This window comes from Rutidosis leptorrhynchoides, chromosome 4 (genome assembly GCF_046630445.1).
Source record: "Rutidosis leptorrhynchoides isolate AG116_Rl617_1_P2 chromosome 4, CSIRO_AGI_Rlap_v1, whole genome shotgun sequence".
NCBI lineage: Eukaryota > Viridiplantae > Streptophyta > Magnoliopsida > Asterales > Asteraceae > Rutidosis > Rutidosis leptorrhynchoides.
Genome location: NC_092336.1, coordinates 70,998,909 through 71,070,997, shown reverse-complemented (window position 1 = coordinate 71,070,997; position 72,089 = coordinate 70,998,909). Strand labels below are relative to the sequence as shown.

The 72,089-nt window shown below is 34.0% G+C and overlaps 4 protein-coding genes and 1 non-coding gene across 5 annotated transcripts; 3 read left to right on the top strand and 2 right to left on the bottom strand.

Moving 5' to 3' along the window:
* The first annotated feature begins 16,998 nt into the window (after positions 1-16,998).
* On the top strand, positions 16,999-20,476 carry LOC139843809 (uncharacterized). The gene is made up of 3 exons (XM_071833965.1): positions 16,999-17,235; positions 17,390-17,495; positions 20,279-20,476. Exons 1-3 carry the CDS (start codon positions 17,044-17,046, stop codon positions 20,359-20,361), a joined length of 381 nt encoding a protein of 126 aa, XP_071690066.1. The 5' UTR covers positions 16,999-17,043; the 3' UTR covers positions 20,362-20,476.
* A 276-nt stretch (positions 20,477-20,752) lies between these two features.
* Positions 20,753-22,969, bottom strand: LOC139904446 (subtilisin-like protease). Its single transcript, XM_071886375.1, has one exon. It carries the CDS (start codon positions 22,967-22,969, stop codon positions 20,753-20,755), a length of 2,217 nt encoding a protein of 738 aa, XP_071742476.1.
* Positions 22,970-39,768: 16,799 nt separating this feature from the next.
* On the top strand, positions 39,769-39,840 carry TRNAP-AGG (transfer RNA proline (anticodon AGG)). Its single transcript has one exon. It is a non-coding gene; the product is annotated as a tRNA-Pro (tRNA).
* A 1,492-nt stretch (positions 39,841-41,332) lies between these two features.
* LOC139843480 (large ribosomal subunit protein eL43) lies at positions 41,333-44,804 on the top strand. Its single transcript, XM_071833564.1, has 5 exons — positions 41,333-41,435; positions 43,892-43,931; positions 44,088-44,176; positions 44,280-44,362; positions 44,518-44,804. The coding sequence occupies exons 1-5, from the start codon at positions 41,433-41,435 to the stop codon at positions 44,579-44,581; spliced, it is 279 nt and encodes a 92-aa protein (XP_071689665.1). The 5' UTR covers positions 41,333-41,432; the 3' UTR covers positions 44,582-44,804.
* Positions 44,805-47,278: 2,474 nt separating this feature from the next.
* LOC139840336 (uncharacterized) lies at positions 47,279-49,479 on the bottom strand. Its single transcript, XM_071830605.1, has 2 exons — positions 48,413-49,479; positions 47,279-47,991 (listed from the first exon to the last, which is right to left on the bottom strand). The coding sequence occupies exons 1-2, from the start codon at positions 49,327-49,329 to the stop codon at positions 47,550-47,552; spliced, it is 1,359 nt and encodes a 452-aa protein (XP_071686706.1). The 5' UTR covers positions 49,330-49,479; the 3' UTR covers positions 47,279-47,549.
* Between the last annotated feature and the right edge of the window lie 22,610 nt (positions 49,480-72,089).

Here is a 72,089-nt window from a genome sequence, read left to right as displayed (position 1 = left end):
TAAGCTCAACACACCATTCCTTATATACAGGCCTACGAATGGTGAATAAACGTTCCCAATCGGGAAAAAGAAGAGTTCCCATACCTTTGGATCAGATGCTGCCTAACTGAGTTAGCTAGTTGGACCCTTTCCAAAGGCTCCCAATCGATTACCCTCGGTACTTCTACATTTTTCGTTACCAGTTTAAATTTGTTACTTTGGTACGTCGGGTAATCTCTCCAACTTCGATCAAATCTCAAATTGGGATGCAACTGTTCTTCATGAATCGTTGGGTGTTCTATTATTGGATGAATCAGAAATTGTACGTAGGCATTAACATATTCTTGTTGCGGATCATAATACGGTATGTGTTGATCATTATGATATTGTTGTTCCTGTTGTTGCTCCTGTTCAGGTTCTGGTTCATATTGTGGCTCATATTCCATTTCTGGCTGTGGTTCCGGAGCAGGTTGCCTAGATGATGATGATGCACCATCAGTATCAGTATTTCTCTTCCTTGAAAAACTTCTGAAGAAAGACATGATTGTAGTTGATTTTAGGACGAAATTTGGTTGAATTTGATGAAAAATTGGTGAAATTTGATGTGTTTATGTGTATGTGTTCATGAATGTGTGTGTAGAAATGAGGAGCAGCAGCAACTCGACTGCCTTTTTGATCCTGTCCAGTATTTTGCCTCCATGCGATCGCATGGAGGTGTAGCCTAAATCCCATGCGATCGCATGGATCCCAGGTTTTTTTTTATATAAAAACCTTCACTTAATAAAACATAAATTAATAAATTTTAAAAATTTGTTTCTTTTAAGAATGAGGGCGTTTCGGATCGTTGTCCTAGTCCGTCTCTCGACAAAATTTTAAAATTTGTCACTTTTAAAGTGTTGTTTTAAAAGCAAAGTTTTTTTTTGGGTTTTTTAATGTTTTTGGCATACTTTAATTCAATAAGATTAAAAATAATGATAACAAAATTTCTCGTCCCTCCGTTGGGTAGAGCAATTTCGGTTCAACGACCTAGTCTTTAACTCACGATGAATTTTTAGAAATCACATTTTTAACTTAATGAAATAAAGTACATTTTTGTTTTTAAATTCACACCAAACTTAAATTTAAAATGCATAAAATTAAAAATTCATATAAATATCATTAATATTTTTATACATTAATTTTACAACCACCGTTCTTACGGTTGACACCCGATTTGGTTCAGGTGACCTAATGAATTCCAGGTGAATTCCTAGGATTTTACGTTCAATGGTAATGAACGCATTAAAAATGGGTTTTCAGAAAGCAAATCGGTTTGTAATTTTGATCAAAATATTTTCTCGTTCAAGCTCGAGTTTAGATATCATCGAATTCCATGAGTTTGTAATTCTCAATCTTTAAAGTCAATCTCAAGGATTGAGTAATATCAGTCTTAAAAGCTGATTTTTGATCTTTAAGGAGATTATCCTTTCTGGGGATCTGATTCATTAGTCTTATAAGCTAATTTGCACGGTGCCCCCCATTGTACGAGACAGATCCTCTCATGGTTATGATAAGTCTGACCAATTGGCGACCCTATTTGATGCTGAGGTCCGTGGATTTTCAGCTAATTTTCGAGAAAACTTTTCAAGGTTTTTCGTAGACTCTACAACTGGTCTGGACGACAACTTCCTGACCAAAATCAAGAAGCGCATGTATTTTTCTCTCGGAAGACTTTACTTCAATAAACTGGATAAAACTGATAAATATCGTCCAAAACAAAAGTATCTTCAATTATTTGTACAAAAATATGTGACATATGTTCTAAATAACTTGGTAAATTTTTCCCACACTTGGCTTTTATTTTTCTTTCTTTGCATTTTTATTTTCCTCTATTCCATTTTAAATGAATTCTAACATTTTAGGTTGTTTCTCAATTTATGTCCTTTCCGAGGTAACAATAATTTTGGTGTTAACACCTAGTTTTATTGTTCATAAATATGTATAAACATAATTTTGAGTTCATTTATTTGAAAATTTTGAAAAATTTTACTAGAATTAGTAGTCAGTATATAAGACTAGGGCTGTTCTTTATTATCAGAGAGCACTAGATTCTAATACAACTACTGCGTTACTAGTATTTTTAATGGTAACCAAGTGTTTAAATTTAAAATTTTAAAAATCCGAAAGAATTTAACCCCTTCCCACACTTAAGATCTTGCAATGCCCTCATTTGCAAGAAATCAGTACAATTTAAATTATTGAGGGTGACTAGCGTAGAAAAATGATTAAATTTTACCAAAGTTTCCAAACATATTGGCGTTTGTTTGTTGAATGATAAATGGTGCACATCATTTGTTCATTCCGTCTTGTTGTTACATCACATTTGTTTTTCGTTTTGTCGTCAAAATTAGTAGCTTTTGTTGAACTTAATGCCAGTCTTTGAATCATCAATTGTATTTGAAACATCATAACGATTACGAATTTCTCCAAGAACAATTACTTTGACTTTTTAATTTGAAAGTTTGACTTGAAAATTCAAAATGATAAAGAGGAATTGGAATACGAAATTTTGCAGAAAGATTCACAAGAGGATTCTTAGCATAACTGCAATTAAGGATTTTGAAATGGGATTCGTTTATGAAGTTTTTGAAAAATTGTACAAGAACAGAGGTTACGACACCCATTTTTTTTAACTTTCTGTTTTGATTTTCTTTGATTTGCAGTAATCTACAACCATTATATAAATGATAATGATGATGTTTTTCGACTGGTACTCCATAATACAGAGTTGAATTGATTTTTATAATGAAATTTGTGGGTGTCGACTATGAATCCCAACAGAAATATATAAAAGATATAAAGCAGATAATCACGAAGAATGAATAAAAAAATGACCTAATTTAGGTATGTGTCGTGTTTTCAATTATTTAATATTACTAAATAATAATAAAAATAATAATAATAATAATTATTATATTAATAATAATAATCCTAATAATAATAATAATAATTATATTAATAATAACAAGTAATAATATTATTAAAGATAATTATATAAATAATAATGATAATAATATTAATATGATAATATTAATGATAAAAATGATAATTTTAATTATAATTAATAATAATGATAATAATCATTATAAAATGCTATTAATAATAATGATATTTCATTATATTAATATAAATATTAAGTATTAATAATAATGATATTTATAATAATTTTAATAATTTTAGTAATAATGACAATACTAATAATATTAATAATGATATTAGTAAACAAACAATGATATTAATATTACTAACAATAATGATAATAATATTAATTTAATTCTCAATCATAATAATAATGATATTAATATTATTAATATTGATAGTAAATTTAATATATAAAATTAATATATTATTATTGAAAATAATAATATTTGTTAAGATTTATAATAATAATGAAGGTAATAATAATGTGAGTATAACAAACAATGATATTAATATTACTAACAATAATGATAATAATATTAATTTAATTCTCAATCATAATAATAATGATATTAACATTATTAATATTGATAGTAAATTTAATATATAAAATTAATATATCATTATTGAAAATAATAATATTTGTTAAGATTTATAATAATAATGAAGGTAATAATAATGTGAGTATAACAACTATTATTTAACTTGTAATTTGATATATTAATATTAAAAATTATTATTTATATAATAGGTATATATATATATATTACATATTTATTTATAACAATTGTTTGTTAATTGTCAGAATTGGTCAAAGATAATTGAAATAGCTCAAAAATTTGGAGATTAGTTTAATAAACGTGTTGTCACAGTACCTACCCGTTAAAAGAAATTTCGTCCCGAAATTTAGTTGTTGCCACAAGTCGGCGTTGTTTGTAAACAGGTGAGGATATTTTCGTTTTATTTGGTTTTCACGTTCCTAGGTATACTCGGGGCCTTGCATGAAATCCAACGGATAGAATATTGTTTTGTTTCGAGCGTTTAAATCTTACGATCCATAGATTTTACGAAGTGCATTTTATTATTAATGCGGAGGTTATTTAAAGGATTTAACAAGTGTGTCATTGATTAGGTTTCCTCATAAGGAGATGATGACGTCATACAAGTATTTCAATACACATGAAATGTGTTATGAATAATAGTGAGCTTATTTAAACCTTGAGTGTTTATACCACAATATTAGGGTAGACAAATAGAGAGGAGTTCATGAAAATCATAGTCATGAAATTTGATAGAGATCGTCATTCTTTACAACAAGAATGATGAATATGAGTTAAAAAATAGAGTTTTATCAACATTGGGTAATATGGATGAAATGATTTGATTACAGGAAGAGTATAAACGAAGCTATCGTAAAAGATTGAAATGAGGAAATTAAATGTTCGCCTTAACTTTTGATATGGTTAAAGTTGATTTTCGGAATTCAGGGGATTTAAAGAAATCTTCGAAATCTTTATAAGATTTGATTCTCCGGTAATTAAGGAATTTGAGATTTTCTTTGATTAAATGCGGTGAACTGCCTCGATTGATGTGTCTGGAATTTTGCTATAAATTAGCTTCTTCCGTTTCATTATCTTCACCACTTCTATACTTTCTTCCTCAATTCATACTTCCAAAAGATTTGTTAATATGCTCAATCTCGTATTGATACTTGTTATTATATTGACCATATATGCAGTCATTCTTCTTTTTCATTTACCACCAGAGGAATTTGTTTACTTCTACTATGCTCTTGGATTTATAGTGTTTTTAGTTCTCCCGTGTCTTTATATTGCTATACGTATAGATATACACGGTTTGTAATTTCGGTGTTGTTATCGGGCTTTATATTTTCCCTTATATGTCGAAGCTTCATGCTTTTGTAAAGCAAATAATGGTCCATAATTCGTAGATGTGAATTTCGGAATGGACCTACTGTTCTAAGCAGAAAGGAACGTAATATCATGATTTGATTTTTTTAAATTACCAGAATTACTGAGGATAGAACTATCAAGAATATATGTTCTTGATATGTTCAGAGATTAAGTAGAATGTAAGAGTCGTGTAACATGGCAAATGATGACGGTATTGTTTACGAATCATCATCTTCCATTAGAAATTTAGCATGACTTACTGTAATATAATCACGTTGGTCTGACGTCATTATATTATACTAACTCATGCTTCAATTCCCTAACACTTCTTCAAAACATTTATAATTTAAACTTGAATTTTACAGAATATAGAAACTAAAACAGTTTTCCTTTATGATGTAATAAAGATATCATAAAGAGATAATTTATTGCAGACAAGAATAGTTATGAAGATATCTTCAGAAATATCGAGGATATTTATAACGAAGAATACGAAAATATTTAAAATCGAAGGATAATGATGGAAATTCTTCTGTAAAGATATAGAATGCGTAAAAAGATCTTCTGTGATTTCCTTCAGAAATCAAATCATCTAGATTCTTTGGTTATAGGTTTAGTCCTTGGGATTTGTCCACAGCTTCCTTTATGTTTTGCTCAATCCGTTTCTCAATACCAGATTTTCTTTTGAGCTTTTCCAACACACAATTCTTTATTATCAAGCTTTTGGCCATTAAGACCCTCTACAGCTTTTGCTGCTTCGTCAGCATTCTCAAAGTTTAACGAATCTGAATCATTGGTTATAGTTCTGAGGTGTTTTCAAGAATTTGGAGTTGAAGTGTTTAAGCGTAGGATGTAACTAGAAATGTTGTAAATCTCAAAAGTAATGAATGATGGTTTCGGTGGTTTGATGTGATAAGAATGCGAATGGATATAATTTACGAATGTAGTGATCTTAGGAAGATAACACCTGCTAAAGCTTTAGATATCCAATTGAATTTGAATGAAAATGGTTGTTCTTCGGTGAGCAGATACATATATCTGTGGATGTAAGTAGAATAGTTAATAACTGTTGAATCAGAATTGAAGAATGTACAATGTAACATATTAATGTGAGATATAAATATTTCTCGGGTATTACCTACCCGTTAAAATATTTTCACAATTTACAGTTTGTACAAACGAGTTTTAATTACAATCTTTATGAAAATATACGTACATATATATTTTCCTTCAGATGTAATCATGGATTTAATGAGTTAATATAATATTAAACTCATTTGATTTATGATTGAAACGAGAATAAATAATCTCCAAAACTTTAGAGATTACATAATCATCGCGGAATATTTCTCTAATGAAGTTATGAATCAATACTTCATAGTTCATTGCTATTGATATACTTCGGTATCTATGGGGCGTATGATATTGATGCTTGAGGTACTGAGTGTGATATTGAGGCGTGGGATGCGGATGTTGTTGTTGGTACTGGTGCTGTTGGTAGTGATGCTGATGGTGCTTACAGTGCTTGTGGTGTTGGTGATGTTGGTGCTGGTTATGCTGCTGATGCTGCTGATGCTCTCAGATTTTGCACCATATTCTCCAGAGCCACTACTCGAGCGCGAAGCTCGTGGACTTCTTCTATTATTTCGGGATGATTGGCGGTTCGGACGAGTGGATGAATAAGATCTAGAATTCTAGATATTATATACTCGTGGCGGGATATCCTGGAAATGAGGGTGAAAATAGTGTTTCAGATTGGTTCGCCGGTAAGTGCTTCAGGTTCTTCACCAATAGGGCAATGAGGTGGGTGAAAAGGATCACCTTCTTCACTTCTCCATTGATTAAGTCGGCTACGAACCCATCCCCAATCCATCCAGAATTGATGATGACTGATTGATTTGTTTGTTCCGGTTACGCTGCCTGTGGTATCACACCCCCAATAAGGGCCTGGGTGAATGTGACATTAATATCAAACAAACCAACATATTATAATATACGAGAACAATACTAAATGATAAGAACAACCTTTGTTGAGTACGCAATGGAAAATGAATGTCGTTACAATAATGGAAATTAGAATAAAGTAATTGTTTTAAATGCAAGAATAATAAATGCAATATCTCTTGATCCTAAATCCAAGTAGCATCACATAAGCAGTAAGTAATTCAAGCTTGATCAATCTGCACCTGAGACAAACATGCTAAAGTGTCAACCAAAAAGGTTGAGTGAAGTTCATAGGTTTAAAAAAAATGTTTGACCGTTGTTTTAGACCACAAGATTTAGTTTATAAAGTTGATTTCGCAGATCAAAAAGTTATGCCAGTTCGTGATATTTAGACTAAACGTTCAAAGTTTTCCCCAATGACAAGTTGTGTCAGTCCTTATCGGTTTAATTTCATTATTAAGTAATACAATGACTTGGTCAAATGTATCGGGGACGTTACTCCCGATAGGCCGACCCCCAATAATTAAGCATGCATTCAACGAGCAATTAAAAATATCACTGTAGGGACTTAGTCGGACATAGCCGGGTATAGCATAGTTTAACAGTTGGTACTTGTGTCTAAATTGTAAATAGTAAAAGTAGCATGTGTCTCACCCCAAAAAGTTAAATAAGTTGTGCACAATATAAAGTGGGGCTATGAAATTCACCTTAGTAAGTAGAGAGAGATGGTTATTCCTCGGAATAGAAAGTTTGAATGAACGTGAGCAGAAAGTCAACCTATTGACATTTAAGAGTAGTTAAGTGTTTTGCCCAAATTTAAGTTTAAGTATACAAGTGTAATTCGTTTTACTAAGTTTCCATTCCTAGTAAGTTTCTATTTTTAGAAAGTTTCTATTTTTAGTAAGTTTCTCATTTTAGTAAGTTTATAATTAGAAAGTTTCTATTTAAAAGTGTTTCCATTTTAGGATATTTGCCATATTAGATATACTTCCAATCACACCTTTCCCTTCGAATGGCCATTTCAGGTCTAGGGGCTTGAGCTATAGGATCCTTTAAATCGGAAAATCTAAACCCTTCCTCCTAGAGTTTCGTAGAAACCATTCGTCAAGAAAGTTCGAAGATCTATATATTTCTAATATATATCCCAAAATGTTTTTATGTGTTATAATATAAGTAGTAGGTTATAAGTGTTAGTAATAGTAATAGTAATAGTGTATAAATGTTAAATAATAGTATAAGTAATATTAGGGTTTCATTAATTAATTAGGGTTAATTAATTAAAGTATTATTTTAATGATTAGGGTTTAGTAATAAATAACTAGGGTTTAATTAATGTCCTAGGGTTTAGGTTTAATTAATTAGGGTTTAATAATTAGGGTTAGGTTTAGGGTTTATGTATATATATGTATATCGTATATGTGTATATATATATATAGTCGTTATTTTTTTATATATATGTAAACCGTGTATATGCATATATATATATATATATATATATATATATATATATATATATATATATATATATATATATAAATATTTTTTTACATGTATATATATGTATCGATTTATGTATATGTATATATATTTATATTTTGTTTCCTTAATTAACACAAACAAATCTTTTATCTAATCACCTAGGTTTTAAAGATCAAACACTCATTTTCCTTTTTTTTTGGTCGACACACACACATACATATTAATATATTTTTTTTTCTTCATGTATATGTATATATCTATGCGTGTTCATGTATATGTATATGTATTTGTTTGAATTAACAAGATTATATCATGAACATGAATTTAAAACAAGATCAAAGATTATGTAAATAAGTTTTAGGGTTTATGTTATACCTTGAAGATTTGAAGATGATTAACAAAGAAAAGATGAAACACTTTGGAGATGAAGATCAAAACCTTGAAGATTTGAAGAACACCTTGAAGATTCTTGAAGAACTTTGAAGAACGAGAAGAACAACTTGAAGATTGCTTGAAAACCCTTGAAGATTTTCGATGGCGGTAGGGGATTTTCGGTTTTTGAGACGAAAATTAGAGAGATAGATTTGAGAGAGAGATTTGTAATTGTGATTTGGTGCATGTTTAGCTCTAGCATAGGTCTCTATTTATAGGAGAGTTAGGAGGATTCTAGAATTAGGGTTTAATTAGGAATTACTTTGGGAACAAGTTAGGTTAATGAGGAGGTGATTAGGGTTAGGTTTTACTTAGGGAACAAGTCAAACTTGATGAGGAAGTAATGGGAGTTCATGGGAGCCGATTTTAGGGAGGGTATTTTAGGCAATTCACTATTTTTTTTTCGGCTAGGGTCTAGAGGAGTTTTGGAATTTTTCACTTTAGTCCTTGTTCTTTAATTTAGCTTAAATGATCCCCAAAACTTATTTAAGACTAATTAAGTTATATACATTAAACTTTAATTTATTACCTTTTGTTCATGAAAGTTATTTAGCTTATCATTTCCGTATTTTATTAACTTGTTGTTTATTACACAAAGTTAACTATTACGTTTTAAAATTTTTTAATACTTAACAATTATTAATTAAAGTTAAGTCGTTAAGTTTTAATTATATTGTTTGGGCATTTAACAAGGAAAAATATAGAATGAAAAAATGAGGGTCGTTATAGTACCTCCCCGTTATTGAAAACTTCGTCCCGAAGTTTTAGGTAGATTCCTCGTTTGCATCAGCAGTTGAGAAGAGATGGGGATATTTCCGTATCATGTGGTCTTTGCGTTCCCAGGTATATTCGGGGCCTCTACGCGAATTCCAAAGGACTTTAACGATAGGTATATTGCTTTTACACGTTTGTTTGACCTCTCATTTCATGATTTCTATAGGTCCTTCAACGAAGTGCATTTGCTCATCAATGCGGATATCATCCAAAGGAATAACAAGCGTGTCATCAGCAAGACACCTTTTAAAATTCGAGACATGAAACACATCATGTACTTGGCTGAGTTCAGTTGGTAGTTCTAATCGGTACGCCACGGGACCGACTATTTGAGTGACTGTGAAAGGTCCAACATATCGTAGACTTAGTTTGCTTCGTTTACCGAAACGGACAACGCCTTTCCAAGGGGATACTTTCAACATGACTTTATCTCCAACTTGGAATTCTATATCCTTCCGTTTCTTATCGGCATAGCTCTTTTGTCGGCTACGGGCAGTTTCTAATCGTTGTTTAATCTGAACGATCTTTTCGGTAGTTTCATGAATAATTTCAGGACCAGTTAAATGTCTGTCCTCGAGTTCATCCCAACACAAAGGGGATCTACACTTCCGGCCATATAAAGCTTCAAAAGGCGCAGCTTTAATGCTAGAGTGATAACTATTATTGTAAGAAAATTCAACCAAAGGTAGATGTCTATCCCATCCTTTGCCGAAATCGATTACACAAGCACGTAGCATATCTTCCAAGGTTTGAATAGTTCATTCACTTTGACCATCAGTTTGTGGATGATAGGCTGTACTCATGTCGAGTTGAGTTCCAAGAGCAGATTGTAAAGTTTTCCAGAATCTAGAAACGAATCGACCGTCGCGATCAGAAATAATCGAGATAGGAACCCCATGATGCGAGACAATTTCTTTAATGTAAAGCTGTGATAATTTCTCCATCTTGTCGGTTTCCTTGATCGGTATGAAATGTGCAGATTTAGTAAGGCGATCAACTATGACCCAAATAGTATCGTTACCGTTCAAAGTCTTAGGTAACTTAGTAACGAAGTCCATAGTGATGCATTCCCACTTCCACTGCAGAATATCGGGTTGTGTCAACAGACCAGAAGGCTTTTGATGTTCAGCCTTGACTTTCAGGCAAGTAAGACACTTACTAACATAAGTAGTAATGTTGGCTTTCATGTTAGGCCACCAGTAGAATTCCTTCACATCGTGATATATCTTACTGGAACCGAGATGAATAGAATACCCAGTCTTATGTGCTTCATCCAAGACTAGTTCAAGGAGATTACCGAAGTGAGGGACCCAAATTCTGTTGCCAAAGTACCGTGTACCATTAGCTTTCACTTGGAGTTGGCCCTCGAAACCTATAGGTCCTTCATCTTCGATAAGTGTTGGTTTGATAGCTTCAAGTTGAGCTTCACAGATTCGTGATATAAGATTCGATTTGATTTTCAGATTCAAAGCACGAACAAGTTTAACATCGTCTTTTCGACTAAGAGTATCGGCAACTACGTTCGCCTTGCCAGGATGATATTCCATCTTACAATCATAATCGTTCAATAGCTCAAGCCATCGGCTTTGCCTCATATTCAGCTGTTTCTGATCAAAGATGTGTCAAAGACTTTTATGGTCAGTGTACACCGTAAACTTAGTACCATATAGATAATGTCTCCATATCTTTAATGCGAATACCACGGCACCTAACTCAAGGTCGTGTGTGGTATAGTTCTCCTCATGTTTCTTCAACTGTCTAGATGCATAGGCAATAACCTTTTCACGTTGCATTAAAACACAACCAAAGCCTTGCTTTGAGGCATCGTAGTAAACAACAAAGTCATCAGTACCTTCAGGTAAAGAGAGGATCGGAGCTGTGGTCAATTTATCCTTCAGAATCTTGAAAACAGATTCCTGTTCTTCGGACCACTCAAACTTCTTCCCTTTGTGAGTTAACTTCGTAAGGGGTTTAGCAAGAAGAGAAAAATCCTTTATGAACCTTCGATAATAACCGGCAAGTCCCAAAAATTAACGAATATGCTTCGCAGTCTTTGGTATCTCCCAGTTTTGGATAGCGGTAATCTTAGCTGGATCGACATGTATTCCGTTACTATCAACAACATGTCCAAGAAATTGTACGGTTTTGAGCCAAAACTCGCACTTTGAAAATTTAGCGTAGAGTTGTTCCTTCCGTAAGAGTTCAAAAATCATGCGCAAATGTTGCTCATGTTCTTTCTCACTCTTGGAGTAGATCAAGAAGTCGTCAATGAACACAATGACAAATTTGTCAAGATACAGCTTGCAAACACGATTCATAAGATCTATGAATACGGCAGGAGCGTTAGTTAAGCCAAAAGGCATAACACAAAATTCATAGTGCCCATAACGTGTGCGAAAAGTAGTCTTAGGAATATCGGATTCCTTGACTTTGAGTTGGTGATAACCGGACCTCAAATCAATCTTTGAATAAACACTTGACCCTTGAAGTTGGTCGAATAGATCATCAATACGTGGCAACGGATAGCGGTTCTTGATAGTAAGCTTGTTGAGTTCGCGGTAATCAATGCATATCCTCAACGTACCATCTTTCTTCTTAACGAATAGAATAAGAGCTCCCCATGGGGACGAGCTTGGACGAATTTTGGAGTTGGTTGGATAATTCCTTCATTTCGGAAGGTGCTAAACGGTATGGTGCTTTAGTAATAGGAGCAGCACCGAGAGCTAAATCAATTTGGAATTCAACTTGTCGAGGAGGTGGAAGACCAGGGAGATCTTCGGGAAACACATCGGGAAAGTCTTTAACCACTGGTACATCTTCAATACACTTCTCTTTCAATTCGATCATCTTTACGTGGGCTAGAATAGCTGGATAACCTTTCATAAGGTATTTACGAGTTTTAATACAAGAGATAATGTTGAGATTAGAACCACTCTTGTCACCTTGAATGACTAGAGTCTCTCCATTTCCCAACGAGATGTTAACGGTTTTATCAAAACACAAAATTGCAGCATGTAATGGACGTAACCAATCCATTCCAATTACGACATCAAAACTTTAGAGCTCGACCGGCAAAAGGTCTATCTTAAATTCTTTATTGGCTAGGATTAGGTTGCAGTTTTTATAGATTTTATCGACCTTCATGATCTTTCCATTGGCTACTTCTACTAATCGTTTAGTTTATAAAGGTTGAGGCTTTTCAGTAAATAGGGTACAAAATTCACTAGACACGTAACTTTTGTCGGCACCCGTATCGAATAAAATAGTTGCATAACAATTATTAACAAGATACGTACCCGTGATGACCTCATCTTCATCTCGGGCTTCAGCAGCAGTAAGAACAAACGCACGACCCTTTGCAGCAATGGTATTGGCTCCAGTAGCGAGATTATCTTTCTTCTTAGGATAATTTGGACTAATGTGTCCCTTTTCTCCACAAGTGTAACAAGTAGGAGGAGCTTTAGTAGGAATAATAGGTTTATCCTTTGGAGGAGTCTTACACATCTTAGCAACGTGTCCTACTTTCTTACACAACGTACAAGTAGCAGTACACCGCCCCGGGTGATGCCTTTCACAACGAATACAAAAAGGGTAAGTGCCTTTATAATTCATCCTTGTACTATCCGCCGGCTTCTTACTAACATTCTCAGTTGATCCTTGAGATGGCTCAAACTTCCTTTTCCCTTCGTTACCCTTAGTGTCAACCTGCTTATTAGCCGACGCTCTTCTTCTCTTAGCCAACATAAGATTTTGTGCCATGAGAATCACAGCATCAAGAGTAACCTTCTCGGCAGCAATAACATTCCCTTGAACATCCTCGGGGAGACCTTCAATATACCTTTCAATCCTTCTAGCTTCGGTAGGAAACATCTCGGGACACAAAGTAGAAAGCTCGAGAAAACGATTGGTGTAGCTTTCTATGTCGGTACCCTTCACCTTGAGTTCCCAGAACTCGACTTCAAGTTTTTGAATTTGACTTCTCGGACAGAATTTATTAACCATCATGCTTTTGAGTTCGTCCCATGGGATTGCATTAGCATTGTCAATTCCCACGGACTTAGCATAAGCAGTCCACCAAGTCAAAGCATTGCCAGGTAATGAGCTTGTGGCATATTTGACCCGATCGTCATCCCTGCAGTTGCAAATGCGGAAGATGGACTCTAACTTCTCAAACCATCGAACTAGTTCGACAGCCTCTTCATTTCCTTTAAAGGCGGGAGGATGGCAGTTTGTAAAGTCCTTGTAAGAACAAGGTTTCGGTTGAGGATTAACATTATTAGCTTGAGCGTTGCCTTGGGCGACAGCAAGCAACTTTTGAAATTGTTCAGTGGTCAATACGATGTTGTTAATAGTAGGTGCAGCTGGACGAACCATGATGTCACTACATAGAAGTGAACATAAGTTTGGTAAGGTGACAAGTTATAAGTTTGGGCAATTATAAGTATGAATAAAATAAAGCATTGATATCACATGATATTATAGAACACTTTATATTATTAGAACGAGGCATTAAATAAGCCTTTTTAATACACGATTCGGAAATAGAAATAGTTTAAGGCATAGCCTTTACATAGACAAGGAATTGGAAAATTAATATAGGAAATATTAAGATTGAAGTAATCTTCATATTTCTTCTTCTTATCCTCCACCTTCTTCATAAACTCATCAAATTTCTCGTTCCTCGCCTTTTACTTCTCATAGAGATACTCGAGGTTATCGTAGAGGTTAGTAACGCGGCTGTTGACTGCGTCGTTATCGTACCCCTTTAGAGCAAGCTGCTTGTTGACTCGATTTCTTTCCATATCCAACCAGAAATCAACATTCTCCTTGAGATGAGCAAGTGATTGCTTTCCCCAACGGGTGTTACGTTCTTCCTTATACTTCACCAACTTTATCTCTTTCTTTAACTCCACATTCTCCTCCAAAAGTTTCTTGATTACCAGGTCTTTTTCATCCATTCGAGCTTCGATCCTTGTAACATGGCGAAGCAAACCATCGAAGTTCTTCTCGGTAGTCGTTCGCAGATTCATAATTTCACACATGGCGTTATGGTTATCATAAGAAGGAGATCGAGCTCTTTTCTTAGATGGACCATCTTCATTAAAATCAGCAGGGCGTTTCCCCTTGTCTTCAATTCTTGGGGTTGGGTAGTAGTCGGGAGACTTAGGTAAAGTATCCGGACTATAGTTTGGTGAGGGAGGACCACCAAGACCATAAGGTAGGCTTTCGACTCGTCTCGAAGTTGAAGAGTGTCCAACACCTACTTCGGTGGTAGGTTTAAAGCGAGCCATTTCTTCAGAAGATTTGAAGAGAGTCAATTTATTTGGTTGATTAACGCTTGAGCTTGACATCCTAACATTAGGAAAGAGACTTTGATTAGCATCTTTGAGTCAAGTTTATTAAAGCATAAGTATTAAGATTATAAGGCAATCCTAAGTGCTTTAAATTCTAAGACAGGAAAGGTTATAGTTTCCTAGATTGCTAAGGCACCCTAGCTAGCAAATAAGGCACACATAAAGATGCAATCCTGGTTCTCTATAACAGCCTGGTTATGCTCTGATACCAATCTATCACACCCCCAATAAGGGCCTGGGTGAATGTGACATTAATATCAAATAAACCAACATATTATAATATACGTGAACAATACTAAATGATAAGAACAAACTTTGTTGAGTACGCAGCAGAAAATGAATGTCGTTACAATAATGGAAATTACAATAAAGTAATTGTTTTAAATGCAAGAATAATAAATGCAATATCTCTTGATCCTAAGTCCAAGTAGCATCACATAAGCAGTAAGTAATTCAAGCTTGATCAATCGGCACCTGAGACAAACATGCTAAAGTGTCAACCAAAAAGGTTGAGTGAAGTTCATAGGTTTAACAAAAATGTTTGGCCGTTGTTTTAGACCACAAGATTTAGTTTATAAAGTTGATCTCGCAGATCAAAAAGTTATGCCAGTTCGTGATACTTAGACTAAACGTTCAAAGTTTGCCCCAATGACAAGTTGTGTCTGTCCTTGTCGGTTTAATTTCATTATTAAGTAATACAATGACTTGGTTAAATGTATCGGGGACGTTACTCCCGATAGGCCTACCCCCAATAATTAAGCATGCATTCAACGAGCAATTAAAAATATCACTGTAGGAACTTAGTCGGACATAGCCGGGTATAACATAGTTTAACAGTTGGTACTTGTGTCTAAATTGTAAATAGTAAAAGTAGCATGTGTCTCACCCCAAAAAGTTAAATAAGTTGTGCACAATATAAAGTGGGGCTATGAAATTCACCTTAGTAAGTAGAGAGAGATGGTTATTCCTCGGAATAGAAAGTTTGAATGAACGTGAGCAGAAAGTCAACCTATTGACATCTAAGAGTAGTTAAGTGTTTTGCTCAAATTTAAGTTTAAGTATGCAAGTGTAATTCGTTTTACTAAGTTTCCATTCCTAGTAAGTTTCTATTTTTAGAAAGTTTTCATTTTTAGTAAGTTTCTCATTTTAGTAAGTTTATAATTAGAAAGTTTCTATTTAAAAGTGTTTCCATTTTAGGATATTTGCCATATTAGATATACTTCCAATCACACATTTCCCTTCGAATGGCCATTTCAAGTCTAGGGGCTTGAGCTATAGGATCCTTTAAATCAGAAAATCCAAACCCTTCCTCCTAAAGTTTCGTAGAAACCATTCGTCAAGAAAGTTCGAAGATCTATATATATCTAATATATATCCCAAAATGTTTTTATGTGTTATAATATAAGTAGTAGGTTATAAGTGTTAGTAATAGTAATAGTGTGTAAATGTTAAATAATAGTATAAGTAATATTAGGGTTTCATTAATTAATTAGGATTAATTAATTAAAGTAGTATTTTAATGATTAGGGTTTAGTAATAAATGACTAGTGTTTAATTATTGTCCTAGGGTTTAGGTTTAATTAATTAGGGTTAGGTTTAGGGTTTATGTATATCGTATATGTGTGTATATATAGTCTTTATTTATATATATATATATATATATATATATATATATATATATATATATATATATATATATATATATATATATATATATATATATATATATATATATATATGTATGTATCGATTTATGTATATGTATATATATTTATATTTTGTTTCCTTAATTAACACAAACAAATCTTTTATCTAATTACCTAGGTTTTAAAGATCAAACACTTCTTTTCCTTTTTTTTTTCGGTCGACACACACACATACATATTAATATATTTTTTTTTCTTCATGTATATGTATATATCTATGCGTGTTCATGTATATGTATATGTATTTGTTTGAATTAACAAGATTATATCATGAACATGAATTTAAAACAAGATCAAAAATTATGTAAATAAGTTTTAGGTTTTATGTTATACCTTGAAGATTCGGATACGATTAACAAAGAAAAAATGCAAAAAGTTAGGTTTAAGTTTGAGTAACTAGTAACTACGTAATTTTATTTTCCTAGTTTCCAATATTTCACTAAAGAAAAAGTTGGAAATACCTCCACACACTTTCACTATTCACTAATCTAACATTTTGCAAAAATGAGTGAAGAGGCGAAGAGATCTCCGGCGAGTGTTACATTTCCGGCTAAGCCGCCGTTTCTGGCAGACGATCGGAAAACCACCGCATCGCCGTTATCAACCTCAACTTCTAATAGCAGCAAAAAAGTAGTTATCAAAAGTGCCGATATGAAAGAAGAAATGCAAACTGAAGCCATTAATATCGCCATTTCCGTAATTTATCCGCCTTCTTTATTATTAGTCCCGTTCGTTACAAATCCGTGACGTCACGATCCGTTGCTATCTACTTTACAATTTATCAACTGTTATTATAATTATTATTCTTATTCTTATTGCTATTGCTATATAAAAATGTTTGTGTATGTAGGCGTTTGAGAATTGCAGTGTGGAGAAGGATGTTGCGGAACAGATAAAGAAGGAATTTGATAAGAATCACGGTCCTACGTGGCACTGTATCGTCGGCAAAAACTTCGGTAATTAATTACTTATGCTATTGCTGTAGATTTCGTGTAACATTATTATAGTTGTGCAGTAGCTTATATGAACTTTAGATTGGATTATATATTTGCTTATCGGATTCATTGCGTGAGTTATTCTGTTTTCGATCTCGAGATGTTAATTTAGAGGTGAATGCTGATTGTAGTAGTTAGCTTTGAAGATCTGTCGATTTAGGTTTAGTCGGTGCTGTAAGAGGATTAATTTCAGTGCACTGAGTTTTTACCTTTTTATATGAGGTGCAAGGTAAGTGTATGATGTGTGTGATATGTTTGTCACGTTTATCAACAATCGAACTAGGCAGCGGTTGATATGGATATTTGCATTTGTTGTACCTGCATTATATTTGATTCGTTGTGTTGAGTCTAGGGGTATAGACATTTGCATATTCATATATAGGTTATATCCCTTTCGAATAAGTTCTATCGGTATTATAGGCTATATGCTATACATATAATTTGGATTATATCTGTTCTAAGTTGAAGAATATGCTTTTTTATATCACATCTTACTCGTCTATTACTGAACCAATATACTTATAAATGGGTTAGTTTGCATGAACCTAGACATGTATATGCAAACATACAGCTGTTCCATGGCTGTTTGTTATATGCATAGAAATCCGCAGTCCTTACCACTCAGAGTTTGTATTGGAAACCTTGTAAAGAGTCATTGTAATGTCTATCTACTAAGTTGTGACCTAATACGGGCCTGTCTATAGTAGGGAACTTGATGTTATGATGCTATCTTTTGAAAGGAATGGTTAAAAGGTCTAAACAATAAACTAATAAAGAGAGCAAAATGACAACATTGTTCTGAAGTTAATGTTGATATGGATATGATGCAGGCGTATCAATCGATCAAATCTTTGTTAAATGCCTTGCTGTAAAACATCTTAACATGATAACTATTGTGTAGTCAGATACAGTTTTGCAGATGAATTTAGTCGATCGTCCACAAATGACTTGGCAATTCCTTATAAATCCGGCATAGTATTCTGTAACTTCTACTCATTTTGTGGTTGTATCTACTATCTAGTTCTGCAATAGCCAGCTGCTCGCATGATGTAGTGCTTAAATTCAAAACGTATCCACTGTAGTTTCTCCTTCCCTCATCCCTAAACATATTATAAGCTTAAGTTTACTTATTTTTTGGCTGTTTTATACTTGAACCAATCTTGAATAAGTAGTGGTAACTAGATATTAAAAAGTACAGTTTTAATTAGCACAAACTGTTAAGAGCACTCCCTTTCGAGGGTCTTTGAGCACCGTGAAATCAGTTTGGCGTGTGCCAAAGTTTCAAAGTGATAGGTACCACCAAGTTAAACTCCTCTGTGAAAGCAAACCGTGAGGTTACTCACGGAACATCTCTCATGTGCCAAAGAATTTGTGTTTGGTATTTTAATTTTGTGGGGTATATTTGTGGGTATCGTTTAGTGAAGATATGGAGGGTTTAGTGATAGGTTAGTGAAAGGGGTTTGGGTGATGTTTTTTTAATACACCAGTTACAAAAACCCTTATCCAGTGTCATACATTTATTAAAAGTAACGTGAGGGGAAGACCGAAAGGTGGTAACACGAAGCTATAGGGCTGACATGATGTTTAGGACATAACACTATAACAGGCTGTGATTTAGGGAAATAGACATATGCTTGGTATTAAAGATCACGAGGTTACAAGTATGGGCTTTATTATATACAATTATACATTTACTGTGATGCTTACAAGACAGAAAGGTGATGCCTGCATCAATCATTTTTACGTCTTCTTTTTATTGTATAATAATATGTCATTCTGGATCAGGATTATGATATTTAGAGGATAAGTCTCATGTTACTAATAGAGTAATAGTTGAAGACATTAGTGCACCAGCTCAAGCCTTAAGTCGAGGTGAAGCAATAATTTAGAGTTTTAGCCTGGCAATGCACATCCTCTATTTAGAGTTTTAGCCTGGCAATGCACATCCTCTATTTGTCAAATAGCTTTTATGATATCAAAAGTTTTAAATTTGTCAAATAGCTTTTATGATATCAAATGTTTTACAGTTGTTCTATATTAAAATTATGTTGCGAACCCGTTCAAGATCAAAGCTTAAGAATTATTCTTAATTCCTTATAAATCTATAGGAAATGGAGAACTACAGAAGTATTAGGAGTTATAGGCCCATTTAGTGTCGTCTAGAAACAAAATTTGAGTTAGTGAGGTGAGACTGTAAGAGATATCTTAAGAATATCTATTTAGGGTGAGGAGCATTTTACCCAAGTACCCTTTAGTTACGAATATGCCATGTAAGATTTGACCCCATCTACTTGTTGACAGTTAAGCCAGGAAGTTGGGTTATATCTAATGTTAACATGTGTGGATGAATTTCTACTCCATGCTTTGAAAGTGGTTTGCTTAATCATCCACTCAAAATTTGAGTCATGGTTAGCATTAAAATATTTGTTTGTAGGTACTTAGAAAAGTGATTACTCACTCATCACTTTTAGGCACTGCTTGATATGTAGTTTTTTCACACAATAGCTCCTTGAGTGTCATTGTTGTGTATTATTTAGGCTAACCTCATTGAAAAACTCAGACATATACATATACATATACATATACATATACATATACATATACATATACATATACATATACATATACATATACGTACATATTGGATTGGTGTACGTTTAAGAAAAATTCTTAACGGGTTGAAACGGTTAAATGGAGGCAGCACATGTAATTTAGTAACATCATGTTTGTGTTTCTTTTTGCAGGCTCTTACGTGACTCATGAGACAAACCACTTTGTGTATTTCTATTTGGAATCCAAGGCAGTGTTGCTGTTTAAATCTGGTTGAGTATGCGTTAATAATGCTGCTGGTTGAACATGTATGTATTCGGAACACCAATTGAAGCTAAATATGCTTGTGATATTGTATATTACTGTGGACTTATTATTGTGTTTGAATGTTTTTTTTTCAAGTGACGTGTATGTATTTGATTGTATTTGGTAATTTCGAAAGGGATGAATTTAAGTAAGGAAATAAGGTATCTATTTTGAGTTATAGTGATTTTGGGCAGAATTAATGGTTTAGAAGGTCACTAAGATTTAAGACTCCAATGAGTAACAGTTTTATTTCAATGATGAACAACCGTGTCGAGGAAGCAAAATAAGCAGATATGAAAAAAAAAAAACTGGCAGCAATTATGTGATGTTTGTAGGAACACTTTGGTAGATCTTCCTCTAGCTCAGACATACTTGACGGAGTATGGAGTTCGAACCGTGTATTTACCATTACCCCATGTAACAACTCCTTCTGCATATTGATTTGTCACCTTAGTCGTAGCATCTCGAGTTAGTACAACTTCGTATGACACCGTTTGACCCAATTTTGTGAACTCTAGCACCTGTGGACCAACTTGTATAATCACACCAGGTGGAGCAGACCAAGCTTTTATGGTGTAATTCGACATAGCTACTCCAACATTAGTCACTGTCCTCGGGTACGATTTTTGTTCACCAGCTTTTAAAGTAGCCACAATCGAAGGATAGTTCAATTGCGATTCCTCTATAGTTTCTAAGCACCGAACCTTTTTCTGAACAATGACTCCAACTTGTTTGCTTGTATATCCTAAACCGCACAAGTAAGGTATGTAGTCATCAGGTTTAATGTCAAAAATAAGTCCCGGGTCTGACGCTTTTAACGGGTTAACATGACCCGAACCCGTCGCATAAATATACGTCGGGACCTCTCGTTCGTCCTCGATGGGTTGACCACCCAAGTTGACCGTATCAGCAGTGGTCATAATTGCAGACTTAATGGCTGCTGGCGACCAATCAGGATGTTCGCTTTTCAATAACGCTGATATACCCGCAAGATGAGGACATGACATTGATGTTCCCGAAATCATGTTAAATGTCGCTTTCGTTGTTATGTTATCAACAGAAACCGGCCAAGCAGCAAGAATGTTAACCCCAGGCCCGATGATGTCAGGCTTAACAATTCCCGGGCTTGCCCTGCTCGGTCCTCGGGACGAGAAGTACGTCACCTCGGGCGCTGTTTTTACGCCAATGGTTGTTCCCCGAAATAAAATCGTAGCAACAGGTTTTGTGTTTGAACTGATGTATTTCTTAATTGAGACGCCGTCTTTATAACTAATGTGTGATGCAGGAAGAACATTCGCGTCTGCAAATGTACCATCCCCTTCGATTTCACTGTTTGTAATAATCATACCGGCCCCACCAGCATCTTTTACAGTTTGACCTTTACCGATTCTTGAAATCGCCCCGCCCATATCGCACAATACTATCTTTCCTTTAACGTCAAAATGGTCTAACGATCCTTTTGCACACCATGATGCTCGTTGATCGTTTGACCCCGGGTAAACAAGAGGCAAAAAGTCCTGAGTAAAATCTTTCGGTTGATACACCGATTCACCATCAATCAAGACCTTGTTTCCAAGATAAACAGTAGCTCTGATGTCTCGATCTACTGTACTAGCACCCACCGTAAGAATCCATGGAGCTTCGTTTGACAACGTTGAATTGTACGGTCCAGAATTACCCGCCGAACAACTAACAAAAATCCCTCTTTGAATAGCACTAAACGCACCAACCGCGATCCCATCTTCATAAAACGGTAACGAAGCTCCACCTAGCGATAGCGACAAAACGTCTACCCCATCTTCAATGGCTGCATCCATGGCAGCTAAAATCGCACTATCCGAACACCCAACGTCAGCACACACTTTATACATCGCCACATGTGCATGTGGGGCCATCCCAGCAGCAGTACCTTTCGCGTTACCAAATAAACTCGCGCCATGTACGAAATTCCCGCCAGCTGTACCAGCCGTGTGGGTCCCATGTCCACCTGAATCAAGCGGCGAGCGAGTACTACCACGAGTAAAATCTCTAGCACCAATCAGTTTATTATTACACCCTGCAACTTCACATTTCCCTTTCCATTTTTTCGGTGGGGTCGGGACACCTTCATCATCAAAAGACGGATGCCCGATCGTAATCCCGGTGTCTAACAGCCCGATTATGGTTCCAATTCCGTAATTTGATCCTTTCCATACTCCTAAATTTTGGTACAACCCCAGAAAATTGGGTGTATGCGTTGTGTGTAACTCGTACACTCTTTCGGGTCTTGCAGATACAAATCCTTCCATGTTTTCCATTGCTTTTACTTGTTCTGCTGATAAGTCGGCTGCAAACCCGGTAAACACATTATGGTATGCATGAAGTATGCTCGGTTTCACATTTGAGTCAGTGCTGGTTGCTGTTAAAAAGGACTCGTACCAACTTTGTCGGTCATCTGATGTAGCAAAGTTTATACCATCAGGAGAGTCTAAGGTGACAATGTAGGTTTCCAGTTTGGTTGCATTGCTAAATATGTTTATGAAAGAAAGAATCAACAATAAAGAAACTTGTAGTAAAAGATTTGATCTTTTTCCCTCCATTTTTTAATGAAGAGTTTGAGTACATATTTACTGAGATGTTTAAAGCTTCTATTTATAGTACATGGAGAGAGCATCATTATATCATTATAATTCATGATTTTGGATCCATGTTTTTGGATTTGAGGAAAGGGTTGAGCTGATTAAATGATTAATTATATAATGGTTGTTTGAAAGGAGCATTGTTTGAAATTCTTACAATGTTGCTATCGCCATGAGTTGTTTGAAATTCTATTTCTGTATTTGGTTTTCACAACTTTATACTTAAATTTGTCAATTGATTTATGAGTAGAATGTGCCACTACTTGGCACCTATTTCTGTACTTATGTCTAAGGTCAACTACCATTGTTAAAATACATAGCTTTCTTAAGTTTGTACTTGCAGATTGTTCTTTTAGAGAGAGTGTAATTAAACACTAGGATCAAGTTTTAGCATCTTTTTACATTTCATGGAAATGATTAATAAAGAAGGTATATGTTATAATTCAGTAGGCTTATAACTACCTTTAGTGGTTTGATTCTTGATGTTATAATTCAGTAGGCTTATAACTACCTTTAGTGGTTTGATTCTTGATGTTATAATTCAGTAGGCTTATAACTACCTTTAGTGGTTTGATTCTTGATGTTATAATTCAGTAGGCTTATAACTACCTTTAGTGATTTGATTCTTGATTTAGAATACTAATAATGAAGTGTAAGAACAAAGATGATAATGGAGAGAAAGAAAGAAACACTTTGTAAGTGTGAGAAATGGTGCAAGTTTAATGCTTGCATTCATGAGTATTTATAGCCTAAAATCTCAATATAAAAATACATACTTTGTGTACCAAAATTGACTATATGTATACACCAAAATTGACTATCCATATCTATATTATTATTATTATTATAACACTCCCCCTTGGATAGCAATTTTATTTTGTTGAAGATCAACTATAAATTACTGCCTCGTTAAAAACCTTGCTAAAGAAAACCCAGTGGGAAAAAACTTTAGCTAAGGGAAAAAGAGTGCAGCATGGAGTTGACTCCCCCTCAAGTAGACATCGCTTCAGCTGTTATGTCTCATGCCAATGTTATGAACGTGTGTTCTGAAAATAGTAGTTGGAAGTGCTTTCGTGAAAAGATCAGCAGAGTTTTTGCTAGATTGCACATATCTCATTTCAATCTGGTTGTCCTTAATGAGATTTTGAGTGTATGAGAAGAATCTAGGTGGTATGTGTTTTGTTCGGTCACTTTTGATATACCCTTCTTTCATCTGTGCTATGCAAGCTGCATTATCTTCATAGATAGTTGTTGGACTTTTATCGCGTTCTAGTCCACAAGAATCAGTAATGAGTTGTGTCATTGATCTCAACCAAAAACATTCTCGAGTAGCTTCATGTAATGCAATCACTTCGGCATGATTTGACGATGTAGCAACAAGTGTTTGTTTTTGAGAACGCCATGATATTGCAGTACCTCCATTTAGGAATACATATCCAGTTTGAGATTTAGCTTTATGTGGATCAGATAAATAACCTGCATCTGCATAACCAACCAAATCTTGTTTTGATTCGTTAGAATAAAATAATCCTAAATCAGTAGTTCCTCGAAGGTATCGAAATATGTGTTTGATCCCATTCCAGTGTCTTTTGGTAGGAGCAGAGCTGAACCTTGCCAACAAATTAACTGCAAAAGAAATGTCAGGTCTTGTACAATTTGTAAGATACATAAGAGCTCCAATTGCACTAAGATATGGTACTTCTGGTCCAAGAATGTCTTCTTGATCTTCACATGGACGAAATGGATCAGCTTCAACATTGAGTGATCTAACAACCATAGGAGTACTTAATGGTTTTGCCTTGTCCATATTAAAACGTTTCAAAATCTTTTCAGTATATGTTGTTTGATGTACAAGTAAACCATTAGGCATATGCTCAATTTGTAAACCAAGGCAATACTTGGTTTTTCCGAGATCTTTCATTTCAAATTCTTTCTTTAGAAGTTGAATGGCTTCATGGATCTCTTTATTTGTACCTATGATGTTAAGATCATCAACATAAACAGCTATGATCACATATCCGGATGTTGTTTTCTTAATGAAAACACAAGGGCAAGTAAGATTATTTGTATACCCTTTGCTTATCAAGTAATCACTTAATCGGTTATACCACATACGTCCCGATTGTTTTAACCCATATAAAGATCTTTGTAATTTAATCGAATACATTTCTTTGGGTTTTGCATTTGATGCTTCTGGTACCTTAAATCCTTCAGGTATCTTCATATATATATCACTATCAAGTGATCCATATAGGTAAGCAGTCACAACATCCATGAGATGCATTTCTAAATTTTTAGAAACTGCCAGACTGATTAAGTACCTAAAAGTAATTGCATCCATAACAGGAGAATAAGTTTCTTCATAATCAATTCCCGGTCTTTGAGAAAAACCTTGAGCTACAAGTCTAGCTTTATACCTTGTAACTTCATTTTTCTCATTTCTTTTTCGGACAAAAATCCATCTGTATCCTACAGGTTTCACATCTTTAGGAGTGAGAATGATGGATCCGAAAACTTTTCTTTTATTGAGTGATTCTAATTCAGCTCGTATTGCTTTTTTCCATTGAGCCCAATCATGTCTATTTTGACATTCAACCATAGATGTTGGTTCTGGATCATCATCATTATTCATGATGTCATATGCAACATTAAATGAAAATTTCTCATCAAGATTTTTCATTTCATTTCGGTTCCATAATATTTTTGAATATGCATAATTGATTGCAATTTCTGTATTGACATCATCAATCTCCTCTGCAGTAGGAGTACTGATTTGTGGTTCTTCTTGAACACTTTCTTTTACTTCATTATCAGCTGATTTTCTTTTTCGAGGATTTTTATCCTTTGAACCGATTGGTCTTCCACGTTTCTGACGTGGCAAAGATTCATGAGTGACGTTATTGCCAGCTTTTGGAATTTCAATTCGAGCTGGAGTATTTACTGCTGGTATATATGATTTTGTCACCGTTTTTGTATCTGTAAATGCATCAGGCAATTGATTTGCAAGTTCTTGTATATGCATTATCTTTTGAACTTCTGTCTCGCATTCTTTTGTGCGAGGATCAAGATACTTTAATTGAGGTTCACACCATGAAACATCATTTTCTTTATTTTTCATTTCTCCCCCTAATCTAGGGAACAATGTTTCATTAAAATGACAATCAGCAAAACGTGCTGTAAAAACGTCACCTGTCATAGGTTCAATATACCTTAATATTGAAGATGTTTCATATCCAACATATATTCCCAACCTCCTTTGAGGACCCATTTTTGTACGTTGTGGTGTCGCAATTGGAACATACACTGCACAACCAAATGTTCTAAGATGGGAAATATTTGGCTCTTGACCAAAAGCAAGTTGTAGGGGGGAATATTTATGACTTGCACTTGGTCTGATGCGAATCAATGCAGCAGCATGTAAAATTGCATGACCCCATATAGATACAGGGAGTTTTGTTCTCATTATCAATGGTCTAGCGATTAACTGTAAACGTTTAATCAATGACTCGGCTAAACCATTTTGTGTATGCACATGAGCAACAGAATGTTCAACAACAATTCCTATAGACATGCAATAGTCATTAAATGCTTGAGATGTAAATTCACCAGCATTATCAAGTCTCACCCTTTTAATGGTGTAATCAGGAAAATGAGCTCTCAATTTAATAATTTGGGCAAGAAATTTTGCAAATGCCACATTACGGCTTGATAACAGACAAACATGAGACCATCTGCTAGATGCGTCTATTAGAACCATGAAATATCTAAATGGTCCACATGGTGGATGAATTGGTCCACATATATCACCTTGAATTCTTTCAAGAAACATTGGTGATTCTTTCTCAACCTTAAGTGGTGAGGGTCTAGTTATCAATTTTCCAAGAGAGCAAGATGTACATGGAACCATTGTATCATGATGGATTTTTCTATCCTTTAGTGGATGTCCATGAGTACATTCAATAATCCTTTTCATCATTGTTGATCCTGGATGGCCTAATCTGTTATGCCATAAACTGAATACACCAGGATCAATATATTTTTCGTTAACTACCATATGTATTTCTGGTACATTTATATGTGTATAATGTAATCCAGAACTAAGTCTTGGCAGTTTTTCAACCACATGACTCTTGTCAGTGATACTTAAATATTTCTCATTTTCTGTTGTCACTGACTGATAATCATACCCGTTAAGGTATATGTCGGAGAAACTCAATAAATTTCTGCTTGACTTGGGAGAAAATAAGGCATCATTTATTAAAAATTTTGTACCATTTGGTAGTATGAAATTTGCCTTTCCTATCCCTTTTATCAAGTTAGCAGGTCCTGATATTGTATGTATAGTTCCTTCCGTTGGTTTTAGATCAATAAAATATTTCTCGGATTTAAGTATAGTGTGTGTAGTTCCACTGTCTGCTATACAGAGATCTCCACCACTTGATTGATGTTGTATTCCAGCAAAATTCATATTGAACTTCATATATAAGAAATAAATAGTGAGTACATTAATATTACACAATATTTTAAACGCAAATAGATAGTACTGAAACATTTAGCAAACATAATGACAAAGACAGACGATATTAAATCGTTTATTTTTCAAAAGACACACAACTTAAACATTCAAGAAATCTTCATATAAATCAGATGGTTTCTCAGTGACTGTTGGATCAATATTATCCACAAAATTTACTTCCTTTTCTTTACCTTTCAGCGAATCCTGATACATCTTAACAAGATGTTTAGATGTTCGGCAAGTATTAGCCCAGTGGCCCATTCTACCACATCTGTAGCAAGATTCTTCAGAATTTTTAGAAGAATTTTCTTCAACATCTTGTTTAATGGGCTTGTTTTGTGGTTGATATTTATATTTTCGTGGATTACTATTTCTTTGACCACCACGGCCACGACCACGACCACGTCCACGCCCATTACCATTACCATAAGGATGGTTTCTACCATAGTTATGGCTTTTGGCATGATGATGGTGATGGTTATTATAACCACGACCTTGCCCGCGTCCTTGTCCCTGTTTATAATTATTTGCAGTATTTGCTTCAGGGATTGCAAGTGTACCAGTAGGACGGGATTGCTGATTTTTCATTAATAGCTCATCATTTTGCTCTGCAACTAAGAGATATGAATTAAGTTCAGGATATGTTTTGAACTTTAGCATTCTCAAATTTCTTTGCACTGTGATGTTTGCAGCATTCATTGTGGAGAAAGTTTTCTCCATCATGTCTGCATCACTAATTTCATGTCCACAGAATTTAAGTTGTGAACATGTATTATACAGAGCTGAGCTGTATTCATTTACTTTCTTAAAGTCTTGGAACCTTAATGTTCTCCATTGTTCCATTGCAGCTGGAAGTAAAATTTCTCTTTGATTATTGAATCTGCTTTTGAGACCTTCCCATAAAACATGGGGATCTTCTACAGTCACATAATTATTTTGTAAGCATTCATCAATATGTTGATGAATAAAGCAACATGCCGTAGCTTGTTCTTTTTCAGAACAAGTGTTGTTTTCATTTATGGTTTCAAGAATGCCCATTGATTTAAGATGCATTTTTACTTTTATAACCCATGGCATGTAGTTGTTTCCAGTTGATTCTAAAGGAGTAAATTTAAGCTTTTCCAGATTCGACATTTTCTATTATCAAAAATTAAAACAAACATCATGATAAATTAGAGTCAATTTATATTCATAAGTATATAAACATTAAACATAAATTTAATATAACATAAATGATAAGTAGGTGACAGTGTCGACCATGTGTAAGCAATCATAAATAAATGTTATATAACAAAAATATAAATATTAGTAAACATAAATGAAAATTTGGCGACAGTGTCGACCATATATTTTTTCAGGTGGTATAACCGACCTATATCATTCTGGTGGTATAACCGACCATATATCATTTTGGTGGTATAACCGACCATATATCATTTTGGTGGTATAACCGACCATATATCATTTTGGTGGCAGAGCCAACCATATTTAGTATTAAGATTATCGTGCTGATAACGTGTTATAATTCAGTAGGCTTATAACTACCTTTAGTGGTTTGATTCTTGATGTTATAATTCAGTAGGCTTATAACTACCTTTAGTGGTTTGATTCTTGATGTTATAATTCAGTAGGCTTATAACTACCTTTAGTGGTTTGATTCTTGATGTTATAATTCAGTAGGCTTATAACTACCTTTAGTGATTTGATTCTTGATTTAGAATACTAATAATGAAGTGTAAGAACAAAGATGATAATGGAGAGAAAGAAAGAAACACTTTGTAAGTGTGAGAAATGGTGCAAGTTTAATGCTTGCATTCATGAGTATTTATAGCCTAAAATCTCAATATAAAAATACATACTTTGTGTACCAAAATTGACTATATGTATACACCAAAATTGACTATCCATATCTATATTATTATTATTATTATAACAGTATAGACTTAAATGAGTTTGGGTCAAAAAAAAAATTTTTTTTTTTTTTTTGGCAAAAATTGATTAATATTAAAAAAAATTCACAAAAAGTGAAAATTAGAGTTACATCCAATGGGTTTGGGTCAATGTGCATGTATTCGGGATAGGTGTTAAGTGTGTGAGTTAAACAGAGTAATTGATAGGCTAAAAATATAACCCAAATAATTAGAACTCTTTCTTTTGGGAGCCCAAAACTTACACTAAGCATCTAAATGCAGACCAAAACCTCTTTTCTCATGAAATGGTAATAATTTACAATTTGCAGATTATCATCTCATGATGGAATATTGTTAACATTGAGATTGATTCAATATGGGCATATAAATTTCCGTAACATTGTTCTGATTGTAAACCGTATATGGCTTAAGTACAGTAACTTATTCTAAAACGACGTTATTTCTCAATATACATGTATAATCGACACAATTATATACATTTGGTATCCACTAAGACTCGCAACATCTTGATTGATAGCTCTCGGTAAATTAAAAACCTTATCAGTTTATTACGCTAGCCATTGGCTTTCTCTGAACTCCGGAACATATGATCAACATGTGAAAGTTTCCAGCCTACAATCTAGAAGCTCACCTTCTAGATGTTCAAAGTAGCCTTCTTTGAACACCATGTAGAAGAAGCAAAGATGAACACGATGACGGCCGCCCACCATCTCCGTTCACACCATTCCACCGCCATAGAATTTTTACTATAAATAGAGGTGCAAACCTCAGTTGTAAATCATCCTAAATCACTCAGAGAAGTGTAATCACAACCTAGAGAATGTGTGTGAGTTTGAGAGTTTTTTTTTGTAAGAGTTTTGTAATACTCTGTAAATCTATTCTTGTGAGTAATAGAGTTGTTTTTCTCTCAAATTTATATCTACCAACGTCCAGGCGATCCCCTCTTCCTAACAAGTGGTATCAAGAGCTTGGTTAGAGACGTTGGTTGAGTTTTTGGGTCTTCTGAAGTTTTCTCAAAATTCAATTTTGAGTGTACCATTGGATTCGTCTCGTCGAACCGAGTCCAACGCAAAAAACGGCGACTTAAACGGAGTTATAACGAGCCCAGAAAACTCGGTCAAAGTTTGGTCAGCTCGCCGGAATCTCGCCGGAGAAGACGACCGGTGCCGGAATTTTCGCCAGAGAAGACGATCATTGTAGCAGCTGGCGGCACTGTAGCAAGTCACTGTAGTAGTACTGTAGCAATTCTGAAATTTTACAATTTGGTCCCTGAAATTTTCAGAATTTCATTTTTGGTCCCTGAAGTTTATAAAAATTATAATTTTGCCCCGTAAGTGGAATTTAAGCCGCGAAGTGTCGATTCCACCATTTTTAACCGTTCCGGACGTAACGGTGATCTCTGTTTTCTACAATTCAACTCCGTTTGTGTTGAAAAATTATTTGTAAGGTGATAATGTCCACAGAAGAGTCAACATCATCTTCCGGAGCTATGATTATGCTCACAGCCACAAACTACACGCTGTGGAAACCTCGAATGGAAGATCTCCTCAGCTGTAAGGATTTGTTCGATCCTATTGAATTGAAGGGTATAAACCCTGATTCTGCCAAAGAGAAAGAGTGGAAGTAATCAAACCGAAAAACTATTGGTCAGATCCGTCAATGGATTGATCATAGTGTCTTCCACCATGTTGCACAAGAGACAGACGCATATGTCCTCTGAAAAAAGTTGGAGGACATGTACCGGGCCAAGACTGCTCGAAATAAAGCCCTGCTGATGAGGCGTTTAGTCAGCATGAAGCTCAAAAATGGAACTTCGGTTGCCGAGCATACCAGTGAGTTCCAGAGCTTGGTCAACCAGTTATCGTCTGTAGAGATGCCGCTTGGCGATGAAGTTCAGGCGCTACTGCTACTTAGTTCCCTTCCCGATAGTTGGGAAACGCTGGTAGTAACACTCAGCAACTCAGCCCCGAATGGCAAACTTACCATGTCAATGGTCAAGGATGCCCTATTCAGTGAAGAGGCAAGGAGAAAAGACATGGGCACAGATCAGACCCATGCCTTTGTCACAGAGAATCGGGGGAGACAGCGAATGAGTAGCAAAAATAAATGGAGAGGCAGAAGCAAGAGCAGGGGCAGGTCAGCTGATGGCAGAAAACCAACATATAAATGCCATCATTGTGGATTAGAGGGACATATGAAGAAGAACTGCTATAGATTGAAAGAGGAACAAGGTCAAAGCAGTTCACATCCGAAGAATAAGGGTGGAGAAACATTAGTGACTATCTCTGGTGATGTAGCTTATTGTTCAACCCATGATGAGACATGCCTTCACGTCTCACGAGAAGAAACGGAATGGGTGGTAGATACTGCAGCTTCCTACCATGTGACTCCATACAAAGAATACTTCACAACATATAAAGCAGGTGACTTTGGAGCTGTGAAGATGGGAAATTTCAGTTCTGCTGAGATTGTCGGAATTGGTGATGTCAAGATAAAGACAAGTTCCGGGAGCACAATCACTTTGAAGGATGTCCGCCATGTGCCAGATCTTCGGCTGAATCTACTTTCTGGGGTAGCTCTCGACAAACAGGGCTATGATAGTCATTTCAGTAAAGGCACATGGAAATTGTCAAGAGGCGCTATGATAGTTGCTCGAGGACACATTTGTGGCGCACTGTACAAGACTCATGTGAAAATCTGCACAGACAGTATTAATGTTGCAGAAAAGGAGGCTTCACAAAATTTATGGCACCAGAGACTCGGTCACATAAGTGAGAAAGGGTTGTCTACCCTAATAAAGAAGGAGCTTATCAATGTAGACAAGGATGTTGCACTAGATCCTTGCAATCATTGTCTGTTTGGTAAGCAGCATAGAGTCTCGTTTAATTCCTCTTCAACGAGAAAATCAGAGTTACTCAGTCTGGTACACTCTGATGTTTGCGGTCCCTTGGAGGTTGAATCAATTGGCGGCAATCGATACTTTCTGACGTTTATCGATGATACTTCTCGAAAGGTGTGGGTATATTTCTTACGGACGAAGGACCAGGTGTTCGATTACTTCAAACAGTTCCATGTCATGGTAGAACGTGAGACAGGAAAGAAGTTAAAGTGTCTGCGATCCGACAACGGCGGTGAATACTCTTCCAGGCAGTTCGATGCCTATTGCAGATCATATGGCATCCGACATGAGAAGACGGTCCCACGTACCCCTCAACATAATGGTATAGCAGAAAGAATGAACCGAACAATCATGGAACGTGTTCGGAGCATGCTCAGTATGGCTAAGCTGCCAAAGCCATTCTGGGGAGAAGTAGTCAGAGCCGCTTGTTATTTGATCAACCGATCTCCATCAGTACCACTGAATTTTGAAGTTCCGGAGAAACTTTGGTCTGGAAAGGATCCATCATACTCTCACTTAAGAGTATTTGGATGTTTGGCGTACGCACATGTATCCAAGGAGCTCAGGAAGAAGCTGGATGCAAGGACCACTCCAAGCATATTCATAGGCTATGGAGATGAAGAATTTGGATACAGATTATGGGATCCAAAGGAGAAAAAGGTGATCAGAAGTAGGGACGTGGTGTTCCATGAAAGCCAGACAATAGAAGATATTGAAAAGCCCACAATATCTCAGAAGTCAAATGTTGCTGCTCAGGTGCCAGAGGCAACAACGGAATCATTCATGAGAAATGAATTTTCAGTGCAAGAAGAAATGCCAGAAGTAGAAGATAATGAGAAAAATGACGGTGCTGAGCAGGGGGAGCCACAACCCCATCTGCCAGACGTTCCAGCACCATCACAAGGTCAAGATGATGGTGGATCTCCTCAGAATGTTCCAGAAGTTCGTAGATCTGAACGAGGTCGGATTCCATCGAGTAGATATCCAGAATCCGAGTACCTTCTACTTACTGAAGATGGAGAACCGGAGAGTTTTCATGAAGCAGTAACTCATAAGGATAAAGAAAAATGGTTGCTCGCAATGCAGGATGAGATGGATTCTCTGCAGAAAAATCAAACTTATGAGATTGTAGAACTTCCACGCGGGAAGAAGGCACTGAAAAATAAATGGGTGTTCAAGCTGAAAAAGGATGGTAGTGGAAAAGTGGTGAAATACAAAGCACGACTTGTAGTCAAAGGATTCCAACAGAAGAAAGGGATTGATTTTGACGAGATATTTTCACCAGTAGTCAAGATGACTTCAATTAGAGTCATACTTGGATTGGTCGCAAGTATGAACTTGGAGCTTGAACAGATGGATATAAAGACAGCTTTTCTTCATGGAGATTTACATGAAGAAGTTTACATGGAGCAGCCAGAAGGTTTTGAGGTTTCAGGAGATAACCTCGTATGCAAGCTGAAGAAAAGTTTGTACAGTTTAAAGCAGGCACCTAGGCAGTGGTACAAGAAGTTTGACTCGTGCATGGTGAGTCACGGGTACAAGAAAACTGCAGCAGATGATTGTGTCTACATTCAGAAGTTTTCTGAAGGAAATTTCGTTGCTCTTCTACTATATGTAGACGATATTTTGATCGTAGGGAAAGACGCAACGAAGATCAACCAGCTGAAGAAGGAACTCTCTAAGTCTTTTGACATGAAAGACTTAGGACAGGCTCAACAGATTTTGGGAATGCAGATAACCCGAGACAGGAAGAATAAAAGGTTATGGCTATCTCAGGAGAAGTATATTGAACGAGTGCTTTCACGTTTCAATATGAACAATGCCAAACCTGTTAGCATTCCATTAGCAAACCATTTCAAGTTAAGCAAGAGTTCTTGTCCCTCATCCAAGGAAGAGATCGGGGAGATGTCGTCAGTACCATATTCTTCAGCAGTTGGAAGTTTGATGTATGCGATGGTGTGTACAAGGCCCGATATTGCTCATGCAGTGGGAACGGTGAGTCGTTTTCTCTCGAACCCCGGGAAAGAGCATTGGAGGCGGTAAAATGGATTCTCAGATATCTTAAGGTTACAAAGAATCTATGTCTTTGTTACGGGGGAGCTGATCCAATCTTGGAAGGCTATACAGATGCGGATATGGCCGGAGATCTTGATAGTAGGAAATCTACTTCAGGATTCATTTACACTTTTGCAGGGGGAGTTGTTTCATGGTAGTCATGTGACGATTGCTCTAAATCCATATGGACAATACGTCATTCATTGATTTCATTGCGAGGTATTTGACCTCTATATGATACGTTTTGTAAACATTGCATTCTTTTGAAAAGGCACACCATAAATGAATATTTAAATCAAAGGTTTTCGACATCTGATAATTTCTACATATAGACAATCACTGTAAATAATAGTTTACAATAGTACTTCCATTGACAATGCAGTCAAAATAAGATACATGGTGATGATTTGGTGAATGCAACGTTTCCTTGAAAAATATGCCATGTATGACTCCATGCACATAGCTAGTCTAACATATAAGCAAACAGCGGAAGACTTCTAGGGAACCTGAGAATAAACATGCTAACAAGTGTCAACACAAAGGTTGGTGAGTTCATAGTTTTAGTGTTTCGCATAATCTGTATATAAAAGTGGATCACAAGATTTCAGTTGTTTCATCCAGAAACGTTTATCAATAGATTATATAAAAGTGGATCACAAGATTTCAGTTGTTTCATCCAGAAACGTTTATCAAAATATTCTATGAAATTGAGCACCCTGGTAACTAAACTTTAACGTATATATAATTTGTACCCTTTGTATAATCATCTTAATAATACACGCAAACCAACATGTACGCTTCTCAAATAGCATACGTCCGTTAAAAGGCTAGCGCTCTAGCTCGGACGGGGATGTCAAGCCCTATGGATCCATATACTACTAGTCGCGCCCACCAGTTCTTATAACTGGCAGTTACTAGTTACCAAAGCTAAGGGATTTTCGGTTCAAACTCAGTGTAGAATTTAGTATGTAGTATGTACTTGTATCCATTGTGTTTAAAATAAAGTGCATGTATTCTCAGCCCAAAAATATATATTGCAAAAGCAATTAAAAAGGGAGCAAATGAAACTCACACATATAAATATTGTATATCGGTTAATAAAGCATTTGCATGTATTCTCAGCCCAAAAATGTAGAGAGTAAAAGGGATCTTATGAAACTCACCTTAGCAGCACATAAAGTTGTTCATCGTAATGTGACCGAAACTCGGAATATCAAATAATCGTAGATCTCAACGTATCAATATTGAGATTCAATATTGTAGGAAAGTACGTAGACGTAACGGAGATGATAAACACTAGGTTTGACTCGCGAATATACCCCCGAACATTTCCCATAACCGCCTTGGCAATAACCCATAATTTCCTTAACTCTATCCCGCTTGAAAACCATTTTAAAAGTGACACGCTCATGACTTCGTCGTAGTATTTTATGTATAATACTAATAATAATAAGATTAATAATAATAATAAGATTAATAATAATAATAATCTTAATAATAATAATAATAATAATAATAATAAATATTTACGGAGTAAAATGAATATATAAGTGTATAAAACTGAGCTGAAATCGATCGAATTTATAGAGAGTGCCTGACCCAGACTGCCATGCGATCGCATGGCCTTCATGACCATTTCCCATGCGATCGCATGGGAAGATTCTCCAGCTCACAACTTGTTTGTAATCTAGTTCGTCGACATAATAAAATATAAATATAATATATATAATTTAAATAATTAATTATATAATATATTATATTTACGTGTATAATTAACTTGTAATTTTGGTACCGATGATTCGTACGTTGTCACTGGACTTATGTCCCGGTTCCAGTTTTTCGAATGTCCCTTCGTACGCTGAGAAAACTTGTAATTTACATTTTGGGACACGTACCTTTGTCAAAATATAATCTTAAATTATCCCTAAATTATATCACTCAAAGTGTATCTTAAACTTTCGAGTGTTTTGGTCATTTACTTCTATAAATTATTGTCTCGTAGTATATACATATACATATATACATTTTCATTTTTAAAATAGTGTTTACTATAGCAAAGTTACTGTAGCAAAGCCAATTTTACTGTAGCAATTCACTGTAGCAAAGTAAATTTTACTGTAGCAAATAGTGATTTTTGAAAACACTGTAGCTTTTCGGTACTGTAGCAATTCGAAAATACTGTAGCATATTAGTGTTTTACTGGTTCATCTTAAACGTTTTAGTTAACTTATCTAAATATTAATCAGATAATCAAACCAATAAGGTTAATGCACAGTATCATTTTCATAACACTTTGTTACGTTTTCAAGTTATAGTATATGTATCTATTTACATATAATTGTTCGCGAATCGTTGAGAACAATCGAAGGGTAATTGAATAGTTCAAAATTTTGAGATTCAACTTCATGGACTTTGCTTATCGTGTCGGAAACATTAAAGATTAAGTTTAAATTTGGTCAGAAATTCCAGGGTCATCACAAGTCAAGACTACAGAAGTGTGTTGCATTATCCACAACTGAAGCAGAGTATATTGCTGCCGCAGAAGCTGGAAAAGAAATGTTGTGGTTAAAGCGTTATCTCCAAGAATTTGGAATCAAGCAAAAGGAGTACAAGGTACATTGTGACAGTCAGAGTGCTCTAGATTTGAGCAAGAACTCCATGTACCATTCCCGTACAAAACATATTGATATTCGCTATAATTGGATACGCGAGGTAATTGATCGACAACTGTTGAGACTAGTGAAGATCCATACAAAGGAGAATCCTGCGGATATGTTAACAAAGGTGGTGACTCGAGAGAAGTTGGAGTTATGCAGAGACATAACTGGAATGTTCGTGGATTTGGCTGGAGGGGGAGAATTGAAAGTTTCCAGCCTACAATCTAGAAGCTCACCTTCTAGATGTTCAAAGTAGCCTTCTTTGAACACCATGTAGAAGAAGCAAAGATGAACACGATGACGGCCGCCCACCATCTCCGTTCACACCATTCCACCGCCATAGAATTTTTACTATAAATAGAGGTGCAAACCTCAGTTGTAAATCATCCTAAATCACTCAGAGAAGTGTAATCACAACCTAGAGAGTGTGTGTGAGTTTGAGAGTTTTTTTTGTAAGAGTTTTGTAATACTCTGTAAATCTATTCTTGTGAGTAATAGAGTTGTTTTTCTCTCAAATTTATATCTCCCAACGTCCAGGCGATCCCCTCTTCCTAACAACATGTCATGTAGGTCTTTTGCAAGAAGAAAGTAATCAGATGTTCATTTTAGTACATTGTTTCCACCGGAGAAGTTAACAGATGTGGGTTTCAGCACTTGACAAATCTCAATCAGAATATATTTGGTACTTTCGAGTGATAAGATCACAAAAGAGAGGTTAAAACAAGCATTATTAAGGGACAACAATGTTTGTTTCCTTGTATTTTCATGTTTTTTTTTAACGGCCAAAACTGAATATTATTAAACGCTCCCTAGCAAGATGTTAAGAGAGAAAATTACAATGACTTTTGAAGCCACAAGTTCCAATTTGAAACTATATGACCTCTATTTTTAAGCCAACGAAAAGAAAATAATCTAATTACATCAAACAGACTATTTTTAGTATATAAAGATTCGTTGAAGACAACACCGTTTCGAAATCGCCATAACACCCATAGAAGAGTAGCTACTACGGAGATTACCCGATTCTTATGCGTTACTGGAGATTGAAAGCCATCGATCCAACTCTTTAAGTCATCACACCTCCTACGGTGGTTGACAAAGCTCCGAGTGAACCCGAAATAGGCCATGGACTTGGATCTACCAAATGATAAGAGTGCCTCTGAGATTCAATCATAAACAACTTTGCCTCGGTAGAACGAATATGTGGAATCCCGGAATCAAGCGACACCCGTGTTTTATGCCAAACTGATGAAGCCATCGCACAATCAAAAAATAAGTGTTGTTGGTCTTCCACACCATTATGACATATCGGACAAACAATACTATTAAGCTCAAGACCTTGTATTTTCATGTTATTCTCGGTTTTTGTTTGATGGCTATGTTTTGTAGTTTTTTCGTGATGTTAGGGGATCGGTTATAGATAGTTACTTTCTATGTGCCAGTTTCCCCGTTTCCTCATGTCCTTTTGTATTCCCTGTTTGGAGCGTTTTTCTTTGAAAAACGACCTCGTTTCTATATGAGTATTCATTATTTTCACCAAAATAAAAAAAACAAACGTAATTCGTATATAAAGGGCCAATAACATACCATACATATAAACATACATATAAACTCATAAGTCCCTTAGTACTCTAAAATTAATTGGTGAAAGATGAGGTTATCATAAGCTTATAAATATACATTTGTTTATTTCAATATCCGACGTGGAACTATGGTTTGCATCTATTAACCGACTATCTCCAACACATGACACCTAAAATGGCACTCTCCGAACAACCAAAATGATCACATACTTTAGACATAGCCAAATGGGCAAGTGGTGCCATTCGCCACAGTATCTTGGCCCTTGGGCGTTCCTAAATACATTGGCACCCATAGGCGGATTCAATGTATTAGAGAGAGAGGGGGGGCCCCGCCCCCAGCGGATTTCGGAATTTTAGTGCAAATTTTTTCGGTATTTCGATTTTGCCTCCGGTGGAATTTTTTTTGACCCAAGACCTCCATATTTTCCCCCAAAACCTTCGTATTTTGCTCAAAAACCTCTAAATTTTGCTCAAAAAGCTTTATATTTTGCCCCAAAAACTCTATATTTTGTCAAAAAAAAAAAAAAAATCCTTACGTTTTAAAAAAAAATTCGCCTCCGGTGAATTTTTTTTCTAGATCTACCACTGTTGGCACCGTCGACAAAACTCCAACCAGCCGTACTACCTGTAAAATCTCTAAATGTGGTGAAAACAAGAATCAACATAAAAGAAACTTGTGGTAAAAGGTCCGAATTCTTTTTCTTCATGGTTATGGAAGAGATTGATCATATTTTTCCGAGATGTTTAAAGGTTCGATATATAGTGCATGGAGAGAGCATCATTTCATGAATTCTTGTTGTTTTGAAATTTTTTTAGAATTTAGGGAACGGTTAAGAGTGTTAAGTTGTTTATATTTTCAAACCGCTAAGGAACGTTATTTGAATATCTTACATTTCTTATCACCAAGAGTAAAATCATTGTTTGATTAAAAGAAAGAGGATTTTTATTTTATCGCGAACCAAGAAAACTTTTGACACTAAATTTGTTAGCTCTGTATTAGTTTCTAAATAACTACCAAAGGTAGAAAATATTTGCTTGGCATCAACTGAAAGGAATTTTTGGTTTATTTTTTCACAAACTTTGTGGTATTATTTTGTTTTGCTAAAAACTAACATCATCGGGCATTTGGTCTAGTGGTATGATTCTCGCTTAGGGTGCGAGAGGTTCCGAGTTCAATTCTCGGAATGCCCCTATATTTAGTTTTTCAGTAAGGAGTTTATCAACTACTGTAATAACTAGATGATTTATAAATCTGAGTTTTTAACTAGAAATGTTTACACGTCTTTTTTTTTTTTTTTTTAAACGCAACAAGTATATGGTTATATATACACACGAAATTGAGAGTACAAGACATCTTACATGCTGCTCAAACTGTGCATCTAAAACCAAGCAGCAGCAACACAAATGTTACATGTCACAGTGGAGGCCTAGAAAACTAGATTTACATGAAGAGTATGCAAGATTAGCAGCCAGAACAGAATGAGTTGCAGAGACAGCAACTCAGGACCTGCTATCAGTTGTGTGATATTATTTGTAGCAATGTGTAATTTATACATATCTTGCTTGTTAGTAGAGAACACTGAAAATAGGTATGCTGATCTTGAATGAGCGTAGTTACAAAAACAGATATGATGTTGTTTACAGCACATCTTAACTAATATACATATGATCCATAAATCTGGTTTTCAGTTTGTTGAGATCCGATTTTTCTATGTTTAAATTTGTGAAAAATAAAAAAAATGCACATATAAAGTCTTCAAAATCTTTACACAAAGCCATACAAGAAACGAGACAGAGAAGGAAAAAAAAAAGAAAGATCAAAAGAAAAATGGAAATAGTGAAGAAGCCCCGGCTAACTCCGTGCCAGCAGAAGGGTTGAGTGCCGGTGAAATGCTTTTTTATACATTTCTTCCAAATAAAGAGATGATATAGAGAATTGACTGTCGAAAAACAATAGCAAAGAGAAAACAAAATCATAAATAGGAAAACTACCACATACAAATCAATCATATATAAACGTAAACGGATAAGGTTTTGCCAGTCCACGCTACCCAGGGTTTATCAATGGATTTACTTTTTGCAAGACAATAAAATATACGGAGTAGAACACAAGTCAAATCAATTGAAGCAAAAATGTAGCAGGGTGTTTCATTAAGAATAATTCTAGCGAAACTAATCCACAAACATGTCTTTGACAATGTCGATGTGTCATTATGGGTCACTTTAAATTTGAACTTAGATGTAAACATAAAATAAACAATAGACACCAGTAGAGAAACTCAAGTATAAGCTTAACAGCCCTTGTACTTGAGATTCTCAATTGTTACCCTAATTAGGATTTGTGAAACTCAAGACCGGAAATCTTCTTTGAATGACTTGTTCAGTGACGGATTGTTGACGGAGCCAAAAAACTCTAACTGAAGATCATTAAAAGTTAAAAGATTAGCAAATCCGAACCACATAATTAGATCTAAGCAATTTTTATGTGGAGGGAAAATCCAGTCATTTATAACGTAGCAGGTCTTTTATAAATTAACAAATAAATATTACTCTATCATCGTTATTCATAGAAATGGTTACACAATGCGCTTATTGGGCTTACTTAGCCCAAACTTTATAAAATTATACTAGAACCCAACGAATTTGTAAGCCCAAACGTAATTCTATCCGCTATAAATTATGCAGACGAGGAAGTTACTAGGGTTTCAGCTCGTTATCGCCGTTAAAGTCGCAGTTCTTAAGTTCTCTGCACTCAGCGTAATCGTCTTTTCTGATCCGGCCAAATGGTATCCTTTTCTAATCATCAATTTGCTTAATCTGATGTTAGATATTACGAACGTTTACATTTTGTACCTGATGTTAATTTCTGAATTAATCACTTAAATCTCATTGATAATCATTCGTTTTTTTAGTTTATATGATATGATATGTTGGATTATATAGAATATGAATATTTTAACATTATGTATATATATTTAGTAACTACTCGATGATATTGATGCATTAATCTGGTTTAGATAAAGATTAAATCACTTCTAGAAATTGTTATATTACTTTTTTATCATATGTGGAATACCACTGTTGATTACAGAGGATATTGTTAGTTAAATTTGGCTACTGTAATTGACTAAGACTCTTTAAGTAATCATTTTTTTGTTTTGCAAGGGTTTAGTTGGTTGCATAAAGTTAGACTAAGTTTGAGTCAGAGTGACACAGTCTGTTTTTATCATCTATTTTAGAGTCATAGGTTTGTTATAAAAATCAATATACTACTATTTATGTAAATTCTTTGCGGTTCAAGGCGGTTTAGCGGCCTTTCAGTGTTTTGTTTGTGTTTTTTGTTTTGTTTTAATCTACTGATTTTTTTTCCTAACCTGTTCTTGCCCAATCTTCATCTTCCGTTTGTTTTTTCAAAAAAATAGTGTACCTTGTTTCTTTGAATTTGTCTCTGGCTAGTCTTTCCGGCAACTCGTTGCAGTGCTTTTGATTTCGGACACCGACGGTCCCTTTGTTTTGCTCTGTTTGCGTTGTTTGCTGGTCTCAGACATCGATTATGGCATTCCCCTGTTTTTCAGTGTCTGTTGCATATGTTAAACTCTTTCGGCACATTTAAAATGAAAATTGAGTATGCTCGTCAGCTAAAACTTGCTGGTCCTTTTCCCCATCTACCCATCTATCTTCAAGTTTTTTACTTGCATACGATTTAACTCAATCTGAATTATTAAAGATGCCCAAAGACATAGCCAGCCCCACCAAACGCTTTTCGCGATAAGCTGAACAATGGTTGCACAAGTTATTGGACCAACCATCAAGACAACTTAAATCTGTTGTCGTTCTTCTACTCTTTACCTTAGTAAATCAAAAACTCATAGTGTAGATACCGGAGTTAAAAGTTTTTGTTGAGAGTTATTTCCTGTTTGTAAAGAAGGTTGGAGGTTTAGTTAGGTCTCAGAATAGCATTGTAGATATTGATTTTGAATATGATGAATATAAAACGAGAATTGTTCGCATTCTCTTGAGTGTTTACATTATTGGTTTTCAAAACCGTCACGGATTATTATATTAAGTTACCAATGGTGTACACCAAATGCGCTATAGAATGGTAATGTTGTTACCAAAGATAAAATATAAAATGGTTTTTAACTATTTTGATTTTTGTGGGCGTGGTTGTTTAGAAAGGTGGATATCACACCATATTGATTTATTGTTACAAATCGAATATCAAATCATCTTGGTGACTCGGTCATCTACTTAATTAGAAAATTGGAAAAAGTGTACACATATGGGGCATATTATAGTACCTGTCAAAATTCATTTTCAAACCTCTCGAACAGCATGTGGAAAATGATAATTTTAAAAGAAAATGATGTGCTTGTGTTTAAGGTCCTCACCTATAAGTATCAAACCGCTGCTGTACGTGTTGCTCGTAAGTGTGATCTTTCCAGTTAGCAATAACAATTGCGGTTTAGACAACATCTTCGAAATGAGATGGCTGCAGCCTGAATCACTATTATCTTATGGCTAATTTAGAACATGACACTTAAGAGCAACGCATACAGCGGCCGTTCTATACTTGTTAGTCATGGCCTTGAACGCCCACACATCATGTTGTTTAATCTTTTTTCTTACGTGTTTACATCGGTTGGAATTTGATTTTGACAGGTATAGTAATGTCATTTTTGTTAGATCTTTCTAGCTTATTACTTGGTAGATGACCCGACCATCAACATGATTCGATGTTTCTTTTGCAAGTAATAAATCAATATGGTGTGATATCCACCTGAAACGTGCATAATGCTTATGAACTTGACTTTAGTGCACTCTTAAAACTATAAGAAAAGAATTACGTCGCTTAAAACTGTCGAATGGCTGACAGTATTTCGCAATAACCGAGAATTTGGTATCATTTGGCGTTCACCATTCACAGCGTTTATATAATAATTTATGACGCTTTGGAATACTATTAATATTACAATTGTCAGCGCATTATATGCTTATCAAGAGTTGTCCACAGGCAACTTAACATTATTAGTATTTCGAAGGAAGAAAATTTTGTAAAAGTTTGTTAATAGTTTATGCATTTTGCAAGTATTAACATACATAAATGCATCCTTAATCTGTCAGATATTCTTTTATGTTTGCAAATAAAGTGACTTATATCTTGATAATTGACTTTATATCATTGTATTTGGTGCTAGTTGTATGTAAATTCTTATGTCTAAAATTAAAACTTAATTTGCAGACAAAGAGGACCAAGAAGGCTGGCATTGTTGGGAAGTATGGTGAGTAATTCTTATTTTTTTTTTTACAAAACTATTCATAAAATGTCAGTTGATTATAATTATAACCAAAGCTGTAACATGTGGTGTATGTATCGATGAGTATCAATAAAAAAATAGAATTGGCACACTATTCTAATCTTATGCATTGTATCTCAGGTACCCGTTATGGTGCTAGTCTGCGAAAACAGATTAAAAAGATGGAGGTCAGTCAACACAGCAAGTATTTCTGTGAGTTCTGTGGAAAGGTAAACTGTATTAGCTGTTATCATCTAAAGTATAAAACTTGGTTAAAGGAACTTTTCTTGTTTATATTAATTATTATTATGTTTTGAATGAAATATTACACAGTATGCAGTGAAGAGAAAGGCTGTTGGCATTTGGGGTTGCAAGGATTGTGGCAAAGTCAAAGCAGGCGGTGCATACACATTGAAGTAATGATCTTTCTATTTCGTTTTTGCAGTTTGTTCTCCTAGTTACTCTGTTTTTAAACTAACGTGGTTTAAACTAAAGCAGTTTGTTCTTTTAGCTATATTGTTTATTGTTTATATAAATAAACTAATGTTACCTCTGACTTTGTGTGTAATAGTACTGCTAGTGCAGTCACAGTCAGGAGCACAATTCGAAGGTTGAGGGAGCAAACTGAGAGTTAGAAGCTGTTGGTTGGAGTAAGCAGAACGATAATCATATCTTAATGCTGAAGTTTTTACTCAAATTTTATGTATTAGGGATCTTGAGAATTTTGTTAAAGCAGTGGCAAATTATTCTGAAAACATTTTATTTGAAATCTTTTGATGTTGGTTTATGCAGACTTATTAAAGTGGTTTTCTCTACTCGCGTTTAGCTTTTGTTATAATGTTATTGTGCCCTGCATCTAATTTTTATATCTGTGAGTGACTAAGTTACTTCTCCTTTTGAACTTGTCCTAGACAGACTAGATATAAATGTTAAAAGTCTGGCCTAAAATACAATAAGTCCACTAAGAACCAATTTTCATAGGGTATATACTTTTGTAAATAAAATTTGTTGCATATATTACATTATTTTAGAACTTATTTACTCATTAAAATTTGCTTATCCAAAAGAAAACTGATTTCTACACAATTACATTTTATTCATACACAATAAAACATGCTCTAAATGCTTTAAAATGTTGTACAATACAATATTTTATAGCATGTTTAGTTATGTATGAATAAAAGTTAACTGGTAAAGTTTAAATATTGACTCCTTTGATCGGGGTAGGTATGATCAATGGAAGACCTCTTGACGATCCTTATACCTCTAATGGCTTGTATTTAAGGGTGTTGGCGGGTTGAGCGTTTAACAAACTATTTGAGTTCGAGCTCGTTTGTTTCGAATTCGAGAATTAGAATTTTTGAGCTCGAGTCGAACTCAAACAAAAATGTAACCCGATTAGTTTCACGAGTCGAACTCAAAAACATTAATGTTCGGCTCTACTCCGTTGAAACATCGTTCAAACTTCTCGAGTCGAACGAGCTAATCGAGTTATTCTAGTCGAACGAGCTAAACGAGCAAATCTATTATAACTTTTATTATACTCCGTAAAACTTAAGGGAAAATTCTATAGTTTAAAATTATAAGCTTTATACTTACAAACACAAAATAGTAATTATAAGATTATGCAATAGCCCCTATTTTATAATGCTCATATTCTTTTACTTTTGTTTCACACCTCCTAGGATAAATATCATTTACCTTTTGCATCTCACATTGAAAATGTGAAACAATTTATATCTAGGAACAAGTGGCTCAATACTTAATTATGGATATGTAGCTTGTAATACTAAATTTAAATTCAACATTTTGAGTTAACATATCGTAATTATCTTGATCTTAAAAGTCAGTTTCAAAACAAAATTTGTTAAGATCAAACGAGCATCGAACTCGAGCTCGAGAAGTAATTCTTTTCGAGCTCGAACTCGAGCACAATTTGATATATTACTTAAATATGAGTCGAGTTCGAGCCAAGTAAATTCTAAACAAGCCGAGCTTAAATATCTCGCATCCCGATTCTCGATTCAACTCGGTTTATTTATAGCCCTCTACGAGTTGCATCTCATTTTGACCCTTGTGAATTAGCTTAAAACCTTATATTTGGCCTTCTCAAATGCGTTATTTTACATTTCTTCCAAATTCCAATACCGCTCTATATGTATTGCGATTAAGAGTGTATTCTATTCATTTAATTATCTTAATTTTTTATACCTAGTTATCCCATTTTTTTTTTTTTTTGCATGCCGACTAATCTCAGGACGATTACTCGCTTTGCGAGCAGTCGAGAGTCATCGCAAGTGAACCTCCGTAGCCACGAGGGGATCAACTATTTTGAGTTGTGAATTCGAACCCATGACATTCACTTTAAAAATGTAGGCCCTAACGAACTACACCACCACCCCATGGTTTAGTGGTAGTGTTAATTGTTTGTGTTAGAATTCTAGGACCCAACAAGACAAGTGATTTAAACCAATCGCTAACTCACGAACGATAAATGAATGCATAGAACGACACAGGGATTTAACGTGGTTTTATCCCAACACTAAAACACATAAAAGGGTTACTCAACGGGTGCTAACCAGAGACTTTTTACTACAAATTTCGTGCACACAATTACATAAAACGACAACGAATTAGACAGAAACGAGAAGTCCTAAACTGAATCAACTCGCAGACCATTCTCGCGATCGCAATAAAGCTCCTCGCGATCGCGAGTTTCCTGTAACAAATCAGCTCAACTTTTGTTTTCACTTCTTGCAAGCGTATCTTCTATTTCGTGACCGCGAAATCTTCCTCCAGCGTTGTTTTAATTCGAATTCGCACTCAAACAAACTAAGCTATTTCAACTCGACTCATTAAAAACTAAACTTTAGCCGAGCATAAATGAACTTGAGCATGAGCACAAACATAGCTTTATGATCGTTTAATAAATGAACTCGGGGTTTTTATATTAAACTTAAACAAGCTCTTGAGCCTAAACATATTATTTTCATTTCAATAAATTCACATTTACATAATACTATATTTTGTATTGTACTTGAGTAAAATTACTTGTAAATATTCCTATATATATTTGGTTAAAAGTTGCACAAAGAAAGATTTACAAATTTCATTGTATCCATTTCACCAAAACTAACTACTGAAATCCTGTCCTTTCACATTTTAAGATTTATGAGCAAAAAGTTAACAAGTGGATTGGATCATGCATGTATCTCTGATCCATAGTGGGACCATGTGTGGTAGAATAATGTGACCCACCATCAATAACCACATCCAGATCAAATATTATATACTGATTGCACATGTAATTTAGATTATGTCTAGATTTAATTTACCAACACAAAAGTAGATCAGAAGCCAAAACCAAACATACAACTACTACCTTGGACTAAGATATATTTACAATTACAGTTTCAGTTACAGAACAAGGAAGAAAATAGGCAGCCTAAACCTTAAACCTAAACCTAATCCATCAAAGCACTTTAGTGCCTTCTCATTTTTAAACCTAATCCTTACACAGTTATCTCATGAACAAAAACAGTAACCAAACCCTATTTGCTCCTCAACTACTAAACCCAATACCCAAACGAATCGATAAACAAGTCAAACAATAACCAATGTCGGATAATCATCATCATGGTAGTGGTCTGCACGGGTCTGGACCGCCTTAATTGCCACCACTCTTGCTGCATTGGCCGCCCTGTTAGCTGCAGCCACCGCCCTATTTACCTTGTCATCCACATTAACTGCACCAAGTGCTTTTTCAGCTTTACGCCTTGCTTCTTGAACTGCTTCAAGAACTTTAGCATGAGAAACGGACATTGGAGATTGTGTAGAGATTGTATCGGGACCCGTTGAGATGCTTAGAACACCGTCTTCCCAGTGTCCAGATTGAGTGTCACCGTTTCTGAAAGTGTACATACCGAACCCTTGTCTTCTTCCTTCATGCCATGCACCTTCGTATCGATGTCCGTTTGCAAAATTGTAGACACCAAAACCGTGCATCTTGTCCGCAAAATACTCCCCTGCATACATGTCTCCGTTTCTGCATCGAAATGTAAATCACACATAAGATCATTATGTTCATTCATATCACAAAATAAATTCACATTACAGTACATCATAATAATATTACAATGGTTGAAAAGTATCAGTTTGGAAAGAATTTAATCTGACTGTATATCTCTTTTGAAACTATGTGTGACACTACAAAAATGATTAATCAAAATGCTAAACAAAATCACTACAGTTAAGTAAAATCAATAACTTTTTAACATTTACTACAGTAAAGTATGGGTATTGTATAGCTAAATCTGAAATTTTTAACAAGCTTCACAAATGTGGTCTAGACATATAAAATCAAACAAATAAGGCCCAAAATCAGTAAATCATAGCTTACATCATGTACATAATAACAATAAACAGTGTAAATAAATGAAATTTGCACACATGAGGTTAAAATTTACCTGAAATGATAATGACCAATTCCATGTTTAACACCAGCTTTGAACTCCCCAAAATACTTACTACCATCTTCACAAGTATGAACACCATAACCATGACACACACCCTTAATCCATTCACCTGAATACATATCCCCAACATAGAATCTATACACACCATACCCATGTCTCAATCCTTGTCTATATTGCCCTCTGTACCTACTCCCTTTAGCCCATGTTTCAACACCATATCCATCATACTTTTGATCAACCCAATCACCTTCATATCTACCATTCATGTTATAATAATACACCCCACTTCCTGAACACTTTCCTTTATAAAACTCACCCTCATATACATCCCCATTACTATACACCTTCACCAAAACACCTGATACAGTACTTTCCTCATGTCTATTCTTTGACCCAATTGACCAAACAACTGGTGGGCATGTTTTAGAATGGGTCAAAAAAGGCAACTTGTTTGCAACAAATAGCCTAATTGATGCAAGATTTAATACAGATAGTACAAATACAGTAAGGGATAGTAAAAACAGTATGTATAGGTACAGAGATTTATAATGGTTTGATGAAAAAAAGTAAATTGATGGTAAAAATAAAAGGAGTAAAACCCTAGAAGGAGCTTTGATCAAAAAAAGCTTTACATATGTGATATTTAACAGTTTTAGCAGAAGTGATTTTGTAGCTATTAGGGCTTCTGAAGATGAACAACAAATTAAAGATTTGTGATGAATTTTCCGGTGGTAATTCATGAGCCTGTGATTTGTAATTGATGCGCTATTCTTAAAATTAGGGTTTTTTTCCTGTTCATTAGAAACTGATAGGATTTCGATTTTGGAATTAGGGTTTTTAGAATTAGAATCAGAATAAGCTTGTTTTTCTTCTTCTCCGATCTGAATGCCTGATTTTTTATGCCGCATTAGTTGCGAACGCGAATTAATAGTAATATGATTTAGGTTTATTAGTTCGAAAATCGATGATGAAAACCCTAAAATTGATTTTGTGTGTATTTGAATTCGATTGATTTAGCTGTTGGTGTGTGAGAGAGGTTTCGATGGTGGTTTTTTGTAGTGAGATTGAAAGAGGGAAAAACAAAAGTAATGAAAAGGGGCGGTGTTTATATATAGGGAGAAAAATACGTAAAAATTATACGTAGTAATAATAATATTACATTTAATTTAATGAATTGAAATGTTGAATTTGATTAACAATATAAATATGGTGACAGTTAATAAACATCCAATCCAAAGTTTCCATATCAAAGTCGAAATTACCATATATAAGATGATTTTTGGAATTTTCTAATGAGAATCTTAAGGATTAAGGTTTTGTCATTAAAAAATAAAATTGTGCATTAGATAGAGATATATTTGAGTGCAGTTATGTTCAACTATTAAAATGTAAAAATTAAATTTGCATCTTTTAGTTCCTTACTGAGAACCATTATGATTGTTATTCGAAAATTTCAAAATTTTTATAGATACGGCCTAACATAAATAAATGAATCATATATAACAGATATTATTTACTTTTGATTAATGATTATTCTTAGATTCTTAGATATAAAATCTTATGCACTTTAATTAGTCATACTCTTCTTATTATCTCTTGTTTTAGTTATGTGTAACTAGGTCTATCTACTACTCACAAAAATTATTTATCATAACATCGTTAACCGTTAGAAGATGGCATTTATGACTTATGAGGGTTGTTCAATTGTCAAATGCAAAATACAAGTTTGAAATTTTCAAGTTTTTGATGTTTTTTGTGTCAAAGGTGGTTGGTTTTTTTCTTTCTTGGAGGCAAAGTCAAGGTAGCTGGTTATACTCGTAATTAATTAGTAATATTATAAATGATTCCGTCAAATCAATAAAATAAACATCTAATTTGAATTTCATAACTATTTATTATTAGTAGTATACAATTTCGTGCGTTGTACGATAATTTAAAAGAAATATTATATGTAACTTAATAAGATTAAAATTATCACTTCAATATAAACATGTACAAACTTAAAGAGTACTTTAGAATATGTATAAAAATACTCCTTATCATTGAGCCATAAATCAATTTGAACTCACATAGAAATGAATACAAAAAAAGATGTGAACTTTAAATGATAAACGAGATTACATTATAATGATTGTTAAATTTGAAGGTGATACTCTCTCTAAACTGAATTCTCTCTGCCTTCTCTCTAAAACAAACAGACCCTTCACTTTCCGGTGCCGTCCCGGCCTCCGGTATAACAATTCTCACATTTCCATACTTGAATTGACTAATTTGCCCTTAGGGTTGTTATCCATACTTAATATATGATTAAATTCGACGTTGATTAAATATTTATTTTTTTGTCGACACGTTTTGTTAACTAAAGTTTATACTAATTATATAAAATAAATTTAGTTAATATTAATATTAATGTGTATTATATATAAAACTATATGTAGCATAATTATTAATTAAATGATAAGTTATTTTAATCATTATTTATATTTTTAGCTTATAAAAAAAAAGAAATAAGATTTTTTTTAAATTAAATAATGAGCCCATGAATTTTGACTAAATATTTTCAAAGACAAAACATATTAAAAACATTTTTAACATGTTTTCTTTTTTTTTTTTTTTCAAAATTGACACCTTTATTTTATTTATATTTTTTCTTTTCGCCAACCATTTTTTTTCTATAAATACCCACTTCCATTTCATAAAAACTTGTATCAAATCTTTGGAAAAACTCTCTCACAAACTTGGGAAACTACTTGAGGTATTTTCTATATTTTTTTATCGAATTGCTTTTATTTTTTATATATTCTTTATAAATTCGAAATTAATATATATAAATTATGTATATATGTTATAATTAGTATTATAAGTATTATGATGTATAAAAATAATTTTGATAATTTATGGAATATTATGTATAATTAAATACAAATTATGTAGTATTTAAACGTAAAAACAATGTAAAATTCGTAATAAATATTTTTAACCAAAAAATAAAATATATATAATTTTTTATGAGTTTATAAAACTTATATAGATCTGAAAAAATTATAAAAATAATTACTTGGGTCGAATTGGTAATTATTATATAATTAAACTCTATTATTATGTAATTCGAAGGTAAATTAAGAATAAATATAAAATAATAAAATATTTTTTAAAATATTTTTTCTACAGGTTATTAGACTGATAGAAACTTATAAAAATTATAAAAATAATTGTTTGGGTTTATTTAGTAATTATGTAGAATTAAACTTTTTTTGTGAATAAATTAAGGGTAAAAACAAAAATAAATACAAAATATAATAAAAATATTTTCTTAAATTTTTTTACTAATTTATATGATTAACTAAGACTATAAAAATTATGTATATAATTTTTAGATATTTAATTAAGTATTTAGATATTTTTGGATAATGTTTGATTAATAAAACACTATTATCTTTGAAGTAATTTAGGTATTTATTTAAAGGTAATTATATTTAATATATAAGACATACCAAGGTATAACTAAATATTAAATAATACTTAGGTTATATTATCACATATATAATTATTAAGTACATTAATAATTCGTTGTGTGTATACACCTATAACGCGAAGGTTATAATTAAAGATAGCATACAAAGACTACAAACATCACCACTACTTGTGGCCTAGGGTGATCCTTGTTACCATTATGGGACGCTTGTGGATCTCAAATGCCAAGACTTAGATTCTGGTCAAGAGATCCTGGGCCGCTCGGTAACAATAGATCATTCGAGTGACTTGCATGTTAGCAATGAAGTTTGGGCGAGATTGTACAACGTCTTTGTTGTGGATTATAACCCGAACATTCTTAAACTAGAAGCTTACTATAAGTGGAAACTTTCCATAAATAGTAGGTTTCAAAAAATAGAAACTTTTGAGAAATAAGAACTTTTCTCGAAAACCGTCACTGTTAATATAGTTGCTATATTAATAAACAAACTTTATGTATGTTAGACATTAACTAATCAAAGATTATATCTCTAGGTTAAGATCTCCGATCACTTACTCCGTTCATTCTTCTTTGAGTGGAATAACTTACTTGCTACTAAGGTGAACTTCATAGCCCCACTTTTTACTATTTCATAACTATTTTTATAACTTTTGGGGTGAGACACATGCTTGCTTTTAAACTGTTTTACGCTTAGACACAAGTACTCACTGTTAACTATGCTGTCTTGCTTTGATTCATGCTAAATTCCTACCGTAATATCGTTAATTGCTACATATAAATGCAAACTTAATTATTGTGAGTAGGCCTATTGAGAGTAACGTCTCTAACCATTCGACCGTTGGTCTTTGGTTACATAATAATGATTCCACGACACTGACAGTACAAGGTGTCATAGGGTAAATTGTTTAGTAGCGATATTACAAACTGCAGCAACACTTTTAGATTAATATATCTATATTGATCAACTTTAAACTAAATCTTGTGGTCTAAAACTTTGGATATTATTTATAAACATTTGAATTTCACTCAACCTTTTTGGTTGACACTTTAAGCATGTTTTGTCTCAGGTGATGTTTGAGCTAGCTGTTTGCAACTTTGTGATGATAGATTTGATGCTTGCATGGAGTCCACATCGCATATTATATTTTAGTTCATAAACATTTATTTTACATTTTAATAATAATGTAAACATTTATTACTACTTCAGCTGTTTTATTAACAAAGGTTTTGTTTAAAAAGCTCATATAGAGTCGTTCTTGTTTATACAACTGTGTTATGATATGATTGGTCACAATTACCCCTGGTCCATTTTGGAGGTGTGACCGATTGGTATCAGAGCAGGTTTGTTGTAGAGAACCAGGATTGCATATTATATTATTATATGTGCCTTATACAATTAAGTACCATAGCAATGTAGGACTACAACTTTCCTTGACTATAGTGCCTTTAATTGTTAAATGCTACACTATACCTTAGGAACTTTACTTATTGAATTCTTTAATCTTTCTTAGAATGCTGAGCCAATCCAAGAACTCTGCTCACTCTCCTAAGTACTCTCCAATTACGCCACCGCATTTAAATGCGACACCATGAATTCTGAAATTCTTGACATTCCTATGCATCTATCATAGTTTTGTGTATTACGTATGTATTACATGAAATGCTATCCATGACTTTTGAAATTTCTATGCTTGTAATTACTTATACTCATACATGTATAACCTCCCTGTTATATTACGTGCCCTTAAGCCTTTGTGCATTAGTTTGCGAACCGAAAAATGTCATTATTGACTCATAAAGATTCTCGATAACTCAAAGATATTATAATGTCATCACTATTCATATTCATTACTTTTAAATTTTTGTTTTCTCGTTATTTTTGATCATTGAACTTTCTTGACGGATGGCGTCTATGAAACTCTAGAATGGAAGGGTTTGGATTACCGATTTAAAGGATCCTATAGCTCAAGCCCCTAGACCTGAATAGGCCATTACGAATTGAAAGTCTTTAATCATTATCTGATTACATACTTATCATTTTTAATCTAGACACGTCATACTGCAATTATTGCATAAATGGAGTATAGACAAATCATATTTTATCATATCTAACCCGATAAACTTTGTCTAACACTTTTCCTAAATTTCCTCTGTAAATTACGGAAATCTTTTTGCTACATATACGTATTCAAGGGGACGAATATATCATTCAGTATTCAACACCCACTCGTATCAAAAACCCTAATTCCAATCACATAAGATGGATTTCTCACTTGATTCCTCGAACTCCTAGAGCTCCAATGGCAGCGTAACCAGAACAAACGAACCAATTAGCCATCATCTATTTTGGATGAATTGGGGATGAGTTCGTAGTCTACTTAATCAATGGAGAAGTGAAGAAGGTGATCCTTTTCACCCACCACATTGCCCTATTTGTGAAGAACCTGAAGCACTTACCGGCGAACCAATCCGGAACACCATTTTCACCCTCATTTCCAAGATATCTCGTCACGAGTGTATAATATCTAAAATTCTAGATCTTATTCATCCCCTTGTTCGAACCGCCAATCATCCCGGAATAATTGAAGAAGTCAACGAGCTTCACGCTCGAGTAGTGGCTTTAGAAAATATGGTGCAAAACCTACGAGCACCAGCAGCAGCACCAGCAGCATAACCAGCACCACCAGTACCATCAACATCACCACCAACAGCATCAGCTTCACTAACAACAACATCAGCATCCCACGTCTCAACATCATAATCGGTACCTCAAACATCGACATCATACGCCCATAGATACCAAGGAATATTAGTAATAATGAGTTAAGATGTATTGACTCATTCTTCCTGAAGAATTATATATGTATACTTTATATATATATGGTTTGGAACAATAATAAATCTTTTCGTACTAAGCTATTACGTGTGAATCTTAACTAGTATGTACTACTTGGTTAATTCATATCACTAATATGCTATGATGTACATCCTTCGTTAATGACTTAACAATCGTTAATCACTGCTTCAGCACAATAAACTCCATTTTATAATAATTCAAGTGTATTATTCAAATACATGTTTGATTTTACACTTCCATGCTCGATATACTCGAAACTTTTTAGAAAACATTATTCGTGTCTTGTGAATTTCACAAGAATTCCACGAGCACCAACATCATATACCGAGGTATATCAATAACAATGAACGATGAAGTATTGATTTATAACTCCATTAAAGAAATATTCCTCGACGATTATGTAATCTCTCAAGTTTTGAAGATTATTTATTCTTGCTCCAATCGCAAATCAAATGAGTTTAATATTATATTAAGTCATTAAATCTATATTATATTTGAAGAATACATATATGAACGTATATATCCATAAAGATTGTAATTGAAGTTCTTTTGTACAAACTGTTAATTATGAAAATATTTTAACGGGTACGTAATACCCGAGAAATATTTATATCTCACATTAATATGTTGCATTGTACATTCTTCAATTATGATTCAAAAATCAGTAACTATACTACTTACGTTCACAAGATATATGTATCCGTTCACTAAAGAACAACCATTTTCATACAAATTCAATTACATATTCTGATTTTGACATATCATAATCCAAGTAAAGCTTTAGCAGGTGTTATCTTCCTAAAGATTACTAAATTCATATATATATATATATATATATATATATATATATATATATATATATATATATATATATATATATATATATATATATATATATATATATTCATTCGTATTCTGTGATGAATTATCACATCAAACCACCGAAATTAGAACCATTGATGGTTACATCCTACGCTTAAACACTTCAAATTCAAAATTCTTGAAAACACCTCGGATTGATAATCAATGATTCAGATTCGTTAACCTTGAGAATGCTGAAGAAGCAGCAAAAGCTATAGATGGTCTTAATGGCCAAAAGTTTGATGATAAAGAATGACGTATTGAAAAAGCTCAGATTTGGAACTGAAAAATGGATTGAGCTAACCATGAAGGAGACCAAGGACAAATACAAGGACCAAACCCTATATTCAAAGAATCCAGGTAATTCTAGATCCGATGAAATCTTTAGAGAATATCTTGCTCCGAAGTCATGTTAAAAGCTTGCGGAAAATTTTTCTTCATCAACTTTCGAACTTAGAAATTCCAAAATATCATCATAAATATCTTCGATACTTCTGAAGATATTTTCATAAATATTCTCGTCTGAAATTATATACCTCTTCGTGCTATCTGTATTACATTATATTGGAAAATTCTGTAAAACTTAAGTATAAATTATGAATGAATTCTGGAGAAGTGTTGGGAATTGAAGCATGAGTTAGTATAATATAATGACGTCGGGCCAACGTGATTATATTACAGTAAGTCATGCTGAGTTTCTAATGGGACGTGATAAAGGTTCACAGATCATACCCTCATCATGAACCATGTTACATAACTCTTTAATTCTATTTAACCTCTAAACATATCAAGAAAATATTTTTCTTGATGATTCGGTCTTTTTCGGATATTCTGGTAATTTGACAAATCAAATCGTGCTATTACCTTTCCTTTCCGCTTTGTATATTATGATCATTCGAAACTTCATACCTACGAATTCTGGACCATTATTCGCTTGACTTGAAGTCGGGAAGGAAAAACAAAAGCTCGGAGCTCCGAAATATAAGGGAAAATATAAAGCCCGATAACAACACGGAAATTACAAACCGTGTATATCAATACGTATTGCAACGTAAAGACACGGGAGAATTTAAAATATTATAACCCCAAGGGAATAGTAGAAGAAAACAAATTCCTCTGGTGGTAAATGAAAAAGAAGAATGACTGTATATATGGTCAATATAATAACAAGGATCAATACGGGATTGAGCATATTAACAAATCTTTTGAAAGTATGAATTGAGGAAGAAAGTATAAAAGTGGTGAAGATAATGAGACAGAAGAAGCTAATTTATAGCAAAAATCCAAACACAACAATCGAGGCAATTCACCGCATTTAATCAAAGAAATCTCAAAATTCCTTAATTACCGGAGAATCAAATCTTATAAAGATTATGAAGATTTCTTTAAGTCCCTTGAATTTCAAAAATCAACTTTAGCTATGTCAAAAGTTAAGACGGACATTTATTTTCCTCATTTCACTTTTTTACGATAGCTTCACTCATACTCTTCACGTAATCGAATTGTTTTATTACTCTATAGTGATAAAACTCTATTTTTCAACTCATATCCGTCATGAAAACATACTTGATGTTAAAGCTAAGGGGTATAAAATACTATTAAATTTTACAAGGAAATACTATTAAATACGATACAATTTTACACAAGATATTTATTTATTTATAGAATGGATATACTTAAACCTTGCTACAACACTTATAGGCAGTGTACCTAATCGTACAGTAGTGTAGTTTTTAGTAAGTCCGGTTCGTTCCACAGGGAAAATCTTTAAACAAAGCTTAACGCTATATTAGTTTACTTTTATAAAAATACAAATATATATATAAGTAATATTATTATTATAAAGGGGGGTTTTTACCGTTTAATGACCAGTTTGTCGATTTTAAAACTTTAGTCGCAGTTAAAACCAAATGTAAAATATTAAAAATAAATACAAGACTTAAATTAAAGCGTAAAGTAAATAACGATAATGAAATTTCGATAAATAAAAGTGCGATAAAATAAACTTGCGATAATTAAAAAGTACGAAAATTAAAGTGTAATTAAATACAATAACAATAAATAAAATGCGATAATTAGAAGTGCAATTAAATATAAAATAAAGGAAATAAAATATGAAATAAAATAATTATGCTTATTTAAACTTCCGTAATCATAATGTTTGACGTTTTGATTTTAGTTTTATGCCCATGGGTTAATTGTCCTTTGTCCTGGATTATTTAATATGTCTGTCTGGTTTTTGTCCATAACAGTCCATCAGTCATAAATATAAAGTGCGAGTGTCCTCGTCAAATTATTCTTATACCTGAAGTTAAATATTCCAACTAATTGGGGACTTAAACTGTAACAAGATTTTAATACTTTGTTTAATAATTACACCAGGATGTCGACTGAGTGTAACCCAAGGTTTTAATACTTTGTTAACAATTATGCCAAGTGTCCTTGTACATAATTTCACCCCTGTTTTAATAATTCTAGTGACTGTTAATCCATTCCCGTGTCCGGTTAAATGAACGATTATTCGTACATATAAATACCCCGCCCATCGTGTCCGATCGAGTGTATATGATAATTTATAGGGACGCCCAATTATAAATCTTTATATTAACATTAACAAACTATCATTTAGTTAAACAAATATAAAGCCCATTAATAGCTCATAGTCTAATTTCCACAAGTGTCGTTCTTTTGTCCAAATTTCAATTATGGTACAAAACCCAATTACCCAATTTTAATATTTTTAGCCCAACATCATGATTACTTCGGATTAAATAAGCATAATAATAACTTAGCTACGAGACATTAATGTAAAAAGGTTGAACATAACTTACAATGATTAAAAATAGCGTAGCGTTACACGGACAGAATTGGGACTTACACCCTTACAACATTCGCTAACATACCCTTATTATTAGAATTATAATTAAAATTAAAATTAAAATATAAATTATAAATATAAATATTACGTATGAATGGAGAAGAGAAAAGATATATATTTTTTGCGTTCACCAAACTGCGAATTTATAGGGGATGTGGCCTGACTTTTCATGCCATGCGATCGCATGGACTTTCTTCTTCCTGGCCATGCGATCGCATGGCCAGCTGGGAGAGCTCACATGTTGCTTGTTTCCTTGTGCCGACGTTTTATAAATATAATATAATATATATATTAATTTTAAGAATTAATTATATATTATATTATATTCATATGCATAGTTGACTTGTAATTTTTAGTCCGTTGCGTCGAGCGTTGAGAGTTGACTCTGGTCCCGGTTCCGGATTTTCGAACGTCCTTGCGTATAATTTAATATCTTGTACTTTGCGTTTTGAATCTTGTACTCTTGTGATTTCGAGACGTTTCTTATCAATAATTGGAACCTCTTTGATTGTATTTTGTACTTTTGAGCTTTTTGGACCTTTGCGTCTTCAATTCGTCGAATCTGTCTTTTGTCTTTACCTTTTATTATTTAAACGAATATCACTTGTAAATAGAACAATTGCAACTAAAAGCTTGTCTTTCTTGAGGAATAATGCTATGAAATATATGTTCGCTTTTAGCATTATCAAATATTCCCACACTTGAGCGTTGCTTGTCCTCAAGCAATATAGTCTTGAAATACTAGAATCACTTCTTTATTCTTCACACTTTGTACATCAGTGATTTCTATACGGCGGTATAAACAATGGTAGTAATGATGTGGTTTACAGTCCCATATGACTATATAAAAATTTAGATCCATTAAGGAAATTGGATCTTTATGAAAACATTTGATCTTTGAAAATTCAATCTAGCTTTTACCCTAGATAAGTTTTTCAGAATAACCCTTCACCGGTGTTTGCAAAATATTTTTGTGGGCTTGGTGGGTTTCAGATTTGAAAATTTTAGCTCAAAACTTATGGTTTTGTGTCACCCACTTGCTAACCTTGTATTTAGGAAAGCACACATCCAGTATACTTGCTCCGTATATTACCTTTTAGTAAACTACCGTCCGGTTGTAAAGGAAAGCTTTGAACAAGCAACTGTTAAGGCAATGTCCCCTGACATGCTTTTAATTATGGTCAAAAACGTGTCGGATCCAATTACTATCCTTGGTAGGAGCAATAGTAAAGCTCATCATATAATTTTTTCGGGCTGGCACAAGGTCCTGTCTTCGACCATGCTATGCAACCACCGTTCTTACGGTTGACACCCGATTTAGTTCAGGTGACCTAATGAATTCCAGGTGAATTCCTAGGATTTTACGTTCAATGGTAATGAACGCATTGAAAATGGGTTTTCAGAAAACAAATCGGTTTATAATTTGATCAAAATATTTTCTCGTTCAAGCTCGAGTTTAGATATCATTGAATTCCATGAGTTTGAATTCTCAATCTTTAAGGTCAATCTCTAGGATTGAGTAATATCAGGCTTAAAAGCTGATTTTTAATCTTTAAGGAGATTATCCTTTATGGGGATCTGATTCATTAGTCTTATCCAGCTAATTTGCACGGTACCCCCCCATTTTACGAGATAAATCCTTCTCATGGTTAGGATAAATCTGACTACTTGGCAACCCTGTTTAATGCTGAGGTCCGTGGATTTCCTACCAATTTTAGTGATGACTTTTCTAGGTTTTTCGTTAACCTACAGCTGGTCTGGACGACAACTTCATGACCTAAATCAAGAAGCGCGTGTCTTTTTCGGAAGACTTTACTTCCTTTTAGTGATGGAATTGATTCATCGTGTAGATCCATCTCTTCTTTTCTTTCATCGGGTAAAATAGTCTAGTTTAGTCCAAAGCAAAAGTATTTTCAGTTATTTGTTACAGAAATATGTGACATATGTTTAAGATAACTTGGTAATTTTTTCCACACTTGGCTTTTATTTTCCTTTTTATTGTCCTCTATTCCATTTTAAATGAATTTTAACATTTTGGTTTGTTTCTCAATTTATGTCCTTTCTGAGGTAACAATAATTTCGGTGTTAACACCTAGTTTTATCGTTCATAAATATGTATAAACATGATTTTGAGTTCATTTAATTGAAAATTTTGAAAAATTTTACTACAATTGGGTAGTCAGTATATAAGACTAGGGCTGTTCTTTATCATCAGAGAGCACTAGATTCTAATACAACTACTACGTTACTAGTATTTTTAATAGTAACCAAGTGTTTAAGATAAAAATTTTAAAAATCCGAAAGAATTTAACCCCTTCCCACACTTAAGATCTTGCAATGCCCTCATTTGCAAGAAATCAGTAACAATTTAAATTATTGAGGGTGATTAGCGTAAAAATGATTAAATTTTACCAAAGTTTCCAAACATATTGGCGCTTGGTTGCTGAATGATAAATGGTGCATATCATTTGTTCATTTCGTCTGTTGTTACATCACATTTATTTGTCATCTTGTCGTCAAAATTAGTAGCTTTTGCTGAACTTAATGTCAGTCTTTGAAAATGCGCTGTTTTACCCTGTTTTGTACAATTTACAATATACATACATACAAATATAAACATGCATGGCAATTTGAAATGGGACTTAATATCCTACTTTCAAATCATAAATGTGAAATATTAGTACACAATAATAATAAAAATGATAAAGATTACATAAGTATATTCAATAACATAAGTTTAAACATGAATAAGTAAAAAGATAAAAACATAAAAATCATATAAATAACCAAATAGAACTAAATTAGTCTGGATATGGGTTCCAGTTCATCTCGTCAGGTGGGTTCCATTGTTGGTTATAGGTGTTCTGATAGGCTTGGTTATAGTCATACCGGTTAAAGGGTGGTCGGATATAGGGGCTATGTGGCGGAAAATGAGCAGGTCGAGTAGGTACATAGTTATTTGGTACCTGATATGATAGCTGGCTCATGATTTGGTGCTGATGAACTAACCAGCTATCGTGTTGGCGTCACCTATAATCCTCGTATACTCGCTCGGAGTTCCACTGCTCATACATACTATGTCTGGCCGCGTTCGTCATTGCTTTCTCATCTATACGAACGTGGACGTCAAGAATAGCATCTCGAAAGACATCCCTAATGTCTTCCGCCTCCTCCATTTCCTCGTCTGAGCCTCTCTCTACCTGAGGATGAGATCCCTCATAGGGTACTGCCTGGTTACGTCTACTTTTCAATACCTTAGTACCCACATAAACTTTCAATCCTAAGGGCTCAACCTGTTCTCTACAAAGCTGTAATGGACCCCCTTGGTTCCTATCAACACCTAAATACTCTCCAATGAGAGTAACAAAAATACCTCCTCCTATTATACTCTCGTCCTGCATTCCCTCTACCATTTTGGATAAATAAAAAGCAACACAGTAAGGGATATTGACAAAGCTTCTAGGATCCCGAATACACTTTAGGTAGAATAAATCATGTAAGGTAATTTTTTCTTTATTATGACCTCTCTGTGTAATCGAGTTAGCCAAAAATCTATGAATAATACGAAGCTCGGCTCTGTCAATATGTGTATAGGAGTATCCTCCTGCTCGTGTAAAAACATCAAAATGTGACATACGCCTCCAAATGGCGTCAGCGTCAAAGTTACTATCTACCCTTTCACCATAATGAATCAAATTTGTACAATCGGGTAATAGCAACTCACCAGGAGTATATATCTGTAAGGCCCTGGCCATGTCCAACATGGACATTATGTACATCCTACCGCCAAGGATAAACCTAAGAAATCTTCTATCATCTATTCTAACTATATTTGTATCAAGTGATACAGTACTCATCAACTCAACACACCATTCCTTATATACAGGTCTACGAATGGTGAAAAGACGTTCCCAATCTGTAAAAGAAGAACTGCCATACCTTTGAATTAAAAGTTGTCTAACACGGTCAGCTAGATGGACCGTTTTCAAAGGGGCCCAATCGATTACCCTTGGCACCTCTACATTTTTTGTTACCAATTTGAATTTGTTCCTTTGATATGTCTCGTAGTCTCTCCATCTTCTATCAAATCTCAGATTAGGATGTAGAGTGTGCTCAGGAATCGTTGGGAATTCTACTGGCTGCCTCATTGGGAATACTATGAATTCATCAACAAACTGTACCGGATCATAATAAGGTATGTGCTGATCAGGCTGTTGTTGTGGTTGTTGTTCGTGTTGCATTTCTGGTTCTGGTGCTGGTGCTGGTCGTCTAGATGATGATGCTCCTGAACCTCCAGTATCAGCTTTCTGCAAAACACATTAAATACAAAATTTGTGCATCCAAATATGCATTAGTGTTAGCAAAATAACAACTTAAAACAATCACTATAACATGTTAAATCAAAATTAAACTTATACACATTTTCACAATTTTTCACAATTCTACACTTTTCAAATAAGCACATATGAAAATGTATACAAAGTTCATAAGCTTTTAACTCAAATAACATGTCAAAATATTCATTACTAATAATTAAACAAGTCTTAAATGGCAAATATATCAAATTAATCAAGTTCATGAATTTTGGACTTAAAAAGTCCACTTTAATCTCCAAAAATCATGTTTAGGATCATTGTTTGGATCATTTAACTATCTAAACATGTTACACTACTCAATTTAGCAATAATTCATGACAAAAATCGGCCATAACCTGTTTATATCAAAAAGCCCCAAATTGCTCAAGAACACAAACCCTAGATTTCTAAAAATTTTTAAATTTTTGGCTTCAAATCATGTTAAATAGCATCAATCTAGGTTATACATGCATAAAATACTAACAATTTAACACTAATTACACTAGAAATTAACAAAATTGTATTAGGTAAAAAATTGGTAATTAACACAAAAACGAGGAATTTATAGAGTTTATGGGTGTAATTTTTACCATTTTGCTGAAGAATGAGAATCTAGGCATGATTAGAGCAAGAAATTTGATGAATTACGGTGGAAAAATGGCGAAAATTGGTGAATTTTTGGGTGAGTTTCTTGAATGTGTGTGTTTTGTGGAGAAGAAACAGACCCGCTGGTCTGTATGTACCAGGCCTGTAATTGGCCTCCATGCGATCGCATGGATGGATAGGGTGATTCCCATGCGATCGCATGGGTACCCGGCTACAGTGTTTTTGGCTTTTTTTTTTTTATTTTAAACTTTAACTTATAAAACAATTAAGTGATTAATTTTAAAATTTTGTTTCCCTTTGTTTTAGGACGAGGTCGTTTCGGATCGATGTTCTAGTCCGTCCTTCGACAAAATTTTAAAATTTGTCTTTTTCAAGCGATTGTTTTAAAAGCTTAGATTTTTGGGTTTTTTAATTTTTTGGCATACCTTAATTCAATAAGATTAAAAATAATGATAATAAAAGTTCTCGTCCCTCCCTCGGGTAAAGCAATTTCGGTTCAAAGACCTAGTCTTCAACTTACGACGAATTTTAAAAATCATATTTTTAACTTAGCGAAATAAAGTAAATTTTTGTTTTTAATTTCACACAACTTAAATTTAAAAATGCATAAAATTCAAAATTAATATTAAAAATTCACACCAAACTTAAATTTAAAATGCATAAAAATAAAATTCATATTTTAAAAATTAAAAATTCACACCAAACTTAATTTAAAAATTCATATTATAAATTCACACCAAACTTATATTAATTTTTCGAATATTTACAATTTTAAATATATTGATTTTATAAAGTTTACAATATTAATTTAAGATTTATATATTAATTTTAAAAACATGGTAAAAATAAAATTAAAAATCTTTTTGGCTTTTTATCCCACTTTAATCAATCAAATATTATCAAAAATATGCGCCCCTCTTTTCGGTAAAGTAATTTCGGTTCCATGACCTAATTTAACTCATGACGAATTTTTGAAATATTTTGGGTTGATTGATTAAAGATATTTATACCTTAAGAATAAACGTTAAATTTCGCAGTGATGTAATAAATTTTTGTATGATATCAACAATTTCGGTCGCCAAACCTAATTTTATTTAATACCAATTTAATACTGTATAGCGAACAAATTAGCGTTTATTATCAAAAGGTTAAAAAAATAAAAACTGTACAGACTTACCTGTGAGATAGTATTCTTAGTTATATGATCTATCCCATTCATAAGATAGTCGGTTTAATTGGTTTTCCATAGCTACATAGGCGTAACCTCGAGCATTCAGTGTTTTTTCTTCTAAACATATGAACGGTCCATCTCTGCATAAAGTAACAAATTCGGTATTTGAATAGGTTTGATTATTTGAACATTTACCTCCATGTGACCATTTTCCGCATTTGTGACATCTTTCTAGGTGTCGTGCTCTTCTTTTCGCTGCGGATTTTGATTTTCCTTTACCAAATTGTAACTTATTATCTTCGCATCTGGATTCTTTTCTTACTCCGTCCAATCTTTCTCTGATTACTGATACTATTTCACTCGGTAGTGTGTCATTATTACGTTTAGTGATCAAAGCGTGTAGCATTAGACCATGGTTTAGTTCACAGGCAGTCTTCATTTCCTAAAAAAAAAAAATTCAGAATGGGGGGAGAAGACTAGTTCTTTAGGGTCTGCTAGGGAAAGACCATTCGGGTTCCATTTTCGAGAACTACATGAAAACAGACAATCTAACTCTAACAGAAATACATAAAATCCTTAAAGATTTGATTCTCCCCACACTTAGTTAGCTGTGGTATCGAAATTGTGATTAACTTCATTGTCGAATTCCATCGGACTATCTATGTAGTGTTTAACTCTGTGACCATTAACTTTAAATTCAATCCCATTTGAATTTATTAATTCTATCATTCCGTATGGGAAAACTCTTTTGACTATGAATGGTCCAGACCATCTTGATTTCAATTTTCCAGGAAATAGCTTGAATCGTGAATTGAAAAGAAGAACTCTGTCTCCTTCTTTAAATTCTTTTAAACTTCTGATTCTTTTATCATGCCACTTCTTCGTTTTTTCTTTATAGATTAATGAATTTTAGTATGCTTCATGTCTTAACTCTTCTAATTCGTTTAGTTGACTTAATCGTAGACGTCCAACTTCATGTATATCAAGATTACATGTCTTCAAAGCCCAAAATGCTTTGTGTTCAATTTCTATTGGAAGATGACATGCTTTTCCATAAACAAGTCTAAAAGGTGTGGTTCCAATTGGAGTTTTGTAGGCTGTTCTAAAAGCCCAGAGTGCATCCTCCAATTTAATGGACCATTCCTTCGGATTTGATCCTACGGTTTTCTCTAGAATACGTTTTAAAGCTCGGTTGGTATTTTCAACTTGTCCACTTGTTTGTGGATGATATGCGGTGGAGATTTTATGAGTTACTCCATATCTTTTGAGAACTTTCTCAAGTTGATTATTACAGAAATGAGTACCCCGATCACTTATTAAAGCTTTCGGTGTTCCAAACCTTGCAAAAAGACGTTTTAAAAAGTTGACTACAACTCGTACATCGTTAGTTGGGAGAGCTTGTACTTCTGCCCATTTAGATACATAATCAATGGCTACGAGAATATATAGATTATTATGAGATTTTGGAAATGGACCCATAAAGTCAATACCCCAAATGTCAAATACTTCACATACTTGGATAACATTTTGTGGCATTTCATCACGTTGACTTATTTTTCCGGCCCTTTGACAAGTGTCACAGGATTTGCAAAGAAGGTGTGCGTCTTTGTAAATTGTAGGCCAATAGAATCCAGCTTCATAAACTTTTCTTGCTGTTAATTGAGGCCCATAATGCCCTCCTGTTGGTCCTGTGTGACAATGGTTTAATATTTTACTGACTTCATCTCCGAATACACATCGGTGTATTATTCCATCTGGACAACTTTTAAACAAATGTGGATCTTCCCAGAAATAGTGTTTTATATCACTGAAGAATTTCTTTCGTTTTTGGTACGATAATCCTTTTTCAAGGAATCCACATACTAAGTAGTTTGCATAGTCTGAAAACCATGGTATTTCATTATAATCTATCTTCAATAGATATTCATCAGGAAAGTTGTCTTGTATGGCCGATTCATTTAGAACTTCTAACTCAGGATTTTCAAGACGAGAAAGATGATCAGCGGTGAGATTTTCTGCTCCTTTTTTATCTCGGATTTCAATATCGAACTCTTGTAAGAGTAAGATCCAACGGATTAATCGTGGTTTAGCATCTTGTTTCGAAAATAGGTATCTAAGAGCAGAATGGTCGGTATAGACCACCGTTTTTGCTAGAACGAGATATGATCGAAATTTGTCAAAAGCAAAGACAATAGCAAGGAGTTCTTTTTCAGTAGTTGTATAGTTCGTTTGTGCTCCTTGTAACGTCTTACTAGCATAATATATAGGTTGAAATCATTTTTCAATCCTTTGTCCTAAAACGGCTCCCATTGCAAAATCACTTGCATCGCACATTAATTCAAACGGTAGATTCCAATTTGGTGTTATCATGATCGGCGCATTAGTTAGTTTCTCTTTAAGAATATTAAAAGATTTGATGCATTCATCTGAAAAGATGAATGGAGCATCTTTTTCTAGGAGTTTATTCATAGGAGTGGCAATTTTAGAAAAATCTTTTATGAAATGTCGATAAAAACCGGCATGCCCTAGAAAACTCCTAACTCCTCTAACATTGGTTGGATGTGGAAGTTTAGCAATTACATCTACTTTAGCTCTATCCACTTCAATTCCTTCCTTTGAAATTTTATGTCCAAGAACAATGCCTTCTTTAACCATGAAATGGCATTTCTCCCAATTAAGTACTAGATTTGACTGTTCGCATCTAATCAGCATTCGTTCAAGATTAACTAGACATGATTCAAATGTATCACCGAAGACTGAAAAGTCATCCATGAAAACTTCCATGCATTCTTCTATCACGTCATGAAAAATCACCATCATGCACCTTTGAAAGGTTGCAGGGGCGTTGCAAAGTCCAAATGGCATGCGTTTGTAAGCAAAAGTACCATAAGGGCACGTGAATGTGGTTTTCTCTTGATCTTCGGGTGCTATTGGAATTTGAAAATATCCGGAAAATCCATCTAGAAAACAATAGTAACTATTTCCGGCTAATCTTTCCAACATTTGATCAATGAAAGGTAAGGGAAAGTGATCTTTTCTGGTGGCGTCATTTAATTTTCGATAATCAATACATACACGCCATCCTGTTACAGTCCTTGTAGGAATAAGCTCATTTTTTTCATTTGTAATGACAGTCATGCCACCCTTCTTAGGTACGCATTGAACTGGGCTTACCCATGGACTATCAGAAATTGGATATATTAAACCTGCATCTAGCAGTTTAATAATCTCTTTCTTAACTACATCTTGCATATTAGGATTTAGTCTTCGTTGGCGTTGCACATACGTTTTATGACCTTCTTCCATAAGGATTTTATGTGTGCAATACGAAGGACTTATTCCTTTAATATCATGAATCTTCCATGCAATGGCTGGTTTATGAGCTTTCAACACAGAAATGAGTTGTGATTTCTCATTTTTAGTAAGAGAAGATGATATTATTACAGGTAATTCAGATTCACCATGTAAATAAGCGTATTCCAAATGGTTTGGAAGTGGCTTTAACTCTAATTTCGGAGGTTCTTCTATCAATGATTTATATCGATATCTGTCTTCTTCTTTTAGCTTTTGAATTTCTTCTATTGTTGGTTCATATCCATTAGCTATTAGTGTAGCTAACATTTCAGCTTCATTAATTGGTTCATTACCTTCTCCTAAAGAGCATTATCCTGTTCCTTGTAATTCTGGAAATTCTTCTAATAATTCTGCATGTGAATCTATAGTTTGAATATAATAACATGTATCATCTGCAGATTGTGGTTGTTGCATTGCTCTATCAACTAAAAAGGTAACACTCTCGTCCTCTATACTTAGGGTCAATTTCTTACCGAACACGTCTATCATTGCTTTAGCCGTGTTTAAGAATGGTCTTCCTAATATGAGAGGAACTTGAGAATCTTCTTCCATGTCCAGAACAACAAAATCTACTGGAAATACTAAAGTACCAACTTTAACTAGCATGTTCTCCATTATCCCTCTAGGATATTTTATTGATCGATCGGCTAGTTGTATGCTTATTCTTGTTGGTTTCAATTCTCCAAGGTCTAGTTTAGCGTATAGTGAATACGGCATTAAATTTATACTAGCACCTAAATCTGCTAATGCTTCTATTGAACTAAGACTACCCAGAAAACATGGAATTGTGAAACTTCCTGGATCAGATAGTTTTTCTGGTATCTTATTCAACAGCACTGCTGAACAATTAGCATTCATAGTAACAGCCGAGAGTTCTTCCATTTTCTTTCTATTCGTGATCAGATCTTTCAAGAATTTAGCATATCTAGGCATTCCTGAAATCACATCAATGAAAGGAAGATTTACATTTATCTGTTTAAACATATCCAAGAATTTGGATTGCTCGGCTTCAAGTTTCTCTTTCTTCATTTTACTCGGGTAAGGAAGTGGTGGTTGGTATGGTTTAACATAAGGTTTATCCTTAACTGTGTTATCTTCATTAACCTTTTCAACTACCGGTTCTGTTTCCTTATCTTGTTCAGGTTGTGGTTCTTGTAGAGTAGGAATAGTTTCATCAGAAGTTACAGGTATTTCAGGTGGTTTAAGTGTTGTACCACTTCTTGTGGTAATAGCTTTAGCTGTTTCATTTCGGGGATTAGCATTTGTATCACTAGGTAAACTTCCCAGTTTTCTTTCACCTATTAACCTTGCTAGGTTACTTACTTCTTGTTCCAAGTTTTGAATAGAAGCTTGTTGATTTCTAAATGCTTGAGCATTTTGTTCATTGGTTTGTTTTTGAGATGTGAAAAACTGCGTTTGAGTTTCAACTAGCTTCGTCATCATATCTTCTAAATTCGGCTTTTTATCATCGGGTTGTTGTGGTGGTTTGTTTTGAAAATTAGGTCTTTGCTGGTTGTAAGTAATATTGGATACTTGTTGATTGCTAGGACCTTGTTGGTTGTTGTATGGAATATTTCGGTTATAATTCTGGTTTTGATTGTAAATCGGTCTTGGCGGTTGATAATTATTCTGATAATTATTTCCAGGCCTTTGGTTTAGATATGACACATTCTCTTTTTGTTCCATTGTTAATTCAATACTGAGACAATCTTTTGTCAAATGTGGTCCTCCACACTGCTCACAACTAATTCGTATTGAGTGAATATCTTTAGTCATCTTTTCCATTCGTCTCTCGACAGCATCTATCTTTGCGGAAATTGAATCTAAGTCATGGCTAGAATCGGCTCTAGCTGCTTTAGATGATCTAACGATATCTTTTTCTTGGTGCCACTCATGTGAGTGGGAAGCAGTGTTATCAATAATTTTGTAAGCATCAGTTTCTGTTTTCTTCATAATGGAACCACCAGCTGCTATATCGATGTCTTTTCTTGTAGTGATGTCGCATCCTTGGTAGAATATTTGTACTATTTGGCAGGTATCTAAACCATGTTGCGGACATCCTCTTAATAACTTTCCAAATCTTGTCCACGCCTCATATAGAGTTTCATTCGGTTTCTGTGTAAACGTAACAATTTCTCCTTGAATTCTTACGGCTTTAGATGCAGGAAAGAATTGTTTAAGAAATTTTTCAACTAAAACGTCCCATGTATCAATCGCCCCTTCAGGTAACGATTCCAACCAATCTTTGGCTTCTCCCTTTAAAGTCCAGGGAAATAACATGAGATATATCTGTTCATCCTCAACTTCTCGGATTTTAAATAGTGTGCAGATCCTATTAAAGGTACGTAGATGTTCATTTGGATCTTCCTTCGGCGCACCACTAAATTGGCATTGATTAGTCACCATGTGTAGAATTTGTCCTTTGATTTCATAATCTGGCGCATTAATGTCTGGATGAGTAATTGCGTGACCTTGGCCAGTGCGTTTAGCTCTCATTCGGTCTTCCATACTTAAAGGTTCCAGATTCTCCATAATTGAATTTGTTGAATCGGAATCACTGGAGGATTCTGATTTAATGGTTCGTTCCTCAACAATCTCTGTTTGAATGATTGGTGGTTCTGGAGGAAAGTTTAGTGGTTCAGGATCTATGAATCGTCCCTGAATATTCTCCGGATTCTCAATTGTGAGGTCGGGTTCAAAAAATGGATTATCGGAAATTTGAACTGGAGTACTTGGTTGACTGGATGAAGATTCTAAAGAAAAATCAACGGCGGTAATATTTGCTAAATGTATTGATCTAGTTACAGGTGGTGAACGTACAAAAGGTGGTGAACGTCTTGCTCGGTGCATTCACTGAATATCCTATTAGTTTTTAAAAGGAAAGAAAAATTATATAAGTTATCCAATTAATAGACTTTTCTGATTTTGCCCACGTTTCGAATAGCCAAAAGATGCAGCAGAGGGGCAGGATTCGTTTGGTCTCAATATAATTGAGGACTGTTTGGCTCCAATAACCCGGTCCACGTACAAATCCAACTATTACTACGAACCAGAAAATTTTGATGTCTATCAATTTAACCACTTAAAATAAATTTTCGTAATTTTAAGAAATTTAGATAAGAAGTAGAATAAAAATCTATGTCCTAAAAACTAGAATAGCGAGAAATAAGAAAGAAAAAGAGTGCGTCGGAAAAAGGTCGAAAAAGAAAAGAAAAGGTGTTGAAAAATAAGAAATAAAAAGAGTGACTTATAAAACTTTAAAACATTCGCCTAACCCAACCTTATTACTACCACTAACTTAAAATTATAATCGCAAATTGAGATTACTAATTGGAATGATAATTGATACATAGGTAAAAGGCGTCGAGAAATAAGAAAATAGCGCGTCTAAACTTAAAAAGGAACTAAAAATTTAAAACTAAAAGTTGCGTCTTAAAGCTTACAAGTAAAACTATATCCCAAATGGAAATAACTTAAAAAGGTACTAAAACTTAAAAAGGTGTCGCAAAATTCTAAAGCACCTAAATCTTAATCTAAAGAAAAAGTACTTAAGGGATTTTACGGCAAGGCCTATAAATCTAGAAATAAAAATAACTATGGCAAAACTATGAATTAAAAATAAATACGAGCGAAAAATACAAATATTACGCTAAAACTATTAAAAAGGGACAAAATATAAAAATATATAAAAAGTTGTAAAAATTACAATTCTTATAAAAATATTATTTTTATATTATTTATTTTATAAAACTATTAATTTTACAATTTAAATAAACTAATTAAACATAAAAATACAAATTAAATATAAAAACTAAATTAAATTATAAAATATATAACCCTAAATAGGGTTTTAGATTAATAATAAATAATAATACCCGTAATAAATGCTGGTTCAGTCAACTCTGGCGTGTCAGACGGGCTCATGCGATCGCATGAGTCCTAAGTTGCCCAGCCATGCGATCGCATGGGCTAGGGTTTCAGGCCACAGAATGGGCTGCTACAGTACATGCCGAATTAAATTTTTTTTTTTTTGCTGAATAATATATTTATAAAATATATTTATAAATTAAATAAAAATTATATTTTTACAGAATAAAGATAAAGAAACTTT

What these genes read in the sequence shown, in the direction of transcription:
- LOC139843809 (XM_071833965.1), top strand. Translation starts at nt 17,044, where the DNA reads ATGAGTGAAGAGGCGAAGAGATCTCCGGCGAGTGTTACATTTCCGGCT. An exon ending in CCATTAATATCGCCATTTCC is followed by an intron (nt 17,236 to 17,389) that starts GTAATTTATCCG and finishes TTGTGTATGTAG; the next exon opens with GCGTTTGAGAATTGCAGTGT. An exon ending in TATCGTCGGCAAAAACTTCG is followed by an intron (nt 17,496 to 20,278) that starts GTAATTAATTAC and finishes TTCTTTTTGCAG; the next exon opens with GCTCTTACGTGACTCATGAG.
- LOC139840336 (XM_071830605.1), bottom strand. Translation starts at nt 49,329, where the DNA reads ATGCGGCATAAAAAATCAGGCATTCAGATCGGAGAAGAAGAAAAACAA. An exon ending in ATTGGTCATTATCATTTCAG is followed by an intron (nt 47,992 to 48,412) that starts GTAAATTTTAAC and finishes ATTTCGATGCAG; the next exon opens with AAACGGAGACATGTATGCAG.
- LOC139843480 (XM_071833564.1), top strand. An exon ending in TGGCATTGTTGGGAAGTATG is followed by an intron (nt 43,932 to 44,087) that starts GTGAGTAATTCT and finishes ATTGTATCTCAG; the next exon opens with GTACCCGTTATGGTGCTAGT. An exon ending in TCTGTGAGTTCTGTGGAAAG is followed by an intron (nt 44,177 to 44,279) that starts GTAAACTGTATT and finishes AATATTACACAG; the next exon opens with TATGCAGTGAAGAGAAAGGC.
- LOC139904446 (XM_071886375.1), bottom strand. Translation starts at nt 22,969, where the DNA reads ATGGAGGGAAAAAGATCAAATCTTTTACTACAAGTTTCTTTATTGTTG.